This window comes from Schistocerca piceifrons, chromosome 3, assembly GCF_021461385.2.
Source record: "Schistocerca piceifrons isolate TAMUIC-IGC-003096 chromosome 3, iqSchPice1.1, whole genome shotgun sequence".
NCBI classification, from domain to species: Eukaryota; Metazoa; Arthropoda; class Insecta; order Orthoptera; family Acrididae; genus Schistocerca; species Schistocerca piceifrons.
This window is the reverse complement of record NC_060140.1, coordinates 605750198-605822286: the sequence shown is the minus strand read 5'-3', so window position 1 is coordinate 605822286 and position 72089 is coordinate 605750198. Positions and strand designations below refer to the sequence as shown.

At 39.2% G+C, this 72089-nt stretch overlaps 1 protein-coding gene across 2 annotated transcripts; it reads left to right on the top strand.

Moving 5' to 3' along the window:
• The first annotated feature begins 20126 nt into the window (after nt 1-20126).
• LOC124790064 lies at nt 20127-39894 on the top strand. Of its 2 annotated transcripts, none has more exons than XR_007016215.1 (2): nt 20127-20209; nt 38989-39894. XR_007016215.1 is itself a non-coding variant. In XM_047257628.1 (2 exons), the coding sequence occupies exons 1-2, from the start codon at nt 32549-32551 to the stop codon at nt 39230-39232; spliced, it is 342 nt and encodes a 113-aa protein (XP_047113584.1). In that variant the 5' UTR covers nt 32542-32548; the 3' UTR covers nt 39233-39894. The 2 variants fall into 2 exon arrangements, 1 of the variants encoding a protein (XP_047113584.1); XM_047257628.1 differs by lacking the exon at nt 20127-20209 and adding an exon at nt 32542-32646.
• Nucleotides 39895-72089: the final 32195 nt, after the last annotated feature.

The window sequence follows — 72089 nt, the reverse complement described above, 5'->3', positions numbered from 1 at the left end:
TGGTGCACATTTACACTATTTATAGCTTATGAAAACAGCAAAATAACAATTCTGATGAGATTTTGCAATTTAATCATACACAACTGATGATATACTTTTACAGTACAAAGAGATTGCAAGAACTATCAGTGTAACAAAAAAATCATTGTTGTTTATTTGACAACCAAGGGACAACTGAACGGAACTGAAGTTGGTACACATTTACACTATTTATAGTGTATGATTGGTGATTTTGTTTGTTTCTGGGATCCCAGTTGTTGAGAGGAATTATTGTTGAGAACTTAGATTGTGAAAGTGTATTGGATTGTGAGTCCAGTGTGAATGTGAGTCCAGTGTGCTAACTACTGTGCCACCTTGCTCGGTACACTTCTTGGATTAATTATACAGCATTATGGCTAGTTTACTTAGTTTTAGGTTAGATTCTTTATGTGGATTTTTTATGTCATCAGTTCTCTTATTTAGGTGTAGCTTTTGAAAGCAAGTCAAACATTTTGCACAGCTCACAAAGAGCATGAATTATGAAGGTAGCTAGACAGCAAGAATCTTTGCTTCATGCTGAAGAGTGAAAAATTGAGCAAGCAGGGCGTCAGGCAAATATCTGAACATCTGAAACCTAGGCAGATGATGATGTTTGGCACAGACTGAATTGTATCTCAGCATGCCGCTGAGACACTAGAGCAGTTGTATGCTTGACAGCAGGATATTGCAGAATGCATGTCCTCTCAGTGTATTTCTGAGGCATCCTAGGAGGTGATTTCTCAATGTCAACAGCACAAAGAATTTATGGCCTCTCAGCTTGCTCTGAGACAGCTGGAGAGTTTGTTTCTTGGCAGCAAGGAAATGCAGAAGACATGGCCTCTCAGCATGTTTATCAGACAGATGAGGAAGTGGCTTCTCAATGTCAAGAGAACACAGAATGTATGGTGACTGACCACATGCTTCTGAGACAGCTCAAGATCCAAAATGTCAGTTTGCTGCAGAATCCTTGAACACATTCTCAGTTCAAATACAATAAACTTTCTTGAGACTGAGAAGCTTATATCTTTGAATCAGCATGGTTTTAGAAAGCATTGCTCATGCAAATCTCAGCTTGCTCTTTTCTCACATTACATACTCTGAAGTGTGGATGAAGGGCAACTGACAGAGGCCATATTTCTAGATTTTCAGGAGGCATTTGACACAGTGTGCCCCATTGCAGGCTGTTAATGAAGTTACGAGCATATGGAATAAGTTCACAGACATGTGAGTGGCTTGAAGACTTTTTAAGTAATAGAACCCAGTATGTTGTTCTTGATCGCAAGTGTTCATCAGAGACAAGGGTATCATCAGTGGTGTCCCAGGGAAGTGTAATATGACTGCTGTTCTTCTCTATATCCATGATGTTTTGGCAGACAATGTGGTCAGCAGTCTGTGGTTGTTTGATGATGAATGCTGTGCTGTGCTGTAGGGTGTCAAAGTTGAGTGACTGTAGGAAGATAAAAGGTGATTTAGACAAAATTTCTAGTTGGTGTCATGAATGTGGAAAAATGTAAGTTAATGTGGATAAGTAGGAAGAACAACCTGTAATTTTTGGATGTAGTATCACTAGCATCCTGCTTGAAATATGCAACGAACCAAGCTGGGATATTTTTACTTCCCCTCTTGTTTTACCATCTGCCTCCTCAAATTTGTTTAGTTACTTTTAACTATTTACCATTAGCATACACAAGTATAATCTGCATTTTCATTTTCATATAAGAGAAAGGCTGGCCCTCAGTTTTAATGTATATAACACCAGAAATAATTTTGTGTTTAGTTTTATAGGTAATTGATGTTCTAGTTTATTTTGACTGTGGTTTCTTTTGTTATGGGGTAAAATCAGTAATTGTTTCATAACTTAAATTATATTGTTGACAAATAAACAAATATAAATTCTATAATAATTATAAACATTTGGAAGACAAAATACTATTAATATTAAAGTATCTATTTGCCTCCCTTCAAAAACATATTAGCAAAGCCAGACTTTAATTAATTGCAAAGTAACTAACAGTTTTGTCCAAAGTATTATTTGCATAACTATATTTGTTAATTTCGTGATTTAAACAAATAATTTGGCTTAACTCTTGTAGTAGAAGAAACTGTTAAAAGGAACATATTTTCTGATGTATTCAGTTAATTTAATGAGTTTAGTTTTAACTGTAATTTCTGTACGTTAAACTTCAAACATGGTGTAGTTTCAGCTCCTATTATTGTGATGATATATAAGGGCCTGATATTTGGTCATGAGTCAGTCTGTCCATGGTCGAGTTTCAGACAAGAAACACATGCTGGTTAGAACAAGAACAATGCTTCAACTTAACTGTAAATGTTGCACAATTAGGCTGTGTTTTAAAACAGTGTCAGTGTCTGCTCCATATGCACCTTTCTATTCTTCAAGAACTGTGAACTTTGTGATTAGGGTTCTACTGCTTGTAGATGTTCAACAGTAAAGTATTGTAACAATATGTGGAGGTTTCCCTGCAAATTATTAATGAGGCTTGTTGAAAGTTAAACAGTAGTGCACTGGCCATAAACTGTGTATTATTAGGGGGTTGTGAACAGTGAAATTAAAGTTCTGTGAAATGCAACAGTGCACCTGTCAGCTACATTATTTAAAGTAGTCAGTGTCAGAATCCACAAACCCCATCTCTCAGCCAGTGTATCAACGCAGTGCGTCGGCACCAAGGACAACAAATGAAGAAACAAAAAAGGCGAACTGCTATAAGCAGTCAAGTTGTTTAAATATCTGGGCATAATGTTGCAAAGTGGTATGAAAAGGAATGAGCATATGAAATCTGTGGTAGGGAAGGTAAATGGTTGACTTCAGTTTGAGGAATATTTTAGGAAGGATTGGTTCACCTATAACAGAGACCATATATAGGATGCTGGTGTGACATATTCTTGAATACTGCTTGCATATTTGGGATGCGTACCAGATCAGATTGCTGGAAGACATTGAAGCAGTTCAGAAGTGGGCTGCTAGATTTGTTACTGGGAGGTTTGAACAACATGTAAGTGTTCCGGATATGGTTCAGGAACTCATATGGGAATCTCTGAAGAGAAGGCAACATTCTTCCTGAGAAACAGTATTAAGGAAATTTAAGGAACGGCATTTGAAGCTGACTGCCAAATGATTCCAGTGCCACCAATATACATTGCATATAAGCATCATGAAGATAAGATACAAGAATTTAGGGCTCATGGAGAGACATATAGCAACTGTTTTTCCCACCAAGCATTGTATGGTAGCTTGTGGAGTACCTATGTAGATGTAGATGTAGATGTAGATGTGGCTTTCTGGCATTAGGAGAATGCGGCAAGTGTGTGCTGCTGAAACACCAGAGGAGGTGGCTTCTTTGTATCAAGAGAATGTAGAGTGCATGGCTTCTCAGCATGCCTCTGAGACAGTTGAAGAGATGGCTTCTCAACATGAGTGGAACTTTTAGTTTCTCAGTGTACATAGGGGACAAGGCAGTCAGTCCCAAATTAGAGGAACCAGTAGAAACTTTACAGGAGTAATTTACTGTCAAGGCTGATGAGCCATGACACTTCCTAAACCTTATCAAAAAACATACTTCATGTTTTCACCTTTGGGGCAAATAGAATTTTTGTCATGCCTAGGTTTCCACTGACTTTTATGGTGCAGGGCAAGTGCATTGTAAAATAGGGTCACTTTTACCATCATCTTTCTTTGTCCTAAGAGATAATAATGGAACACATTATTCCACAGAATCTCATTATACTACAACTCTCACTCTCCATCTTCACATATGTGCCTACCAAAAACTGGGACAGAGGTATGTTACCCACATCAGCCTGCTGAAGTCATGTTCATGGACCATCACATGAAATGTGTAGAAATCCATGCAGGGCACTTTTTTTGTTCAGGTTTGGTCACCCACTTGCTGAATTCATTTGAGGGATACTGAAATGATATCCCTCTTGCCCTTTTCAGAGTATAGTGTGGTAGTGGAGGGCATTGAAGTGATGTGTGTTAGCAATCATGCCAAGCGAGTCATCATACTTGTGCAGGATGATGTCCCTCCGGGGCCGGCCACTGTGGCCAAGCAGTTCGATGCACTTCAGTCCAGAACTGCACTGTTGCTATGTTCGCAGGTTCGAATCCTCTCTCGGGCCTGGATGTGTGTGATGTCCTTATGTTAGTTAGGTTTAAGTAGTTCTAAGTCTAGGGGAGTGATGACCTCAGATGTTAAGTCCCATAGTGCTTAGAGCCCCTGTCCCTCAGGGTAGTTGGATAAACACCCACAACCAAAGCCACAACCTCAGTAGCAGCTGGAATGTTGTAGCAGCACACATGCTGTCCACAACTCATGCAACAACACACTGTGATCATGCATAACTTTTTGCATTTTCAGTACGGTCACCCATTCAACTTCTGAATAATTTAACATCATCTATCAGTCTCTGTTTGTCATCAACCATAAAGTAAACATGCAAAATATTGTGCTTGATGATTGAAAGATGTTTGTAAAAGTGAACCTATTTTACAACGCACTTGCTCCTGCATCATAAAAGTCAGTGAAAAGAATAGATGTTTGTATGTGCTAAAAATGTATTTTAAGTGTTTAGCAAGTCTGAGGCAGTTGACTGTGCACACCCTGTGTGGTGTATGTGCAGATCCACAAAAAGAGGAGTGAACTCCAGACATAAACAAGGCATGGCCGTGTTTGCAGGTCTCAACCTGCTGTGGAGGCCCGCTGGTGTCTTGGAACTTAAGGAGAAAAGGGGCACTGGTGAAAATCCCCACATCTAGAAACTGAGGAAGAAATAGTCTGTAATCTGTTGATTATTCTGTCATAAAGTTTGAATGAGAGCTTCTGTTACAAGAGTAACTGTATGACAGTCATAACATAACTATCTGTTTATCCACAACTGTACGTGTTCGTGAAATAAGAAGAATATAGGAGAGTTTATCAGGAGTGATTATGTTACTCTCTAGTGAGTTGGGGTAGCTGTGCACTCTCTTACAGCCCTCGACTCTTTGCAAATGGAAACACAGCCACATGGCCAGAAATTAGTGGAAGTGCATAACAGGTCCATTGCATCAAGAAACTATAATATGGTGACTGTCAGTATTGAATAAGGTAACATTTGCAATGGATAGCATCAGGACAAGAGATCATATATAAAGTTGTTTGAAGAGTTCTACCACAGGAACTCAAACTTATTTTATTTCAGCATCTGAGGCTTATAGTGCTAAACCAAATGGTGCCAGTGTGAAGACAAACATTTAGGGCAGAAGGCAGTACTCCCATCTATGTCTGTGAACAGTCCACAGTAACACCATGAATACTTACAGGATGTATTCTCCTGCATCTGGAAACATGGGCAGCTAGACTCTTAATATTACCTTCATAGCAATGAAACCTGGACCAAAATCAAGAAAGAACTGATGGACAGGCAGAAGCTGATGGACTTCCACAGTTTTACAGCATGGTCTTTTAAGGTTAAGTGCAAAATCCGATGGACTTCCTCAGCAAAGGGCAAGTTTTCAGTGAGACTCAATGCTTCATGTACTCAACTGAGTGGCAAAAGTGCAGCTTGTCCCACGTTCACTTGCTTCTGTGCCTAAAAAAGAAACTGCAGCTAAATAAAATTGTGGACAATCACCTACATGGCATGATCACTAAGAGCTTAATTCATAGTCCTTGTGGAGTGCTGAGCACTATGTCCCTGTGCACGAATGATGGGAAAAGCACCAAAAAATATCCTTGGGCAGTGTTAAAAGAGACACAAATGAATGATAATGGGTATCAATTGTACGGATGCAGAGCACCTGAGGAAAAGGGAATACAGTCACAATTAAAGTGACAGACACAGCACACGACATCATAGTGGACAACGGCTGTGTAGTCCCATACTCACTGTACCTTTATAAAATATTTACTGCCCACATTAATACGGAGTTTTGTAACTCAGTCCAGACAGTTAAATACATTTCTAAGTACATAAAAAAACTGGCCTGGTGTGAGTGGGACTTGTGCACTGAGGATTCGATTGAAACTTAATTATGTTTATAGACTTTATCCATTTTAGGAATTGAAGGTCTTGATGATTTTTACCTGTTACTGACATTGATACTGATAATCTGTCCGTCTGTTTTAATTATCAAATTTGAAGTGGCTTAATAATTTTTTTCATGTGATATTATTACAAATTAACAATTTCCAGATTTTTTTCTTGTTCTTGTACTGCAAAACCATTCTTCTTGCTAAATTTAATAATTCTGTGTCAAGGGAAAGTTAATGAATGAGTTTGCAAGAACCAAAACATGATTGACTGATTGATTTTTATTGTTGTAGAGACCTCAGACATCATCTGAGGCATTACAAAAGTCAATATTACACAGTATAAATGTTACACAAATAATTACAAAAACAAGAAAAATATTACGCAATATAAATATTACACAAATAATTATGGTACCTTCACACAAATACAAAACAGAGAAACTGATGGTACAAATTGATATTGCATTTAAATTTAGCCAATTACAGACTTACTCATATATAGAAGCATATAAAAACTGATCACAAAGTGTAGTCATATTATATTCTTTGCCTCCCTTAAAAATTCATCAGTTTCATAAATGCAGAGCTCAAGAAGAAATTCTTTTACTTTTTTTGTTTTGAATTGTTGAATTGGAAGTTCCCTGATATGTCTGGGTATGGTATTAAAAAATTTTATGGACTTTTATAAGAAGCACTTTTGTGTTTTTTTATAGTTACATCGGAAAGAAACTAGGTCCTGCTTGTTTCTTGTGTCATAATTATGTCGCATGTCATACTGCTGATAACTTGGATAGTTTTCCTTAATATGCATTACACACTGTAGTATAAATATTGACGGCAGAGTCATAATCTGTAATTTTTTAAAGCTTGGCCTACAGTGAGCTCTGGGTGCCAAGTCTTATTGCCTTCTTTTGTAGTTTGAAGACATTAGCTGCCTTGCTTTGATGTCCCCACATTATTGTACCATAGGAAATGTGACTGTGTATTAAAGCAAAATAAACCACTTTAAGTACTGGCACGTTTTGACAAAGACACAGCTTCCTTAGAGCAAATATTCCTTTGCTAATGCTGCTTCCCATCTTTTCTATATGGCTACCCCAGGATAATTTTGAATCAATTGAGATTCCAAGGAAATTAACACTATTTAAGCTCTGCTCAAGTTCAGTGATATAATTTCATGATACATACAGGTCTTGTATTTTTTTTTCGGTTGACACAAAGGGAATTAGCTTTACACCAATTTTCAACTTTGACAGTGCACTGGTCTGCTTCATATTTCACCTTCTGTGCTGTTTCTGCAGTTATACAGACTGCAAGATCATCTGCAAATAAGTAAGTCCTAGTTGACGGCCCAACTATGTTACATGGTAAGTCATTTATATAAATAATAAATAGCATTGGGCCAAGTACAGAACCTTGTGGGACACCCGTGCCCACAGGTAAGTAATCTGATTCTGCACCATTAAAAACCACCTTCTGCACTTTATTACTTAGATAAGATTTTTATCAATTCCAGAGCACCTCCTGTAAAGCCATAGAATTGCAGTTTGTTCAATAAGATTTCATAGACACAGTGTCAAAAGCTTTTGATAAATCAAAGAGTTTATTCTGAACCACTAGCTTGCTTTCTAGTTGCTCCACACACTGTGTTAAAAGTGATAAGGCAGATTTAACAGTTCCTAACCCTGATCTGAAGCCAAATTGACTATCAGTGATGATTTTGTTTTCTCCAAAGTATTTTACTATTTAATTATTTAATATAGCTTCTATCACTTTAGACAAGATTGGCACAATTGAAACAGGCCTAAAATTATCACAACTTGAGAGGCTGCCTTTTTTTGTGTATTGGAGTGACTTTAACAAACTTTAGTGCCTTTGGGAACTGAGCCTCCAAAATACATGTATTTACTACATGTGTTATCAATTCTGGCAGTTGAACTGAATCACACTTTAACATGGCTGAACTTAAACCATAAACATCATTACTAAAACTGTTCTTCATTTTCCTCAGTATATTAGTAACATCCTGTACCTTGACCAATTTAAAGCTAAATGTACTTTCAGGGTTTGTGGTGTTTCTCAGGTAGTATTTATGGTCAGTGGCTATATTGGAAGTGCCAATCACCTTTATTATTTCTTGCACCTTCTCAGTGACGAATGTATTTAACTGTGCAGCATTCAGATTACTGCTTTCAGCCTGTGAAGTCATTTTTCTGTTGCACTGACTAGATTAGATTAGATTAATACTAGTTCCATGGATCATGAATACAATATTTCGTAATGATGTGGAACAAGTCAAATTTTCCAATACATGACATAATTAAGTTAATTTAACAACATAATTAAGTTAATATAACAACTTTTTTATTTTTTTTGTTTTCTTTAATTTTTTTTATAATTTTTTATTTGGTTTTTTTCTTTTTTTCTTAATTTATATCTAAAAATTCCTCTATGCAGTAGAAAGAGTTGTCATTCAGAAATTCTTTTAATTTCTTCTTAAATACTTGTTGGTTATCTGTCAGATTTTTGATACTATTTGGTAAGTGACTAAAGACTTTAGTGGCAGTATAATTTACCCCTTTCTGTGCCAAAGTTAGATTTAATCTTGAATAGTGAGGATCATCCTTTCTCCTAGTATTGTAGTTATGCACACTGCTATTACTTTTGAATTGAGTTTGGTTGTTAATAACAAATTTTGTAAGAGAGTATATATACTGAGAAGCTACTGTGAATATCCCTAGATCCTTAAATAAATGTCTGCAGGATGATCTTGGGTGGACTCCAGCTATTATTCTGACTAAACGCTTTTGTGCAATAAATACTTTATTCCTCAGTGATGAATTACCCCAAAATATGATGCCATATGCAAGAAATGAGTGAAAATAGGCATAGTAAGCTAATTTGCTAAGATGTTTATCACCAAAATTTGCAATGACTTATTGCATAAGTAGCTGAACTCTAACGTTTCAGCAGATCATCAATGTGTTTCTTCCAATTTAATCTCTCATCAATGGACACACCTAAAAATTTTGAATATTCTACTTTAGCTATATGCTTCTGATTAAGGTCTATATTTATTAATGGCATTATACCATTTACTGTACGCAACTGTATGTACTGTGTCTTATCAAAATTCAGTGAGAGTCCATTTACAAGGAACCACATAGTAATTTTCTGAAAGACATTATTGACAATTTCATCAGTTAACTCTTGTTTGTCAGGTGTGATTACTATACTTGTATCATCACCAAAGAGAACTAACTTTGCCTCTTCATGAATATAGAATGGCAAGTCAATAATATATATTAAGAACAACAAAGGGGCCAAGACTGACCATTGTGGAACCCCATTCTTGATAGTTCCCCGGTTTGAGGAATGTGCTGATCTTTGGATATTATGAGAACTGCTTATTTCAACTTTTTGCACTCTTCCAGTTAGGTACGAATTAAATCATTTGTGCACTGTCCCACTCATGCCACAATACTTGAGCTTGTCTAGCAGAATTTCATGATTTACACAATCAAAAGCCTTTGAGAGATCACACAAAATCCCAATGGGTGGTGTTTGGTTATTCAGATCATTCAAAATTTGATTGGTGAAAGCATATATGGCATTTTCTGTTGAAAAACCTTTATGGAAACCAAACTGACATTTTGTTAGTACTTCATTTTAACAGATATGTGAAGCTACTCTTGAATACATTACTTTCTCAAAAATTTTGGATAAAACTGTTAGCAGGGAGATTGGACGGTAATTGTTGACATCAGATCTATCCCCTTTTTTATGCAAAGGTATAACAATAGCATATTTCAGTCTATCAGGGAAAATGCTCTGTTCCAGAGAGCTATTACACAGGTGGCTGAGAATCTTACTTATCTGTTGAGAACAAGCTTTTAGTATTTTGCTGGAAATGCCATCAATTCCATGTGAGTTTTTGCTTTTAAGCAAGTTTATTATTTTCTTAATTTCAGAGGGAGAAGTGGGTGAGATTTTAATTCTACCAAATTGCATAGGTATGGCCTCTTCCATTAACTGCCTAGCGTCTTCCTAAACTGAAGATTTGTTTCAATCCTGACCTCTCGTAGAACTTGACATCTTTCTGTCTTACCTATCGTAAAAAAGGTGCTGCTCCAACACCTGTAACCACTGGTATTTTACCATTCATGGTAAATTTCCTGCTATAACCCCAGCCAGTTTACCCTTCCCTTTTCTGTTGAGATGTAGGCCATGCCTGGTATAATCCCACCTACTGAGTGAATCAACAGGAACCACACCAATATGAGCCCCCGCACCCAACCCAAGCAGCTGTTCCAACTCCAAATTAACTCTCCCAACAGAAGAGTTCAAATGAAGCCGGTCATGGCGTCTCAGGACAGATACAAATTCAACATTGGTGTGTATCGATGCCGACGCAATCTTTACCAGGTCACTCTCTATACTGTACCCAGGATCTCTGTCGATACTGTTCCCTGGCCCTCCCACAAAAACCACGGTGTCTTCCCTGGTAAATCCTTTACAGTGTGAACCTAAATCCTCTGTCACCTGATCCAGACTAGCACTTGGTTTGAAAAAATTTGTGACCTGGTATTCTGGTCCTAATTCCCCCTGCAGTAGTTGGCCTACACCTCTGGCATGAGAACTGCCTAACAAAACTTTCTTCCTTTTCGATGACTTCCCTACATTCTTTTTCAATCTCCTATTGAAAGTTTGTTGTGTCCTGTCTACACCCACCTCTGCTTGAGGCTCATCAGTTTCTAACTGAAGCAACAGGTCAAACTTATTTTTGACATTCACCACAAAACTGTCAGACTTAGTTCTATACCTGTTCCTTCTGTTACCTGTTGCCACTTCCCACCTCTCTTTGCCCTTCTCACTCCTTAACCTGTCCAGATCTTCCCTAGCCTGATCTAGCTGAGCCTGAGGGGCAGCAATTTTCCCCTCCTGTTCCACTATCTTCCTATCTCTGCTGCAAATCCTACATAACCACTGATGAGCCTGATCCACTTTCCCAACATCCACGCCACTGCAGTCCCCCCAATGAAAAAAACTACTGCATCCATCACACCAAACCCCAGAACTAACAATTCTACGGCAAGTCAGGCACTTCTCACTCATGGCAAAAATAATACTTTAGCTAGAATAAATCAATTAAATTCTGAAAATCAAAAAAGACGTTACAAGAATTAAGCCTATTCACAAATATATAAGCAAGTTTCTGATTTAAAATTTTTCTGTGATCTGTATTAAAACAACGGAGGTATATGATATTTATTATATATTTCACTCGATGGAATGAAAAAAAAGGACAATTAAACAAGATACTTTAAGTTTGATTCTCCAAAAACGTTACGAGAATAATGCCTATAAACAAATGTATATAAGCAAGTTTCTGATAAAGTTACGCTGTTTTTCTGAAATCTGTATTAAAACAATGAAGTTATATGCTATTTACGATAGTTTACTTATTTGTTATCGAGAAACTAGTCAAATTACCATGAAACAAGAAACAAACAGGTTTACAAAATTTAAGCCTAAACGTGACTTCGCGAAGTTACGATCTTTTCGTGTTTTCTGAAAAAATACACAAAGATAAATGAAACCTTTAACGGCAAGACTAAACGATACACTAATGCATGTATTTAATTTGTTGTCGATGTTAAACTAAATTATATTCCTGTCTAAATCACTTAACCTTCTGGGTATAGTTTCTGGTGTCACTTACTCGGAGGCCATCTTGGAACAGGAGTCGAATGATATTCCACTTGCACGTGTCTTGTGACATGAAAGGTTGTATCTTTGACTGCATTGATTTAGGAGCTTAACTTGATAAATCTATGTGTTCCTGAGAGGAAGTGTTCTTGACATGTGGATGGGCAGACAGTCTGATAACACAATGACAAAAATTTTGTTAGTTTGATGTAATTAAAAATTAATAATTACTATTAAAAACAGTCTTGATCACGATTTATTTTATAAGGTGACCGGTTTCAACCACTACTGTGGTCATCTTCAGACCTACAAGATGTATACAAAGCACTAATTAGAGGGCTACATGCATTAATGAAAATACATAGAGTTATACGGCTATAAAACGTTGAATTACCATTGAGTGGAAACCCCTTTCTGTTGGAGAATCACAACTGGAGAAACCAGTGTTTTTTTTTTTTTTTTTTTTTTCTTTATTGTAATTTGGACACCCCATACAAGGTGGGCTGGCAGCGGAACAGTGTACTCCGCTCTTCAGCCATAAGCAGTACAATAAAAAAGAAAGGGAGACAGACAAGTAACAGAATGGCGGTTTAAAAAACAGGAGATACAATAGTTAAAAAACATGAAGCCGTTCACACTTGATGAAACAAACAAGAAAAACCGTCGGCACTGGGCACAAACACTGACGATGTAGATGACACACGTGAACGAAGGAGCGTGGACGGCGAAAAACACTGAGGCACAGACACGACGGCACAGACACTAAAACGAGGGCGATGAACTCCGGCGCGCGAAAGTTCACGAGGCGTGTGCGAGTCCGGGGACCTGCCAAGAGAGGAGGAGGAGGAGGAGGAGGGGGAGTGGGAAAGCGAGAGGGGAGAGCAGGGACGCCACGGGCAGGGGAAAGAGGGGGGAGAGAGGAAGGGGGAGGGGAAGCCCGGAAGAAGAGGGGGGAGGGAGGGGATGGGGGAAAAGGAAAGAGAAGGGAAGGGAAGAGAAAGGAGGGAGGGTGCCGAAGGGAAAGGACACCAGGAGGGAGGGGGGGCAGGGTCAAAGTTGATAGGAGGGGTAGATGGAGGGGACGAGGACATCATCAGGGAGAGGGAGCTGGCGGAAACCACCTTGGGAGAGGGTAAGGAGGGTGGAGAGATGGAGACCAGGTGGGACGTGGGAGTACAGGCGCGGCAGCGGGCGGGGGTGGGAGAGGATCGGGGAGACGAGCGGGTGAGGAGGATCGAGTTTACGGGAGGTGTATAGGATTCGTATCCTTTCGAGGAAGAGGAGGAGGTGGGGGAAGGGGATAAGGTCATACAGGATCCGCATGGGGGAAGGCAGACGGATGCGATAGGCAAGGCGGAGAGCATGGCGTTCAAGGATTTGGAGGGATTTATAAAAGGAAGGGGGGGCGGAGATCCAGGCGGGATGGGCGTAACAGAGGATAGGGCGGATGAGGGACTTATAGGTGTGGAGGATGGTGGAGGGGTCCAGACCCCACGTTCGGCCGGAAAGGAGCTTGAGGAGACGGAGTCGGGAACGTGCCTTGGCTTGGATTGTCTGGAGATGGGGAGTCCAGGAGAGGCGACGGTCGAGGGTGACGCCAAGGTACTTAAGGGTGGGGGTGAGAGCGATGGGACGGCCATAAACGGTGAGATAGAAATCAAGGAGGCGGAAGGAGGGAGTGGTTTTGCCTACAATGATCGCCTGGGTTTTGGAAGGATTGACCTTGAGCAACCACTGGTTGCACCAAGCGGTGAACCGGTCAAGATGGGATTGGAGAAGGTGTTGGGAGCGTCGCAGGGTGGGGGCAAGGGCGAGGAAGGCGGTGTCATCGGCAAACTGGAGAAGGTGGACGGGGGGTGACGGCGGCGGCATGTCCGCCGTGTACAACAAGTACAGAAGGGGGGAGAGGACGGAGCCTTGGGGCACACCGGCGGAGGGGAAAAAGGTGTAGGAATCGGTGTTATGGATGGTGACATAGGTAGGACGGCGGGAGAGAAAGGAACCGATCAGACGAACGTAGTTAATGGGAAGGGCGAAGGTTTGGAGCTTGAAGAGGAGACCGGAATGCCATACGCGGTCATATGCGCGTTCGAGGTCAAGAGAGAGGAAGATTGCGGAGCGACGGGAATTGAGCTGTTCGGAAAGGAGATGAGTGAGGTGAAGGAGAAGATCGTCGGAAGAGAAGGACGGCCGAAAGCCACACTGGGTAACGGGGAGGAGGCGGTGCTGGCGGAGATGCTGGTGGATGCGGCGGGTGAGGATAGATTCCAGGACCTTGCTGAAGACCGAGGTAAGGCTGATGGGACGGTAGGAGGAGACGGCGGACGGCGGTTTGCCAGGTTTGAGGAACATGAGGATACGGGAGGTTTTCCACAGGTCGGGGTAGTAACCGGTGGACAGGACTACATTGTAGAGCCTGGCCAGGGTGGAGAGAAAAGAGACAGGAGCTTCACGAAGGTGACGGTAGGTGACACGATCGTGACCAGGAGCGGTGTTGCGTTTGGTGCGGAGTGTATTGATGAGATCCTGTGTGGTGATGGGGGCATTAAGGTCCGTGTGTGGAATGTTGTCCAAGTACTGGAAACCAGGAGCGAGGGGAGGGATAGAGGTGTCAGTTCGATCGCGGATATCTGGGAAGAGGGAGTAATCGAACTGGGGATCATCAGGGATGGAAAACACATCGGACAGGTAGGAGGCAAAGTGATTGGCCTTACTAAGGGCGTCAGGGAAGGGGTGATCATCGTGGAGAAGAGGATAGTAGGGGGAGGGTTTAGTTCCGGTAAGGCGACGGAAAGCGGTCCAGAACTTGGACGAGTTTATAGGGAGGGTAGCAGTTAAACGGGTGCATGTCTGTCGCCAGTCCCGGCGTTTCTTGGCCGCGAGCAAATTTCGAATGTGTCGCTGTAGTTGCCGGTGGCGTCGTAGGGTGTCCGGGTCACGCGTGCGGAGGAAGGCACGGTAGAGACGACGGGATTCACGGAGGAGGAGGACGGCCTGTGGTGGTAGGGTAGGACGGTGGGGGTGGATGGCAACAGTAGGGACGTGGGCCTCCACGGCCTCAGACAAGGTCTGCTGGAGAAAGGAGGCGGCATGGGTGACATCATCGGGACGGCGGTAGGCGAGAGGGTGGCTATCGACCTGAGTGGAGAGGGTATCCCGGTAGGCATTCCAGTTGGCACGGGAATAGTCATGGATGTACTTAGGGGGAGGGTCATGACGAGGGTCGGGGCGGGGGCGACGGCCGTCTGAAACGGTGAGGAGGACAGGGAGATGGTCGCTACCAATAGGCTCCAGGACATCCACCGTAATGCGACCAAGGAGGTTGGGGGAGGAGAGGATAACATCGGGAGTGGAGTTGGATTCGGGACGAGTGTGCTGGGGGATGGGGATGAGGTCGCCTTGAAGGGAGGAGAGGAACCGATGCCACCGCCGTAACTGGGCAGCGGAGCGACTATGGATGTTGAGGTCGGCGGCGATCACATAGGAGGAGAAGGTACGGTCGATGTGGGAGAGGAAGTCGAAAGGAAGAGGGGCGTTGGGGCGGACATAGATGGTGGCACAGGTAATGGTAAGGCCGGGGAAGAAGAGACTAAGGATCAGGTGTTCGGTGGGGTCGGGAAGGAGAGGCTGGAGCCGAACGGGGATCTGGCGGTGGTGGCCAATGGCAACTCCGCCACGCGCAACTGGGAGGGGATTATCGGAGCGTAGGAGGAGATAGGGGGAGGTGTGGATGGAGTGGTGGGGTTGGAGGAAGGTTTCATTGAGGAGGAAGGCATCCACACGGTGGGTAGCAAGGGTGTGCAGGAAGAGGTTCTTGTTGGCGGGAAGGGAGCGGATATTGTTGAAAAGGATACGATGCTGTCGCGCCATGATAAGGACTTATACGAGGGTGTCAAGGCGGGAGAAGGTGAAATGGGCCTGGTTATTGGAAAAGGTGGCGTACATTTTAAGGTGGAATATGGAACGGGCGGCGAGGGAGATCTGTTGTAAGGTGTGGGGGCGCTGAAAGGGATGGACGTTTTGAAGGACAATGGTGAGGAACCTGATGATGTCCTCAGCAGTGGGGGGGGGACGAAGGGAATTGCCAGGAGGGGTGGGGGCGTCCAGGGGACGGACAGGTACGGTGAGTTCAGGAGTGGTGGGAGGGGGTCGGGCTTTGCACTTTTGGGAGTAGGTGGGGTGGGGGAGGCTGCAGGTATTACAGGAGGGAGGGGATTGGAGGTTGGGGCACTGCCGGAGGAAGTGCGCTTGCCGACAATGCGGGCAGGTGGGGGCCTCGCGGCACTCTGCTGTTGGATGTGCATTGTAGCGCAGACATCTCTGGCAGCGCAGGGATTGAGGGGGGGAACGGGAGGGGTCGACCTTGTACCGCTGATTGAAGAGGAGGGCACCCTCCTTCAGGAGACGGTCAATGGAGGGGGCGTCCTCAGAGAAAACCCGCATAAGGCGGGTGGGGCCGGTCGCGTTGAAAATGCGGCGGACCGCCCGCACCTCCAGGGTGGGATGGGCCTTCAGCTCCGCCAGCACCTCCTCCTCCGTGATCGACGGGCTAAGCCGAGTGATCACGGCGGTGAGGGTCGGCGGGCGACGCGGGGGTTGGGGTTGGCGGGTAGGAGATGGGGAGGGAGCAGGGGTGAGGGAGGCATGAGGACCAAAACGGGTGATGGGGAGGCGGGAGAGGATGTCAGTATGGAGGGTTGGGCTGGGGGAGGAGATAAGAACAGAATCCCGTCTGGGAGTAAGGAGAGAGATGGGGACGTCAGGGAAATGTTGGCGGAGGAGGAGGGAGAGATTCCGGGCCTCGAGGAAGGAAGGATCGGGACGGGACAGGAGATATTTGTAGAGACCGGGTGGGGAGGAGGAGGAGGAGGAGGAGGAGGAGGAGGAGGAGGGAGCGGGGCCTGGTGGGGAGACGTCCATGGCATTTTGGGGTGGGGATGGCGGGCGGGGTGGAGCCTTTTTAGGAGCAGAGGAAGTGGAGGCGCCACTAGGGCGTTTGACAGCGGCAGATGGGCGGGTGGTGACAGGAGGGACGGGAACGATGGGGAGGTGGTGGGAAGGGACAGGTCTCGGCACGGACGCAGCAGTCGGCGCCGGAGATAGTGACTGTGACGGTGCAGGCGAATGTGGCAGTGATGGTGATGGTGACGATGATGACGGTGGTGGCGGTGATGGCGATGGCGATGGCGACGGGGAGAGCTGGGCGTGGGCAGTGGCCCGACGGGCCACCACCCTAGCCGGAGCTGCAGTGACAGGCTGGGGGAGTGGGGGGAAAGGATCAGAACGAGAGGAAGAGGCAGGAGATGGGGAGACAAAGAGCGAGGGCGAAGGGATAGAGAGGAGGGGAGGGATGGAAGGAGGGGGGTGGGACTGGGCACACCAAGTGATAGTGGTGGAGGCGGCGGAAGGGGACGTATACACGATGGCGGTGGTGGTAGTAGTGACGGTGGTGGTGGGGGCGGACATGACGACAAGAAGAAGAAGAAAGAAAAACACAGCACTAAAAGGACAGGACACACACTGGGGGACAACGGACGGCGACGGCGACGGCGACGGCGACGGCGACGGCGACGGCGACGGCGAGAGGCAGGGACGCTGCTGCCGCGGACGGGGCCGGGGCCGGGGCCGGGGCGGCGGCGGCGGCGGCGGCGGCGGCTGCTGCTGCTGCTGCTGCTGGCTGGACTGCTGCTGGCTGGACTGCTGCTGGCTGGACTGCTGCTGCCACCGGAGGGCTGGCTGGCTGGCTGGCTGGCTGGCTGGCTGGCTGGCTGGCTGGCTGGCTGGCTGGCTGCGGGACCACTGCTGCAGGCTGGGACCGGGAACTGCTGGCTGGCTGGCTGGCTGGCTGGCTGGCTGGCTGGCTGGCTGGCTGGCTGGCTGGCTGGCTGGCTGGCTGGCTGGCTGGCTGGCTGGCACCTGGAACCCCTAGCACTTCGATTAGCGCGAAAATGGCACTATCGAAGGGCGGTAACCTTGCGGTGTACCGCCGGAGATGAGAAACCAGTGCACGTCTTACGTTATATAATGGAGGCTCCACCCACTTCTGACTGCATGATGTCATTATTAACCAATGAGTTATAAGTCGAATTACAATTTAAAATTTCTTAGTTAAAAGAACATTGTCAAGAATTAGAAATAAATATACATTAAACTTAGCTTATTTAACAGCTATTGTCAATTAAAAAGCGTTAAAAATATTTAAAAATGTAGGAAAATGAACTTCAGTTTGGCAGTACATGGGTTGCCCTCTCGTGGCCTGTCAGTGAACCATTTGAAACCACTGGTTGCTATGGTGAAGTTAGACGCCGTTGCAAAGATGAAGGAGCTAGCTTTTTCCACTGAAGTTGTTGTAGAGTCGATAGTTGAACTAGTGGTTGCCATGGTGAGGACAAACGCCAATGCAAAGATGTGGCAGCAGGCTTCTTTCCAATGAAGTTGTTGCAAAGTGGAATGGAAAAGACTATGGCGTCAGACGATGTATTATTGTGCAGCAAACTGTCTTTATTGAAACGAAAAGAGTAAGCTACAATAATCTCTAGCTGATATATATATATATATATATATATATATATATATATATATATATATATATATATATATATATAATTCATGCTGCACAAATACGCTACGAAGTAGTTGACCGTATATATGAAATATTATCTATGAAGTTAGTATGTAGATTACCAGTGCCATTTTTTTATAAGGCATTGCTATTCTTCAAGTTACATACCAGTCATATAAGCCAATAAAATTGAAAGAATTTAAAATTATAAAATTATTAAATTATGAGCCATTGTCAATAATAAAATAAAACGATGTGAATTAGCAGTCTAAAAGCTTATATGACTGGTATGTAACTTGAAGAATAGCAATGCCTTATAAAAAAAAATGGCACTGGTAATCTACATACTAACTTCATAGATGATATTTCATATATACGGTCAACTACTTCGTAGCGTATTTGTGCAGCATGAGTTATATATATCAGCTACAGATTATTGTAGCTTACTCTTTTCGTTTCAATAAAGACAAGTTGCTGCTCAATAATACATCGTCTGACGCCACAGTCTTTTCCATTCCACTTCGCAACAACTTCATTGGAAAGAAGCCTGCTGCCACATCTTTGCATTGGCGTTTGTCCTCACCATGGCAACCACTAGTTCAACTATCGACTCTACAACAACTTCAGTGGAAAAAGCTTGCTCCTTCATCTTTGCAACGGCGTCTAACTTCACCATAGCAACCAGTGGTTTCAAATGGTTCACTGACAGGCCACGAGAGGGCAACCCAAGTACTGCCAAACTGAAGTTCATTTTCCTACATTTTTAAATATTTTTAACGCTTTTTAATTGACAATAGCTGTTAAATAAGCTAAGTTTAATGTATATTTATTTCTAATTCTTGACAATGTTCTTTTAACTAAGAAATTTTAAATTGTAATTCGACTTATAACTCATTGGTTAATAATGACATCATGCAGTCAGAAGTGGGTGGAGCCTCCATTATATAAAGTAAGACGTGCACTGGTTTCTCCAGTTGTGATTCTCCAACAGAAAGGGGTTTCCACTCAATGGTAATTCAACGTTTTATAGCCGTATAACTCTATGTATTTTCATTAATGCATGTAGCCCTCTAATTAGTGCTTTGTATACATCTTGTAGGTCTGAAGATGACCACAGTAGTGGTCGAAACCGGTCACCTTATAAAATAAATCGTGATCAAGACTGTTTTTAATAGTAATTATTTACAAGACATTGATCACTGCTGTTCCCATAATGCATTGAAAAGTAATACAAATTAATAATTTCCAAATTGTTTTACTTTGGTTGTACTGTGAAACCTTGCTTCTTGGCAAATTTTTTGGTTCTAAGTCAGTGGGAAGTATCCTGTAAGTTCCGTTACGTGAGTTCGTGAGTATCAAGATATGTGACCTAACTGGGAATACCTTTGATTGTATTGACTTAGGGCTTCACGTCTTTACTCCACCAAGAGATTGTTGACCTTAATATGCAATGTAAATTTCAACTTGATACATGCACTCATTCCTGAGAAAAGGGGTTTTGAATAATCAGCCAGACAGACAGACAGACAACAAAGTGATCCTATAAGGGCTCCATTTTTATTGATTGAACCCTAATAAAAGGCAGTGATCAGGTGATATTTATTGTTCAGCAGCACGGCTATTGCTAACGTTGCCCCAAGAGATTGCAAATGTTGACTGGGATGATATGTGAGCAGCAATGAAATGGCATGGTAGATAATGGGCTTGCCACCTCACAAGAGGCACCAGACAGTGACACATCTTGCATTGGACCATTTCAATGTCGAGTGTGTTTACTTCATGAATGCCAACTTGAGGGACTGAACAGTGACACTGTCCACGACCAACCAATCACATTTCACTGTGTGTGCCGGATGGATGAATTTGCCTGAACTTTGCTTTGCCTGTAAGTACCAAAATATTACATGTCATGGAAAGAATGGAAGCATCATGTGCAGGTTAGCCTCATCAAAGGCTGGGATGAAGTGAAGGCATCAGATGCCTGGGCCAGAATTCACTCGATGCACACTACATACCTTGAGTCCTACTTTGTATGGTTGCTGCTGACCCATGTCTGTTCCCAATCTGTTTCACTGTCTCATAACAGCGGATAGACAGGAAAAATCCACATTCCAGATGCATGTTAGGCAATGTGACTTTTGGAAGATAAAAAATGTAAACGTTGTGTTACTAGGGCCTCCCATCAGGTAGACCGTTTACCAGGTGCAAGTCTTTTGAGTTGACACCACTTCGGCGACATGTGTGGCAATGGGGATGAAATGATGATGATTAGGACAACACAACACCCAGTCCCTGAGCAAAGAAAATCTCTGACCCAGCCGGGAATCGAACCTGGACCCTTAGGATTGACATTATGTCATGCTGACCCCTCAGTTACCGGGGGTGGACTTTTGGAAGATGATGGCCACTGAGACATTATGATTGAGGGTGACATATTGTGCTGGCCAGCAGTGAAGTTGAAAGAGAGAGCTCTTTGCTATCATGTTGACCACCTACGGGCTCTTGAACCCCCTGCAACATTAGTACAAATATAAAACCTAGTTACTGGAATAGGTCACCCACAGGTACGAAGGAACAGTGCAGGCCACTGACATCATATATTTGAATGAAGTGCTGGAATTTATTGAGGACAAAGTTTCGTTGATGGTGGGAAAATGGTTGTCTTATTTTGGCATGCTCACCCCATAATGAGCGGGAGAGTGCTCCTCTGATTTGCTCAGGGAGCTGAGTTATGACACTGCAGCCTTGGGGGCTCAAGTAGCACAAACTGAGCCCCAGATATTACCAGAAGGAAGGCAAATTTTTAACAAAATTTTGATTCATGTGGAGATCAGATATTTCTTGGGCATCTCAGAAGGCAATTAATGTTGAATTTGCTGCTGGAGCAGTTGTGCAAGAACAGGAATGTCACACTAGCAGTTATGTCCTCTACCCACTTGGGGATCAAACTTCTGTTGAACAGTGCAAGTGAGGAAACGTCCACTTGAAATATACACGAGAACAATGGTCCCTGCGCTCTATGCAGCAGTGTATATAGGTCATATAGGATAAATACTCAATGTCACACAAGCATGTGACAAAGATATTTTATCACAGCTTGCATGCTATCCGCAGTAACCAAATGTTGGTGGGTGCAATGCTCACCCTGCTAGCAGGTGACTTTTTGCATACACAGCCAATGACTGAGAGAGGCAAGTGGGCGATTTCATCTCAAATCATGCAGATCAAGAGTGAATGTGTCACATCACTATTTCATAGTTTGCTAAAAAAACCATGTTGAAGTTTCACATAATATCTCTCCAAAACTACAATATTTTGATTTTCTGATATTTTGTTAAAATGCTATAGGACTCTCTGAAGGGGAGAGTTTGTGAAAATGTTGTAATGAAAGGGAAAATTGAAAAATAGCAATAAAGAAACCAAAAGTGATAGAGATCTGAATTTATTTTCAATAAATACTTTGTTCCTATTCCTATGAGACATGATTAATACATACACACTTATGAGCTTCTTTTTTTTTTTTTTTTTTTTTTTTTTTCTGATGAAGTGGAAGGTCTGCTAGCTGTCAGCTATGACATTAATGTGCATGAAATTCTTAAACTGTCAAAATATATGTACATTTAGATGGAAGGATCAGAATTTTTTCTCCAAAATCCCCATCCTAAATGTTCTAAACATTTTGTGGTACCGTATTTGGTCTTTGTAGTTAGGTAATTTACAAATAGAATGGGCAGTACTTGTCTGTACAAAATGTGAGAAATTTTTGAGGTAGACCTGACTTTAATCTCAAGGTCAAAGAATCATGGACACTTAAATATTTAAACTGGTCATTGAATTTAAGTGAATGTCATGCAAAACTGGTATTTCTGAATCAAAATAATTACTTTACAAAATTATAAGTGAGTAGGAAAACAATTCAAAATTTTGTTTGAAAGAATTTTATAACAAAAGTGAGATATAGAATATTTACATCCATTTTTCTTTTTATGATATTATTCACAAATCATTATAGTCTTCTGTCATAATTTTACTTCTCCATGACTTTCCATGAATTAAAATCGCCTACAATGTAACAACTGCACTGTTGAAAAAAGTTCATTTGTTTTTCCATCTGCCTCTTATTAAACTTGTTTAGCCAAGCTCAATTTGCACATGGGCGATGATGATCCAAATGGGAATTGCACACTGATACTTTGATGATGGCCATTCAAAATAATCAACAGGACCATGATGTGTCATAAACAAGAAGGTTATATCTTGCAGCTCATGAGAGACATTCATTATCTGTCCCACCCACCACTGATTGTCATACACACAAGAAATGAAGCAGCTCACTACAAGGTCTTCTAATATATCCTGTGGTCTCTGTATTTCACACATGGTAACAGGACGCATTTTGTGGAGAACCGTTCTTGCAATGTATGTGTCACTCTGGGATGCAACCCAGTACAGACTTGACTGAATTCCTACCACAGGGTTCATAGTAGGTCACTCTTTTCTCCCTTTTAATAGAATTCCCTTAATCTACTTTAATTTAGAATTAAGAGTTCCATGTTTGTTACTAATGTTGATATGGTGTGCACAAATCCAGCAGCATCTCTTATAGCATCTACAGTTTGATGCTGGAGATTAATTTTATTGCAAGATGTTTATGGAGACCTCCTACCCCATCACATGCACTATTTCCATGACCTGTTGCTGAAAATATTCATTTGTCTTAATTCCTGTACTAAAGTGTTGGTCAAGCTCATAGAGCTGAAAGTGGTTTTTAAAATGAGATGCTGCACAATCAGTCACATACACATGTTTAGGAAATGCTTGGGCTGCAGATGCTATGTCATCAATTATCATGCTCATAGCGTAGCATGCATGTGCAATGTCATGAATGAAGTCATCACTGACAATAGCAAAACAATGCAATGTTCCAAGGAAGTGAGCAACAAATGTGAATATTGATTCCTGCAATGTATGCCAGTGGTAACTTTGAATTTCATTCTACAAAGCAACAGACCAGTTCTCAGCAAAGTCGAAATGAAGAACTAAAGTGTCAGTATTCTGGGATGTGGCTGATTTTGCTTCTGCTATGGCCTGTCTCTTAATCCTCCAGATATGATGGTGAGCTATTCCTTTTATGACCCAATGCCTAACCTCTGTAAGAAACTTCTCCGGCACTACTGTCTTGTTCACCAACTCTCCTAACTTCCACAATGCATAGGTTATGCCATTTCCAGTGTCCTGAAGGTGTAATGCTTTAACAATCATCACTTCAGCAGCAGGACATGTTGCACACTCCTGCATCCAACATTTATCTTGGGACTCTTGATATATACACAAAAGCATCAGGTCCATCGCTGTGTATTTTATTCCTGTGACACTTCATATGGCAAAACAAACAAATTTCAAATTAGTGCAGTAAATACATGTGCATACTTTCTTCACTGGCTGTCATTTTACCCATTTTGGTTGTTAGGAGCAAAATTTTGTGAGACCAGTGTTTAAATTTGGGCTCTCCTTTATCATTAGGAGATATGCTTTTCTTATTGATATTTTCATACATCTTGTTACCTTTTCAACTTTTTAACCATTTTTGCTAACTGAGATAACTTCAGCCGGGTTAGGACTTTGCCTGTAGCAGTCTTTGTCATCACTTAGGTAAAATTCCAGAGCAACAGTATGCGTAGCATCTTGCAATAGATGCCCACAGTAAAAATCTGGGCATGTCCAAATACCTTTCTCATTCTTTATTTTACAAACTTTTGAAATAAAATAATGTGAGGAAGTGGGTATGTATTTTTATATCTGCTGCTTGGAGTAGCAACCTGGTATCAGTGTCAGTAACTGTACATTCTCAGTATAGGTTGCTGCTGAGATAGCAGTATTTAGATTTTAAAACCACACACCACATTTCATTCACATATCACTGTCTTCAGGTTCTGCACCAAGTTCATCTACATTATACACTTCACAAAGTTTTGAAGCTGTTGCTTGTGTAAAACCTGTTTCAATTTCTTCCACTTTTCTTTTTACATACTGTTTTCTTCTTGTGCTTTTGACCTTTCCTGGATGTTTCAGTGGGATGTTGAAGGGGGTTACAGCAGAAATGCTAATATTCAATCCATCAACAACTTCCCACACAGGAATATAAACATCTTCACTGTCTTCTTCAGTTTCACATCTGGGTGACGATGATCATTCAGGTGGGTTGTCACAAAACTTTTCCTTGTAGTGAGTGTAGCAATTTCTGCACAACGGATTTGGTACCAATACCATTACTTGAGGACCAAGATATTTCTACAATACCTTTCACAGATTTCTAACAACTGTGAAGTGTTTTTCACTTTTTTTAAACACCACCTTCTTGTGCCTTTTGTCATAGTCCACACACCTTACTCTTTCAATACTGTATTTCCTCACTGGCATTATATCTAATAAAAAGTTCAAACCAAACACAAAACTCGATGCAGAATGGTTTATGTGCAAGTTCCCATTCATTTATTGTAAACAGAAGAGCCCTGGAAGCAGTGGTGCCAACATGCATATTTTCATTAGAAATTCAGTGATGCAAAATATGCAAAATGTTGAAAATTTTTTAACACTTTACACTGAAAAATATTGCCCATTGTGTTTGCACTGACTACTAACATATTAACCAAATAGTATTTTGTGTAATTCTCAAAAGTGGAGGTTTTTGAGTAAAAAATTCATAAAAGCTAAAAAATTGCAATATTTTACACTTTTAGTAATAAATATTAACATAATACAGATAGCTGTAGCAGAGAATATACTGTTTATGATTACATAAATAGTATCTGGCAATATGACAGAAAAGATAGCTTTCTGTTACTTTCCAAATTAGAAAAAAAATTTGAGTGGATAAATTAACTCCAAATTTCATGGTTTCTTTTTAAATTTGTAATTTAAAGGAAGCCTATAAGCGTGCAGGTCTCAACTAAATTCCGTCACACTAAGAGGGAGCTTTCACACATAACATCTGCTGGGGCTCCAGTACTTTTGGTATATTAGTTACATTATTTTTTGTTCTCTGCTGTTTTAAGAATTATTCACAAAGTATACATTTTCCAAAGGATCATATCATTCACAAAAATTAAGATAAAATGAAAACACTTTATTTCTTAACAGTTATGATATAGAGGTCCACTATTTTTTCCAGAGACATTAATGACCACAAGTTGACATGACCTGTATGATTTGAGAGGAAATCATCCAACTATAAATGTATCAGCATAAAACCCTCCTTAGTTAAAGGGAGTGACCTACATTTTTTTCCAGTTGTGTAGAATGCTCCATTAGTTCATACAGTAGTAAGAAACTACTGCTAGATGCGAGCAAATTATTTCACATACTCTGTATCTGTTCAGGCCCAGTCACCTTTCTTCCACTGGATAATTTTTGGTTGGTTATCTATTGCTTGATGACATATCACAATGTCTGTTACAGTATCATTCATATAGTGACTGAGAGGAGGAACAGCATTATGATTTTCATAAGGGAAAAAATTTTGAAAAACAGAATTCAGAATTTTGGCCTTCCTTTTGTCATCTATGTCATTCTCTATCTTGCATTCATAAATATGCCTGACACCTGAAAAGGCAACTTTAACGTATTTAATAACTATTAATTAAATTAGTAATAAGAATTTTACTGTCAAATATATAGAACAGCATTTTCAGTGCCTCATATTATCTTACATTATTTACATTTTTATTTCTCATAATCTCTCTATGTTGATAATGATAATGATAATAATAATAATAATAATAATAATAATAATAATAATAATAATAATGATGATGATGATGATGATGATGATGATGATGATGATGATGATGATGATGATAATAGCTTTGTTCAATTGTTCAACATCAAATTATACAAGGGTATGTATATGATTTTCCAATATATATATTCGATTGATATCCACTGACGAATTGAGAAAGATGGCCCTTGTATAATTTTATCTTGAACAAAGCTATTATTATTATTTTATTATAGTTATTTAATAGCTATTGCTGTATATATTTCCAACAAACTGTGATGTGACAAGACAGGTTTACAAATAATTTTCTTACAGATGAGGCTTGATTTGGAGGTAGAGAACATTACACTGTGGCAACTAAGATTATTTTACAGTAGTTATTTAAGAAATGACTGAAACAAAAACTGGATTACTGTTTGTTTATGCAATAAAACTAAACATATATAATTATGTGTATACAAAATTTTTTTCTATTCTGTACAAAACAAAGATGCTCATATAATGAGTAGTGTGGATTGCAATCAGTATTATTTTTAATGTGGCTTTAAATTTTGCAGTGAGGAGTGATGTGACTGAAGTCAGTAGTATACTGGCAATATTCAGTCCTGGATGTAGTGGCTTTCTTTGATGTTTGCAGTTATATGGCTTTTGAGATGAAATTAATGTTTTTTGCTAGATTGTGTTTGTGTAATTTAGAGTTTACTTTTGTTTAAGCATTGGGGCTAACATACTTGATTTTAAAATATAGTTTTTTATAACAGTTAATTTCTAAGCTTAAGGAAATAGATAATGGCACAAGTCTCCAGATTTTGAACCAAAAATTATTCTTTAATTTTAAAGGGCTCTAAGGTTTGCTTTTGTTAGCAGAGTAACTTGCTGGTGATATCTGATTGGAACTATAAATTTTATTTAACACATTAACAAATTAAACACGGTTTCACAAACTCTTGTGCAGTTCAATCCACAGACTAAAGAAAAGAGTGTGTATAGCAACACATAAGATATTTACACAAGTGAAGCACAGATTCTAAATTCTCTCACCATCTCTAGAAACATGACTGCAAAAACTCTGTTTTCAGTCCAAGATCTTGTAGCAGCAGATGATGGCAAGGCTTTGGCATAGGTTTTGTTGTCATATTTGCCAAATATCTCCAAAGATATGTGCACCACTGTGACTTGGGCTGAGACTATTTTTTTCTCTTACGAAGTTGTGTCTAGTGTCTATATGTTTGGCTCGACTCTTCTAGCCACTAGCTTTAGACAAATCAGTTGCTGCTTTGTTGTCATATAATAGTTTTATAGGATCCTTCTTTGGGTTTGGAGATATTTCACTGACCTATCCTTTGAAGCCATAAAGCCTCCTGACATGTTGAGGTCAGGGCCATATTTTCTGTCTCAGTTGTGGATAAGGCTACAGATGGCCATTTCTTCCTCTGACAGGTTGTTATTACTTCTTGAGATTTAAACAGATGTTTAGTTGTTGACTTCCTGTCTTTGGAATTTCCAGCCCAGTTTGCATCACAGTAATCTATTATGTGGCAGTCGTCTGTTTTAGAAAACAGTAGCTTCATCTCCTTGATACCTTTGAGATATCTAAAGATCCTTCTGATTGGTTGCCTGTGTGATATGCCTGGATTGTTTCAAAAATGGCTCACAATTTCTATTAAATAAACTGGGTGTGATCATGTTCTTAATTGAGTACACATTAAACTTCCTCTTCTTCACAACAGGGTATATTTTTCATAGCTTCTTGCTCTTGTTCTGTTTTTGGGTTGACATCATTAAGTGAGAATGAGATTATTGTCCAGTGGCATAAATATCAGGTTACATACCTTCATATTACATATGTTGAAAATTTTCTCCACATGGTGTGTCCGGTCTGTCCATAAATAACCTTAATCATTTCTAGCAATTTGGATATCTAAATGGTTTGTAGCTCCACCAAGATTTTTCAGCTTGGATTTTTCTTAAACTGTTTTTGAAAACTTCTTTCTCTGATGACCTGTTACTAAAAACTAGCATATCATCTACATAAACAGTGAGTATTAGAATGTTTGAACATTTATTTCTATAATTGACACAAGGGTCAGCTGTTGATCTTTTGAAACTGTGATTCAACAGTGTAATGTCTCATTTCAAGTTCCAACAGCAACCACCTTGCTTTATTTTACATACTGCATTGTTTAGTTCTTTAATACCAGTATCCTACAGTAACAGGATGCACTTCTAAAACTTCCACATAAATCCCACCATGTAAGTTATCTTGTAAGACCAAGTGAGGTGGCGCAATGGTTAGCACACTGGACTTTCATTCGGGAGGACGATAGTTCAAAACCTCATCCAGCCCACCTGATTTAGATTTTCTGTGATTTCCCTAAACTGCTTCAGGTAAGTGCCAGGATGGTTCCTTTGAAAGGGCATGGCTGACTTTCTTCCTCAACCTGCCATAATCCAGTGGGACTGATGACCTTGCTGTTTGGTCTCCTCCCCCAAATCAATCAACCACCTTGAAAGAAAGCCATGACGACATCTAGATGAACAGTGTCAAAATTGTTATCAGCAGCCACAGCAAATAAATATCTTATTAATGGGAAGTCCAGATAATTGTAAATAAATATCTTAATAAGTTATAACTGGTGCATCATAATCCAGACCTTGCTTCTAAGCACAACCTTTCACTGTTAGCCATGTTTTATGGCATACAGTGTGGTCTTTTAAATCTTTCTTTGTTTTGACACTGAATCCAAATTTACTGATTTCTTATCCGTAAAAACAACAGACTAGTATGTGTGGTCCTATGTGTAAGATTATAATTCATCTTGTATTACATTCTGTGTGTGTGTGTTTTTTTTTTTTTTTTTTTTTTTTTTTTTTTTTTTTTTTTTTTTTTTTTTTTTTTTTCCCAGTGACAAAATATTGGTGTTGGTTGACTGTTTAGGCTGATAAGTTATAAAGTCATGCAGCTTCATTGGCTTTGAAATTCATGATGACTTTTGTATTGACTCAAACTGCTATGGATGCTCAGTATCATTATTTGCATTGCTTAGACTTGATTCCTCATTGCAGCTAGTGTTCCTTGAAGTACTGTGTATTGTGATAGTCTCCGATTGAGGTTCAGTTTCTTCTACTTCAGTTGTTATTTCATTTTTATTCTTTTCTGTCAGTGGGAGAAACAACTGACTTGGTTCCTGTGACTCTGTGTCTTCTTTATACTGTGTAAAAGTATCCTCATCAAAAATAACTTCCCTCATTTTTATGATTCTCTGGTTAGGCTCAAAAAGCATGTATGCTTTTGATTTTTTATAGTACCCCACCAAGACACATTAAATAATTTTTTACCTCCTTTTTGTCGGTTGGCATTCAGAATGTGGATATAGGCACTTGTTCCAAATATTTTGAGGTGGTGAAGATCTGGCTACTTTTTTGTCCAAGCTTCTTCTGGAGTCTTCCATTTCTATGCCCTAGTTGGAAATCTGTTAATTAAGTACAATGCATCAGGTTATCATTCACATATTCAGTGCCATTATCTGTATGTAGAGTGTAGATCCTTTTCCCAGTTTGCCTTTCAAGTAGATTTTTAAGTATTGGATCAGCTGTTACATTTGATTTTTATTTCTGAGAGTATATAAAAATACTTTCCTGGAATGGACATCAGTCAAAGTAAGAAAGTATTTGGCTCCCCTATTTGATATGTTTCGTATTGGCCCATTGCGATTTGAGTGAACTAGCTTGAAAATTTCTATGACTCTTGAGCCAGATTTTGAAAAAGGATGTCATGTATGTTTGTCCCTAAAGAAAATTGTGCATGGAGTATTAATTGCCCCCTCAAATGAAATTCCACTAGCCAAGCCTTTGCAAAGAGCATGTATAACTTCAGAATGCAGTTGGCATAGTCTTTTATGCCACAAGTCTCTGCTAGTTAACTGTAATATGCTTTTGCTTCAACAATTTGATCACATGGTTGGGCTAGCTTGTATACACTATTTTTTAATGAAACACTGGCAACCACATTGTGCTTAATTGAGACACATACAGAATATCCTCCACTTAACTCTGCCTATCTTGTTGCCCATGAGAACATCTGCAAATGAAGATATTATGCCTTTTGCATGTTAATTATCATTATTTGCTATTGTAACATGTGAGCCAATCACTGTTTTACCATTATTTTCATCACACGGATATTCAGACATGTTCTCTGATGCATCTGAGTCTACACCATATTCTGTCCAGCCATCCTTATCTGCAGCTATGTGTGAAAAGAACATCTCATATCTCACTTTCTTGGCTGAAGTTTTTCCATCACTTATGCTCTTGCTGCTATAATTTTTTTGCCAGAGGCCCAAATATGTTATAACACATGTGACCTTTTTTGAATGTAACATCATTCTTCTTATTGTTAACTTTGCAGAGCAGTGTTGTGTGTTGATGGTTTATTACAGACATCATCCTTTATCTCTTACAGTAATTTATTTTTTATGGAGTCACCAGTGATTGGCAAGATTGAATTTTCTGAACTTTTAATCATATGTTTATATTTGTTTGTTAGTTGTCCATATAGAATACATGCAATCCATTCTAAATTAACTTCAAAGCTCAAGCCATTTCATTTTTGTGATTTGGAAATTATCTTTGATATGTATTCTGTGATTGATGAACAATTTTATAGTCTGTTTGTCAGCAGAGTCCTCAGTAAACCTATTTGTCAGAAGAGGCCAGGATCTTTGTAGACATGCTTTAACTTGTCTCATTTTTTGCATTTTTTGCAAGTTTTTGCAACATATTTTGCAAATGAACGTATATTGATGGATGGACAGAGAGAATAATTTTTGCTGTTACTGTGCAAATCTTAGTTACATTGATGATTTTGTCATTTATGCAATCCCACAATTGTTTGTGTTCTAGATAATTTCACATAGTGAACTGCCACATACTGTAGCTTTCTCTTCCCACCAGTTTCTTAATTGGAGGCAGTGAACTGGTATTTAAAGAAACCATTGTATTAGGTATTATGTGGTTCCAAATTCCTGTGTATTAATGCTAATTTCTGCTAGCTAATAATCTACATCTACATCTACATTTATACTCTGCAAGCCACCCAACGGTGTGTGGCAGAGGGCACTTTACGTGCCACTGTCATGACCTCCCTTTTCTGTTCCAGTCGCGTATGGTTCGCGGGAAGAACGACTGTCTGAAAGCCTCCGCGCGCACTCGAATCTCTCTAATTTTACATCCGTCATCTCCTTGGGAGGTATAAGTAGGGGGAAGCAGTCCCCCCACTCCCGGGACTGGAATGACTCCCCACCCTCTCTCCCAAAAACCCACATCCCCCAGTCCCTCCCTCTCCCTCCCTTGCCTTGGGGGGGAGGGAGGGACGGGTGTGCACTCGCGCACACAAGCATGTTCATCCGCACATGCGCGGATGAGGACAGACATATTTAGAGACTCTTTGTCTTTAAATATGTCTGCTTGTGTCTGTATATGTGTGGATGGATATGTCTGTGTGTGTGAGTGTATACCCGTCCTTTTTTCCCCCTAAGGTAAGTCTTTCCGCTCTCGGGATTGGAATGACTCCTTACCCTCTCCCTTAAAACCCACATCCTTTCGTCTTTCCCTCTCCTTCCCTCTTTCCTGATGAGGCAACAGTTTGTTGCGAAAGCTTGAATTTTGTGTATATGTTTGTGTTTGTTTGTGTGTCTATCGACCTGCCAGCACTTTCGTTTGGTAAGTCACATCATCTTTGTTTTTAGATATATAATAGCTTTTTATAGTTAGATAACATTTTATTTGGTGCCTATGTTCCATAATTTCTGTAGAATTGGTATTATACTGACATAGTCAGATGCTTTTTATATATCAAAGAGAATGACTATAACTTATTCCTTGTTCTCAATAGCAGTTACAACTCCATGAATAAACTATGCAGCAGCTGCCACAGTTGACCTGTTTTTAATCAAATCATTCTGATTTTCAGGGATTACATTACGTTTATTTAAAAATGTGGTGGTCCAATTGAAAATTACTTTTCTATCCTTCGGGACTGTTCTACTCTTTTCTGTTTTCAATCTATCATCTTTCTTGAAGACTGTGGTTGCTTGGGTAGTTTTCATTGCATTAGGGAAACTTCCTAATCTTAAATTTCTATTAATGGCAGTGAAAAGGGGTCCAGATGTGTTCACAGCATAGGATTTTATGATGTTCATATTTAGCTCATCATATCTTGGAGATTTGGATTTTTGTAATGACTTTGCTATTTTTTTTTTTTTTTAACTATTTTCTGTTGGGACGAGGTATACCCTGTATCTGTATGCAGAAGCACCACCCTCTGAGTTATATTTATGGTTAATGAACTTATCATTGATAGATTTATCAAAAGGAGAGGAATATTCATAAAAAATGTTTACAATATTCCATTGGCATTATGTTTTAGGACAACTGCAACTTAATATGAGGTCACTAATGAAGTTATCCTTTCTAATTCTAACTCAGAAGCTATTTACAACATTTCAAATGCTGACGGCAATACTGCATCCATTATTTAATGGGTGAGCTACATTTTTGCTTCTTGTTTGAGCTTGTAAGTCCATGTAATATCCATGGTATCTACCTAATGCTTCTTTCAGCTTAGCATCCTCACAGTTTTCTAACATTTTACATTGGAACAGAGGTAATATATCTCTTGCCTGTACATCTTCACCATCTATCCGGGTACTTTTCTGCATATTTTGATTATTTTTTCTGTTATGATTTCTATTGGGCATGTGATGTCAAAATGGTAAAAGAAGTCATTAGCAAAATTTATTGAATTACAATGTATCTCTCCCATTCAGCACAACATCATGTGATAAAACGTCCAGTGATGCTCTGCATATTTAGCTCAATACATGAATGATGACATCGTCCCAGGTGATCTTTAATCTAAGAAGAAATATCTTTCTATGTTTCTTAACTACCTAAAATTTAGGCTTATTACTGTGATATCATTTCTAAATTTGACTTTCAGTTCCATGTTTTAGTTTCCCCATAATTTTCCCTTCCTCCCAGCATGGCATATATGTTCATAATGTAAATGTGAGTATTAACATCTGTCCCTGAAATGAGAGTGTGGATGTTCAGTCTTAAGATACTGAACTTCACAGAAAATGAGGAAATGCAATTCCTCACCTGTGCGGTAAACAGAAACATGTAACAGCATGGAGACTTTTCAGCCCCCCCCCCCCCCCCCCCCATCCTGCTCTCTCTCTCTCTCTCTCTCTCTCTCACACACACACACACACACACACACACACACACACACACACACAGGTTCAGGGACAGGCACAGGCACATACACACACACAACTACATTATCTCTCACATCTGTCTCTGAAGTGACTGTTAATGTATTTATGAATGGTTATTGTGATGGAGGTGATGAAGATTGAGGTGTGGAGTAGCTGGAAGGGGCATATCACTTAGGTGAAGGAAGGAATTGTGAAGTCGGTGGAGAATTGAAATAGACATATTGTTTTTAGTGAGACATGCAAAATCTGTGATCTGTGTGATTTGTGGTAATAATCATTGAACTTATCGTGTGTAGTGAAAGACAGAGAAAAAGAAGAGAAAGGAGATGGGGGTGGAGGGAGGCGAAGGTGGAAGACCTGGCCATATAATCACCCATCATGTGGAACTGTGTAATCTTACCCTCCATCCCATCATCTGTTGATTGTCACTCATTTCCTAATTAATTTCTTTTAATAATTTTCAAGAGAAGTAAGATTTACAAGTAACTTTTTACTTATCTTCTTTTCTCTTAGTTGGCTCCAGTTCATCACATCTAGGGGTTGAGTCTTCAGGCTGAAATTTTTGACATTGTAGGTTCCAAATGAGATGATAATGTTTAAGTAAGCCTGCTCTGTAATTTCCATTTCTGCAATGTTTATTGTGTCACATTTTTCTATATCACACCATTTTTCTGATTTCCACTTCATTTTCAAAAATTGTGTTGTTATTGCCAAATATAAAAACATATCTGATCACATCACTACTAACTCATTCTGTGGTACTAACATTACTCCACAGAGTTTACCCAACAAAGAGAGTTTAGAATATTTTCTTGACAAAAGAAGAGTCTTGACCAAGTTGTATAACTATTTTGTAAAGGAGTCCCTAAATAAATTTAATAATTGGCATCAGATTGTGTTATTAATAATAGAAATTTTAAGTATGCTTTTAACTTCAAATGTTTCTAAAAGAAAAATAATTTCAACTGTACATACAGGGTTACTACATATCAATTGTAAAAAACTAATAAAGTAATTTCTTTTTATAAATTTTAGCCTGAAAGATAAAAATCATATGAAATTCCTTCAGGGAAACAACTGAGATAATATTAACCTATATGAGATTTGAAATTATTTTTAGTATCGATTACTTCTTTTGAATGATGGTAATAATAGTGGAGGGTGTCCCTTTACAATGTCCCCCTCACAAAATTTGGAAACAGTGTGTTTACAATATTTTGTGAGAGACTATAAGGTTTACAAAATGATGTACAAAATGATGCCAAAAGATAGAATACGGATGTATAGAAGTATCTGATTCATAACATATTACAGAATACGCAAGAAAAATATCTACTATATAAGACATAATCTATACATATATCAGGATATGGCATTCAGATTTTCAGCTGTGTGGAACATATTGGAACAAGACAAATAATACAAAGTCAAAACTAAAACATTACAACACTACACTATAGAAATAATTACAGAGACAATGTAAGTAACTATAATTACAAATTGCAACTTTACATCTATAAAATAACGCCTTCAAAAATGTTCAAAAGAGAAGAGAAAAAAATTCAGAGCCTAAATGTACGATGAGTGAGCCGACTTGAAAAACCCACAATGACGGGTAAAGACCAAAAGGATATACTGAACGAGGAGTAGGTATATAGCACAAAATCAATTAACCACATAAACCAGAGAATTTATGGATATGTTGATTCATGAAAGAACAAAATAGTGAAAAAATATTAGGGCCTAAGCTTACGATGTGGGGACCAACCCATGAATCCAAACCACACCAGGTACAAACCAGCAAAAAATGTTTCAACACAACAAAATGAATAAAGCTCATAATCATATCAATAAGTTCAACAATTTGCAAAGAGCAATTGTAAGAAGCATCTAGTTCCAATCAATGGTTGTAAGCTCTCCTTGAGGACACACACACACACACACACACACACACACACACACACACACACACACAGATTTAAGGATACGTCTGTCCACAACTAAAGTTCCAATCAGATACAACATTGCAGTATTCAGGATAAATACAGGCAAACAGAGTCATAATTAGCTTTGAATGATGATATAGTCCAGTAGCTTGAGAATCAAAATCAGTGTATGAAAGCAGACATATATACGTCTTGTTATATTGTCTAGACTAGTAAATCTCTTCCACAGTATTTGCTAATTGTCCATAAAAAATAACCTACATACATAAAGACCTAGTAGTTTCATTTACAATTGATAAAAAATACATACCAATTTAAAGTTACATAATGGATTGGAAAGTCAATCCCACTACTTGAAAAAAACCTGCATTTATGTGGATTAACACTATCTTTGGCAGTCTTGGTTAACAATTTACAAAACTCAGACACAACACTGATGTAGTGAACAGATGGTTGAGTTCATTACTCAGCACCTATGAGCTCTTGTAAGTCAACTGGTCAGACAGGGTACAACCATACAGAAGTGTGGGAAGTGGATCTGCCCACATCCTTCAGTTTCCTCCCAAGAGTTCTCATCACACATTTCAATGGATAGATAACTTCCTACCTAGCATTAACTACAAATCCTGAAACATTGGTTTGTGTACAAAATATGTTGTTCAATACCTTCTTCACATCACATGTCAAATGCTTTCCCTGTTTATATTCCAAAAGCAATTATGTTTAATTTGCATCAGATAAGATTATAAAGTGTTCACATATGAAACATTAATAAACAAAATTAAATGCATTGCGAAAAAAGGGCTAACAAAGTGATACACACAGATATGCTAAGGTACTATTCCTAATTTTTGCACTACAAATTATGAAAATTTTCCCATTCCAAAATTGTAAACGGATCTACTCATTTAGTCTCATAGCATATATGTCTCAAATTCTAAATCACAAAACATAATTATATAGTGTATCATAGATTTTATCTCAGTCAATAGATAAGACAAAAGTTAAGAAATCACATCATCTTACATATTAAATTCATGACAAACAAAACACAATTATTCAGTCATATCAATCTGCAAATAGATTTAATCTCAGTCAATAGATAAGACAAAATTTCAGAAATCATGTCTTACATGCTACATTCATGACAAACAAACGTAGTGTACATTTCCTTCTAGAGTAGAGGTCATTATGCATCCATGTTCAAAGGTCTTGTCTTCTATACTAAACACTAAAAGTGGCTGAGATTTTACCAATTTGCTTTGCTTACCTGTACCTCCTCTTATCTTTACACCTACAATGGGCATTTCCAAAAAAATTGTTACTGTACTTATACCACAAATTGGGCTACCTATATCAATCAAAAAGTTCCCTTCTCACTGGTCAGTCTTAATCTTAATGTAAGGACACCCAAAATCTGACTCATAATTTCTGTTATTAGACACTTCATATCATCTTTGCAGGGTTTTATCAACTTTACTGGTATCATAGCATTACATTGGTTACTCATGTTGTCAGGTTAATATTGAACACAATGAATGTATCCCATAGTGCAACTAACATCACTAATTACAGAAGGAAGACAAAATATATTACTGTCAAAATTACACTTTCTACTTCAATCATCTTTCACTTCATTCCACGAATCTGGATAAACATTCTGACTAACCACAGCCAAATTACTCCAGAATGCACACTTATCTATGTTGTCGGCAATCTGGTCCCACACAAACTTCAAACAGCTTTTGCTTTTATTCTCTAGGCTTAAAGGTAAATCACATTTACTGTTTGGATCATTACTCTGCATGACATTAATGAAAAACTGATTTGACTGGACTGGTATTTCATGACTCTCACTTAGATCATCACATACACACCTACGTTAGTTGTATTCACAAATAACTCTGAAACTTCCTTATTCTTGAACTCCACAAAAACTTGATACTCATCATCATCATTATCATCATCACAATACTCTTCCATAATTGCTTCATCAATAGCATAAATAACAACACAAATCTCATCTCCATCAAAGTCACATACCTCACCTACATTCGTTAGCAATAACCTACCAGTCTCAGACTTACCAACTGCAGTCATGCAGTCATTTCTCAGTTCTCATTCACATCTAAATAAAAAATACCACCTAACTCAGGTCCATTAATACTGGACTGGAGTAGATGGTGGTAGGAGAATGTATGGGACAGGTCTTGCATCTAGGTCTATTATAGGGGTATGAGTCATGAGGTAAGGGATTGGGAGCAGGGGTTGTGTAACGATGGACGAGTATATTGTGTACGTTCGGTGGATGGTGGAATACCATGGTAGGAGGGGTGGGGAGGATAGTTGGTAGGACATTTCTCATTTCTGGGCATGACAAGAGGTTGGCGAATCCCTTGCGGAGAATGTAATTCTGTTGCTCCAGTCCCGGATGGTACGGAGTTACGAGGGGAATGCTCCTCTGTGGCCGGACTGTGGTACTTTGGGAGGTGGTGGGAGACCGGAAAGATAAGGCACGGGAGATTTGTTTTTGTACAAGGATGAGAGGATAATTACAGTCAGTGAAGGCTTCAGTCAGACCCTTGGTATATTTAGAGAGGGACTACTCATCACTGCAGATGCGACAACCATGGGTGGCTAGGCTGTTTGGAAGGGACTTCTTGGTATGAAATGGGTGGCAGCTGTCGAAGTGGAGGTATTGCTGGTGGTTAGTAGGTTTGATATGGATGGAGGTACTGATGTAGCCATCTCTGAGGCGGAGTTCAACATCTAGGAAGGTGGCTTGTTGGGTTGAGTAGGACCAGGTGAAGAAAATGGGGTCGAAGTTGTTGAGGTTCTGGAGGAATGTGAATAAGGTGTCTTCACCTTCAATCCAGATCGCAAAGATGTCATCAATGAATTTGAACCAGGTGATGGGTTTAGGATTTTGGGTTTTTAGGAAGGATTCCTCTAGATGAATAGGTTAGCATTGGATGGTGCCATGTGGGTGTCCGTAGCCGTACCACAGATTTGTTTGTAGGTAATGCCTTCAAAGGAGAAGTAATTGTGGGTGAGGATATAGTTGGACATGAAGACTAGGAAGGAGGTTGTTAAACTTAACAGCTACTCACTTGAATGCCACCGTCTAATTAACTTTTCACATATAAGGCCACCATCAAACTGTTGCTAACTTCAAATTGCCTATTTGATGGCTGAATATGATATGAAACAACTTTGGTCACAGCATCACTACCTGCTCTATTTTGATCTTGCATCCCTTTCTTACTTTTCCAAAAATTTTCTGATCCTCTGAAATGCCCACATGCATATTTCCCCTACAGCACATTCACTGTTCTCACAAAATCCTAGCCAAAACCTCTGCTTCTTCCCTTCCCACTCAATCTGATTCTTCTCTTGTTTTGACAAGATACATTATATTCCTCCCCCATCCCCCTCCCCTTGACCCCCATCCTACTTGCATCACAACATTTGAAAAACTCTCTCACACATTCTTATTGTCTGGGGAACATGGTAAAAGAAGCAGTTGTCAGTGTCATATCAGTAGCTAAAGCTGCATAAAGAAATACTCCATGATAACTACAACAGTGATTTATTCTTTTCAGAATTCTAAATTTTCTTCTAGTCAATCGCTATTACATAATTTTTTAATGTGTTACAGGTGTGCTGAATTAGAAAATCAGCTCAAACAAACATTTACAGTGTCACAGGAACTAAATGCTGCAAAAAAACGGTGTAATGAGCTAGAATCACAACTGAAGGAGTATACTGCTGTTAGTACAGAATTGAATGAATATCGTGAGCGGCTTCAAAAAAATGTTCAGCAACTACAAGACGTACAAAGTTCTTTCACTCAACTACAAAGTGCATTCAAATCTGCTCAGGCAGAAAGTAACATGAGGTGATTTTATTCTGGTCTTGCTGTATTCATTATGTTGAGCATATTTCATGTATTTAGAGTATATTTAAATAATATAATTTTAATTTAAGTTGTGGCTTAATATGATTAATTTAGTCTGTGTCTTTACTTACATCGTTACTTTACAAGTAATTGTAAAGTTTGTTTCACATGGTTCCCTTCATCAGAGCACATTCCATGTATTGTTTCTATTCCACAGATAGAAATAAAATGATAAACAAATAGCAAATTCACATCTTTGTAGTTGGAATTAATACAGCCATAGCCATTGGATTTTTAAGGGAGTAAAACATAGATGACTGACAGTTGTTGCAAAAGATTTTTGAAGTACTTTAGATGATTTCTGAAGCACAATCAGTGTATTTCCTTAACCAACAGTGAGTTTATGTTCTCATCACATCATGGCCTGCTTTCATGAAAAGAGGAAAAAACTGGATCCACCTGAGTTCATTTGAACATATTTAATATATCTGTTAGAGCAATTTGAGATAAACTCCATATATTTAAGAAAAATACATGCATCAATATTACAAGTGTTCTAAATCGTTGTTGTTGTTGTTGTTGTCATCTTCAGTCTGGAGACTTGTTTGGTGCAGCTCTCCATATTACTCTATCATGTGCAAGCTCCTTCATCTCCATGTAACTACTGCACCCTACATCCTTCCGAATCTGCTTAGTGCATTCATCTCTTTATCTCCTTCTACAATTTTTACCCTCCACACTGCCCTCCAATACTAACTTTGTGATCCCTCAATGCCTCAGAACATGTCCTACCAATAGATCCCTTCTTCTACTCAAGTAGTGCCACAAATTCTTCTTCTTCCCAATTCTTTTCAGTTCCTCCTCATTAGTTACATGATCTACCTATCTAATCTTCAGTATTCTTCTGCAGCACCACATTTTGAAAGCTTCTATTCTCTTCTTGTCTAAACTGTTCATCATCGATGTTTCACATCCATACATGGCTACACTCTTTACAAATACTTTTAGAAAAGGGTTCCTGACACGTAAACCTATACTTGAAGTTAACAGATTTTTCTTCTTCAGAAATGCTTTCCTTGGCATTGCCAATCTACGTTTTATATTTTTCACTCTATCCCTCAAAATCTTAAATATACTGTGAAATCAGTTTTGTTTTCCTTTGGCAGATATAAGCAGATATATTCATTTTTGACATTACACAAATTATTAAAAATTCATTATAGAAACTGTTTTGAAATTATATAATCACTTGTGCTTCGCAAAATGTTTTGGTGATTCAAATTATATATTATACATAAAAGTTATCACAGTCTGTCCATGACATCTATAAAACTCTTTGCACTATCAAAATATAACATCTTTGTTAACTTTGTGATTTATGGAAAGTTAGTTGGAGGCATGACTGTGTGAAGCATTTGTGAACAGATGTGGGGAGTCAAGTCAGAAACTTTTCTCCATAGTAACTGTAAAAACATATTAATTTAAAATCTGATGGTGTTTGAAATTGTTATATTAAAGAATTGTTCTGATTTTGATCAAAACTGAAACATACCAATATATGACATTTAGGATAAGTATGACAAGAAGTGTTGATGTTGGGTGCAAGTCTACCACAGTTACAGACTTACATTAATTTTGTAAAAATCTTATTTCATGTATCTTGTCATTTAAAAACTTAATTTACTATAGTACTTCATATTTGGTGTTTAATTTCATTTCCATTTTATCGAGTGAAATAGCGTCCCTTCTCTGGTTGGACTGCTACTAATTGATAGTTAAACAAAAATTATAAACAATTCTACTTTTGTAATTCTAGAATACTTTTCACAAGAAGTGAAACTAGATTTCATTTATATTTATTTAAAGAACTTATGTACATGTTAAGAACATTTTCCAAATAAATAACTTTCATGACGCAAATGATTTGGTAAAATGCACTGTTTGTAAATGAATTTTGTAAATTTTGGTACTTAAAAAACTAAGAACAAAGCAAAACTATTGTTGCAGAGTGGTAGAAGTGAATTAATGCTTGATATTCTGATAGAAATTTGTGAATGCCAACATTTCGATTCAAATACTCAAATTTTCTGTCTGTAATAATGGATGACATCACCTGTAATTATTGAAAAATATATAAGAAGTTGCAAATCAGCCATAAGGGAGCTTATTTCATAACAGTTTTGTGGATAAAACCTGTGCCAGTCATAGAAATAAATATGTAAATATGAAAAGGAAAGTTCATGTCAGCTTGATTTCTTGAAATATCTCTTGGCATGCCAAATCATTAGCTACCTTGTGAAGGGCTCAGAAAGTTGCAACAAATTTGGTGGGGCAGATATTTGAATTCTTAATTCTCTTACAGTCACTAATGATTTAAAAAAAAAAAAAAAAAAAAAAAAAAAAAAAAAAAAAAAAAAAAAAAAAAAAAAAAAAAAAAAAAACTTCAGATAAATTGAGATTGCAGCCCTTTGACCTGATTTCATTTCAGAGTGAAATGTAAAATATCTGAAGTTAAGACACTATTTCATTCAGGAATATTAATAGATTAATAGTTTATCCAGTCTCATTATTTTGAAAGTGAACCGAATCTTATTATCAACATAATTGTTTCATGAATGTTATAAAATATCAACACTATAAGGGAGGATATTTTGTGATGAAACTCACCAAATCCATGGCCCACAAAGGGAACAAATCACACTGTACTACAGCATATAGTATCATTTCATAATGTGTAGTGGAACATATATCTAAAAACTGAGTGCTGCGACGGCTTGAAAGACATTTTCCAATAATAATGTTCTGTTTATTTACCAGTAAAATACTGTAAAAGGGTGTATTATCTTAAGTGTTTTTTGGAACATTATGAAACAGAAGCAATGGAAAAACTCTCATTTATAAATAACCTGAATTATCGCTTTTGCCTGCAGAGCACAGCATTGTAAATAAAATCCTTGGCTTTTTAGTGTTCTGTGATTTTTAACTCACTTGTGTATTCATGGAATACACAAGTGAGTTAAAAATCACAGAACACTAAAAAGCCAAGGATTTTACAAATGATTTTTTTCTGTGATTGTAGACTTGACTATGGAAGGATGTATTTTCAAAGGAGGTGTACTTCTATTGTTAAAAAAAGAAATGACAGCTGTCATTGCTGCGAGATATCAGAAAATATTAGTTTTTGTCAGTATATCCTCTCATAAGAAGCTGAATATATACTGTAATAGCTGAGCACTGAGAAGAACGCTTTTATGAAATAATAATTCTTATCTTGAAAGGTAAAATTTTTCTCATTTATGAAGTGAATAAGATGCTCATCTTTCCTCTCCTAGGAATTAAGATACAAAGTGCTAGCAAGCAGAAGACAAGATTTTGAATGCTAGGTAGTAGTGTGTGATCCCTGTTTAATAACACGGTCTTTTGGAATGAACAGATTCTCTTTTGTATAAAATGAAAATTTGTGGAACTTGCCCTACTAACACAGACTATCATAATTGTTCTGAATCATATCTATCCGACTTGCTCTTCAATAATAGTGTCAAGAATTTTTCAGAGCTACACTACAATGCAGATATTGGAAAGCTGTTTCTTACACTGGCTGCTAAGATGAACTCTATTTTTGAGTGTACTCAATTGCACTCCAGAGATGCCGCAATTTACCATACTTCAAAATTAATTATTTACTGTTTTACAGCAAGGTCATTAGAAGGACAATGAACTCAGACATGGTCTATGACAACAAGAATTTCACGATGAGTACAATTCTTTAACTTTTGTATATTCCAACACATAACATAAGCAGTGTATTTTCACAGTCCTTGTTCCCAAATTAAATTGTGCACATTTCTCAGTGTGTCACTTCAGATAGAAATGCCACAGACAACTAATTTTGCATTTGAGTAATTGTCCATGTGATAATTAGACTATGGGGATGATATGGTTTAGATCTGGGGCCTCGTCTGAGATCCTTTATTGTGAACAAAATATTAATGTTGTGCTATACAGATAATATGATTTATTTTGTAATGAAAGAAACTTCACTGTGAAAAGACATCATAATGTAAAAACTGGATATAAATTTTAAGGACGATGCTAATTTCAAGACTGACAAGACAAAAAATAATAATTAAAATGGACAATTGGCTTCCAAACAATGTATCACAGCAATAATCAAATTTGGTTTGAATAATTTGTGATTACATTAAAAACCAAGACTATTAATGAAGTGAATCCTGTAGGGAGGGATGAGGTGTGGGGTATGGGGGATGGGGGCAGGAATATTGGATATGGGGTTATCTCATGTGGATCAAGTTTTACATAGTTTGAAACTGATAAAAAAATCAGACCTTTATGACTTGATAATGTCAGTCTTTGGACAGTTAGGAAAAATGAAATTGGACATAGATTCATTAAAGTCAGAACTGCCAGTCAATATGAACTTAACTATAGATGCCAACAATGTTCATTTACATTCAACCATGAAAAGTGAAATGAAAAAGTGTAATGAAGAGATCACATGGAATTGATGGCATTTCCAGCACGATAATAAAAGCTTGTTCCCAAGAAATAAGTGGGATTCTTAGCCACATATGTAATAACTCTGCAAAGCAGGGTATTTTCCCAGATAGACTGAAGTATGCCATTGTTAAACCACTGCATAAAAAAGGGGATATGTCTGATGTCAACAACTATGGCCCAATCTCTCTTCTGACTGCCTTATCCAAAATTCTTGAAAAAGTAATGTATTGTAGAGTAGCTTCCCACCTTTGTAAAAATAAAGTTTTTACAAAATGTCAGTTTGTTTTCCAGAAGGGTTTTTCAACGGAAAAGGTATATATACTTTGACTAATGAAATATTAAATGCTCTGAGTAACCGGAAGTCACCCATTGGGATTTTTTGTGATCTATCAAAGGCTTTTGATCGTGTAGATTATGAAATACTTCTAGATAAGCTCAAGAACTGTGGTATGAATGGGACAGTGCTCAAATGGTTTAAATCATACCTAACTGGAAGAGTACAGAAAGTTGTAATAAACACTTCACATAATATGCAAAAAAACTGGTGATTTCCCAAACTGGGGAACAATCAAGAATGGGGTGCCGCAAGGTTTGGTCATGGGTCCTCTGGTGTTCTTAATATATATTAATGACTTGCCATTCTATGTTCACGAAGATGCAAAGCTGGTACTTTTTGCCGTTGATACAAGTATAGCTATCACACCCAACAGACAAGAATTAACTGGTGAAATTGTAAAGAATGTTTTTCATAAAATCATTACGTGGTTCTCTGCAAATGGGTCTCATTAAACTTTGACAAAACACAGTATATACAGTTCCACACAGTAAATGGAATGACGCCATTAATAAATATAGTCTTTGATCAGAAATCGGTAGCTAAGGTAGAATATTCAAAATTTCTAGGTGTATGCATTGATAAGGGGTTGAAATGGAAAAACCACATGGAGGATCTGCTAAAATGTTTGAGTTCAGCTACTTATGCTATTAGGGTAATTGCAAATTTTGATGATATACATCTGAGTAAATTAGCTTACCACACCTATTTTCATTCTCTGCTTTTGTATGGCGTCATATTCTGGGGTAACTCATCATTGAGTAAAAGAGTGTTCATTGCACAAAAGTGTGTAATCAGAATAATTGCTGGAGCTCATCCAAGATCATCCTGCAGACACTTATTTAAAGAGCTAAAAATCTTCACTGTAGCCTCACAATATATATATTCACTTATGAAATTTGTTATTAACAATGGCTACAACACTAGGAGAAAGGATGATCTTCACTACTCAAGGTTAAATCTAACTCTGGCTCAGAAGGGGGTAAATTATGCTGCCACAAAAGTCTTTGGTCACTTACCTAATAGCATCAAAAGTCTGACAGATAGCCATATAGCATTTAAAAGGAAATTAAAAGAATTTCTTAATGGCAAATTCTTCTTCTCATTAGATGAATTTTTGGATATAGTAAGTGGGTAATTTCCCAACCTCCCAAAAAAAAAAAAAAAAAAAAAAATTGAGTGTCATGTAATATTTTGTCTCATGTAATATCTTGTATAGACACCATTTATTAACCTGACACATTCCACATCATTACGAAGTGCTGTATTCATGATCTATGGAACAAGTACTGATCTAATCTAAGAAATGAGCTATAAGAAACAAGAACGTCTTTGGGTAGTATGGTAGAAGAGATCAATTCTATTGTGGAAAAGGAACAGATAATTGAGAGAGTTGGTAATACTTTTGGTGTAGATGAAGCAGATGAAGAATCAGCTTTACCATCCATGGAATTACCTGTAATAGAGTTTGGTGAAATTTCATATCATATAATTGAGCCAGACAGCAACAGTCTTGTTGTACAGGAAACCTGAGTGTGCAATACTCCATCATCCATGACTTACATGCAATGGACTGTAACAAGAATTCAAACATTATTTACAAATTTAGTAGAAGAAAAATCATTAAAAGCAGAACTGAAATTAAGGCAGAACTGTACATAGAAAATGTTTACAGGATCCAGGATGGAATAATGACAGTATTATGAAAAGGGTAGATTTCTACTCACCTTGTAGTGGAGATGCTAAATCACAGACAGGCGCAGCAGAAAGACTGCAAAGCATGTAAGCTTTCGGCCACAAGCTCTTCTTCCAAATTAGACAACATACACACATACATTGATGCAAGTGCAACTCAAAACACACATGACAACTGTCTCTGACTGCTGAAGCCAGACTGGGAGCTGCAGCATATGATGGGGTTAAGGATGGTAGCAGGGTAGGGGTACGGGTAGGGGAAGGAGACAGTAAAGCATGCTTGTGGGAGCATATAGTGACAAGGTGGGGAGAGGGTAGGGCAACTAGGTGTAGGCGGGAAATTAGACGATGGGTGTGTGGTGGAGGGGGGGGGGGGGGTGGGAGGAGGAGGGTGTGGAGAAGTAAAAATACTAAGGATGCACCAGTGGAATAGAAGACTGCATGTGCTGGAGTGGAAATGGGGAAAGTGGTAGGTAAGTGAAGGACAGTGACTAACGAAGGCTGAAGCCAGGAGGGATATATATGGGAATGTAGGAAATATTACAAGGAGAGTTCGCATCTGCACAATTCAGAAACACTGCTGTTGGTAGGAAGGATCCAGATGGCACAGGCTGTGAAGCAATCATTGAATTGAAGAACATTGTGTTGGGCACTGTGCTCAGCAACTGGATGGTCTTGATGTTTCCTGGTCTTAATTTGTCAGTGACCATTCATGTGAACAGACAGCTTGTTGGTTGCCATGCCCATGTAGAATGCAGCACAGTGGTTGTGGATTTGTGGCTTAGTTTGTAAATCACATGATAAGTTTCACAGGTAGCCCTGCCTTTGATGGGATAGGTGATGCTTGTGACTGGACTGGAGTAGATGGTGGTGGGAGGATGTATGTGACAGGCCAGGCATCTAGGTCTATTACAGGGATATTAGCCATGAGGCAAGGGGGATATTTCGACAGGGTCTGCTCCTCACTACCGATGCAACAGCCACAGATTGCTAGGCTCTATTGAAGGGTCTTGTTTGTATGGAATGGGTCACTGCTATCAAACTAGAGGTATTGCAGGTGGTTGGTAAGCTTGATATGGAGGAGGTGCTGATGTAGATATTTTTGAGGTGTAGGTCAACATTGAGGAAGGAGGCTTGTTGAGTTGAGGAGGACTGACTGAAGTGAATGGTAGAAAGGGTGTTGTCATTCTGGGGGAATGTGGCTAGGGTGTTCTCACCATCAATCCAGACAATGATGATGTCAAGAATGAATATGAACTAGATGCGGGTTTGGGGTTCTGGGTGGTTAGGAAGGATTCCTCTGTATGACCCATCAATACATTGTCATAGGATGGTGCCATACAGATATACAGTTCTGTACTCCAGATGTGTTTGTAGGTGATGCCTTCAAAGGAGAAGTAATTGTGGTTGATCATTGTGACCAGGAAAAGGGTTGTAGATTTGGAACCCATCAGGCACTAAGAAATGTAAGGTTCAATAGTAGTAATACCATGGGCATTAGGATGTTGGTGTACAGGGAGGCAGCATAAAAAATGATAAGTTGGGCATCATGTGGTAAAGAAACAGGAACTGAGGAAAGTCAGTGGAGGATATGTTTGGTATTTTTTATATAGGAGGGTAGGTTGTAGTAATAGGCTGAAGGTGTTGGTCTATGAGGGCAGAAATTTTCTCATCAGGGGCACAGCAACCAGCCACAATGGGACATCCTGGGTTGTTGGGTTAATGGACATTAGGAGGCATGTAGAAGTTCGAAGTAGGGGGACTTGAAGGGGTGAGGAGAGAGATAGATTCCTGGGAGAGGCTCTAGGATGGACCAAAGGTTTTGACAAAAGACTGGAGATCCAGCAGGATTTCTGGAATGGGGTTACTTTGGTAGGGTTTGTATGTGGACAAATCTGGCAGTCTTTCCTTGAGACAATACTTATGGTTCAAAACAATAATAGGAGAGCCTTTGCCAGCAAGTAGGGTTATAATGTCAGCATCATACTTTAGGTGGCAGATAGCGGTTCATTCTGCAGTTGTAAGGTTAGCTTGCATGTTGAGGGATTTTGGGAATGTTGGTGAGGTGAGGTTTGAGGTTAAGAAATTCTGGAAAGTTAACAGTTGCTGATTATGGGGCCATGGTGTGAATCATAGAGAGATGGAGGAGTAAACTTAGTCAGGCAGCATTCAAGCTACGTCTTTGGTTGAAGCTGACTGGCAAGATTGGTGCTAAAATATGTGCTTCTACTGTGAGGACTGGGAGAAGGAGACAAAGTGATTAACAAGTCCAGCATGATTCAATTTCGGTGTGGGGAAAATGGCAAGGCTTTGGAAGGGACTTACTGAATTACTGTATGCAGAACCTAAATGGAACCAAAGGACAGTCAAGAATGTTTCCTCCAAAAGTCTTGGTTCCACAAAATTATCAATCTTTCCAGAGACATTACATTTTGCCCCACTTCAAAATTCAATTATGATGATGAACTGGTTAAAGACATCCTCTCCTTCTCCCAGTCCCTACAATAGAAACACTTTTTGCCACCAACCTTACCAATCAGACTCAACAAAAGATCAAGTTTGAAAACTGACTGTCTAAGTTCACTCCCCCATCCAAATGTGATCCATCCCAAGTGCCCCTGTTAACTTTGGTTTTGAATTGTGAGTATTTCCTGGTAGCAGGACTCTGCCAATTGTCAGATTTGTTCACCAACAAACCCTGCCACAGTGACCCCATTCCAGAAATCCAGCAGGATCTCCAGTCTCACCTCAGAACTTTAGGTCCATCCCAGAACCTCTCCCTGGAGTTTATCAGTCTCCACACCCCTACCACTCTCCACACTCCTACCGTACACATGCTTGCTAAATCCCATTAACCCAACAACACAGGACACCTCATTGTGGCTGGTTACAGTGCCCCCACTTAGAGAATCTCTGGTCTCATAGACCAACACTTTCAGCTTGTTACCAACAACCTACCCTCCTATATAAAAGATACCAACCATTTCTTCTATTGACTCTCCTCAGTTCCTGTTTCTGTACCACAAGGAGCCCTGCTCATTAATTTTGATGCCATCTTCCTGTACACTAACATCCCTAATGCCCATGGCATTACTGCTACTGAACCCTACATTTCCCTGTGCCTGATGGATTCCAAAACTACAACCTTCTTCCTGGTCACCATGATCAACTACATTTGCACCCACAATTACGTCTCCTTTGAAGGCATCACCTACAAACAAATACAGAGTACAGAACTGGGCATCTTCATGGTACCATCCTAAGCCAACATATTCATGGGTCATGTAGAGGAATCCTTCCTAACCACCCAGAACCCCAAACCCCTCACATAGTCCACATCCATTTTTAACATCTTTGTTATCTGGATCAAGGGTGAAGACACCCTAGCCACATGCCACCAGAACCACAACACCCTCTCCCCCACTCACTTTAGCAGGTCCACCTCACCTCAACAAGCCACCTTCCTCAATGCTGACCTCAACTTCAAAGATACCTACATCAACACCTCCATCTATATCAAACTTACCAACCACCAGCAATTCCTCTTGTTTGAAAGCTGTGAGCCATTCCACACAGCCTAGCCACCTGTGGTAATCACATATGTAGTGAAGAGTGGTCCCTGTCAAAATATACCAAGGGTATCACTGAATCCTTTCAGACAATAGTTATCCCTCCAAACTTGTACAAAAGCAGATCTCACAGGCCTTATTCCTCCAGTCAACCACCACCTACCAAAGTCTCACCGTCTAGCCAGAGAGGAACATTCCCCTTATGACTCAGTATCACCCAGGACTGGAGCTACTGCACTGCATTCTCCACCAGGGTTGTGCCCTGAATTGAGGAATGTCCTACCCACTATCCTTCCCAATTGAGGAATGTCCTACCAACTATCTTTCAAAAATGGTTCAAATGGTTCTGAGCACTATGAGACCTAACTTCTAAGGTCATCAGTCCCCTAGAACTTAGAACTACTTAAAAATAACTAACCTAAGGACATCACACACATCCATGCCCGAGGCAGGATTCGAACCTGCAACCGTAGAGGTCGCACGGTTATAGACTGTAGTGCCTAGAACCGCTCGGCCACCCTGGCTGGCCCACTATCTTTCCCACCCCTCCCATAGTGGTGTTCTGCTGCTTACCAAACCTAAACAATATGCTAATCCACCCTCGCACAACCCCTGCTCCCAAACTCCTTGCCTCATGGCTCATATCTCTGTGACAGACCTAGATGCAAGGTCTGTCTCATACGTCCTCCCACCACCATCTACTCCAGTCCGGTCACAAGCGTCACCTATCCTATAAAAGGCAGGACTCCCAGTGAACCAAGTCATGTGATCTACAAACTAAGCTGCAACCACTGTGCTGCCTTCTACACACATCACCTCGGTTCTGGGAATTCCGGAACCTCTGCAGAAAATTGGAACAGAGATCAACATAAACATCATTTCCACTCTTTTTATTGATAATGAAAACCACACAGTGCATGTTGTACCACCATACAGCAAGACGTCAGAGGTGGTGATCCAAATTGCTGTACACACCGGTATCTCTAATCCCCAGTAGGACATCCTCTTACATTTATGCCTGCTGGTATACATCGTGGCATACTAACCTCAAGTTCATCAAGGTACTGTTGGTCCAGACTGTCCTACTCCTCAATGGCAATTTGGCACAGATCTCTCAGAGTGGTTGGTGGGTCATTTTGTCCATAACAGCCCTTTTCAATCCATCCCAAACGTATTCAATAGGGCTCATGTCTGGAGAACATGCTGGCCACTCTAGTCGAGTGATGTCATCCCGAAGGAAGTGCCGGCCGGTGTGGCCGTGCGATTCTAGGCGCTTCAGTCTGGAACCACGTGTCCGCTACGGTCACAGGTTTGAATCCTGCTTTGTGCATGGATGTGTGTAATGTCCTTAGGTTAGTTAGGTTTAAGTAGTTCTAAGTTCTAGGGGACTGATGACCACACATGTTAAGTCCCATAGTGCTCGGAGCCATTTGAACCATTTGAACTGAAGGAAGTCATTCACAAGGGGTGCGAAACATCATCCATGAAGACGAATGTGTCACCAATATGCTGCCAATATGGTTGCATTACTGGTCGGAGGAGGGCATTCACATATTGTACAGATGTTACGTGCCTTCCATGACCACCAGCAGTGTATTTCGTACCCACATAATTCCACCCCAAAACAGCAGGGAACCTCCACCTTGCTGCACTCATTGGACAGTATGTCTAAGGCGTTCAGACTGACTGGGTTGCCTCCAACCACATCTCCAACAATTCTCTGTTTGAAGGCATATGCAACACTCATAGGTGAAGAGAATATGATGACAATCCTGAGTGGTCCATTCGACATGTTGTGCATCATGCAGCCTATTGCACAGTCTGAGTCATAACACGACATCCTCTGGCTGCACAAAAAGCATTATTGAACATGGTGGTTTTGCTTTCAGGGTTCCTCCAAGTCATAATCCATAGGTAGCAGTCATCCACTGCAGTAGTAGCCCTTGGGTGGCCTGAGCAAGGCATGTCATCAACAGTTCCTGTCTCTCTGTATCTCCTCCATGTCCGAACAACATCGCTTTGGTTCACTCCAAGATGCCTGGATACTTTCCTTGTTGAGAGTCCTTCCTGGCACAAAGTAACAATGTGAACACTATCAAACCACAGTTTTGACCTTATAGGCATTGTTGAATTATAGACAACATGAGCTGCGTACCTCCTTCCTGGTGGAATGACTGGAACTGATCGGCTGTCAGACCCCCTACATCTAATAAGCACTGTTTGTGCATAGTTGTTTACATCATTTTACTTTCTTATGTAACGTTTTCCTTCTTTTCCTGCTTTCTTTGTGTGTGTGCTTCAGGTTTATTAGGTCTGTCCACATTTGTTCCTTTTAATGTGTGTCAGGACGCTGATGACCTTGATGTTGAGTGCCCATAAGCCCCAACACACACACACACACACACACACACACACACACACACACACACACACACACACACACACAAACATCATTGGATGGGTTTAATGACATCTGTGAACAGTCGAAGGGACTGTGTCTGTGATACAATACCCACAGTCAATGATTATCCTCAGGAGTTGTGGGAACTGGGATGATGCAAAACTTTTTTTTATGTGTGTATATGGGCTTGACAACCAACAAGCTGTTTGTCCTCATGAATGTCCACCAACAAACTGGCCAAGAAACGTCTGGACCACCCAGTGTTGAGCAAACTGTGCAACAGAACATTCTTTAATCCAATGACTGCTTCACAGCCTGTGCCATTGGATCCTTCCTACAGATAGCAACTTTTCTGAATTGCACATGTGGGAACTCTCCCTGTAATATATCCTACATTCCCATAACCCTCTTGACTTCAACCTTTGTTGGTCACTACCCTTTACCCACCTACCTCTTTCCCCATTTCCACTCAACACAGACAATCTTATATTCCACCAACGCACCCACAGTCTTTTCACTTCTGTCTGTCTGTCTCTCTCTCTCTCTCTCTCTCTCTTATTGTCCTCTTGCCCTAAACCTACCATGTTAGCCCTCACCCTCTCCTTCCAAGCCTCCTTCTTAACCTCATCTTAACCCCAGTCTGCTTATAGCAGCCAGAGACAGTAATCATGTGTGTGTGAATTGAGTTTCCAACAGTGTGTGCATGCTTGTTTCTAATTCAGAAGAAGGGCTTATGGCCAGAAGCTTACTTGTTTAGTGGCCTTTTTGTTGTACCTTCTGCAACTCAGCATCTCCACTATATCATGAGAACCAATCTCTGCTTTTCATAACATTGGTGAAAATGTTTATAGGGAAATCAATGGCTGTAACTCTATAACAACAAGCAACATAGTTCTAGGACTTCAACTATATCAAGTTACTGTGAAAATTTTAGTTTTAGGAATGTTTTAACATACTTAATGTTTAGCATGTGTGAATGCAAAAGAGGTGTCACAGTTGCTAGAAATGTGTGTGTGTGTTTTTTTTTAGTCAGTGTGTGATAATAGTACTAAACTGTCAAGTGATACTACTAGGGTTTGCTAATGAATCAATGACATTAACTGAAACAAATCAAAATGAGAATCTGGCAACAAACAATGAAGAACTGTAGTGAAGGTAAACACAGGGAGTCGCAAACACTTTTTGTAACATGGCTGTGGCAAGCCCACACGCTATTGCAGTGTTATTTCAGATCTTTCAATGTCTGTACTGCATGTTTTCCTCTAACTTACCTGTTTAATAATGTAAAGAAAGTTCTGGTTGAGAATTACAAAGTATTCAGGAATAAAGGAGATGACTCACTGAAAGGCAGGAGTGGTGCATCATCAACAGGTACATGAACAAGAGGTACAGAGCTTTGCTAACTTTTGGAATTAAATTACTTTTTCACTCACATGCACACAAATACACACGTGCCCCCCCCCCCCCCCCCCCCCCCCACACACACACACTCAGTCACTCACACACGTGTGTGTGTGTGTTTGTGTGTGTGTGTGTGTGTGTGTGTGTGTGTGTGTGTGTGTGTGCCAAAAGCTAGCAAAGCTCTGTACCTTTCGTCTGTGTACCTGTTGACAGGACTTCTGCCTTTTGATGAGTTGCCGCGCGACTACTACGGTCGCAGGTTCGAATCCTGCCTCGGGCATGGATGTGTGTGATGTCCTTAGGTTAGTTAGGTTTAAGTAGTTCTAAGTTCTAGGGGACTGATGACCACAGATGTTAAGTCCCATAGTGCTCAGAGCCATTTGAACCATTTTTTTTGATGAGTTGTTTCCTTTATTCCTGAATAATTCATAACTTACCTGTTTATCATTTACAAATTATCATCTACTGTCATACTATCTTCTTCTATTGTACATAAAGAAACATACAGTGGATCTATGGATGTGTTAAGTTAAAGTGACAACACAAATTATATTGAAATGTATGTGCTAAAAATTAAAAACTGTCTAGGATTTTGAAACAGATAGTATTTATTATTGGTTCTGCTAAGAAACTTCTGCAAGATGAAATTGTGTTTACTGTATTTTAAAGATTTTTGCTACATATGAAATTTGAGAAATTTATATGAACAAAAAAATCAGTATAAGAATTTTTATGCTTTTTTCAAGTATAATATATTTTTTTATCTAATTTGTGTACACAAAGTTATACTGTACTGTGTTTTTGCTGCTTTTAAATAGTAGGAGCTGAACAGATCTATATAAACTTCTGATATTTTGTGAGTTGAATGTCAGACTGAAGATAATTTTTTTGGTCTCATATTGTAGTTATAGACAGCAGCCATTTTTGATAGTATTAAAATATCAAAATTTCTAGTGTGGCACTGGACTCGCATTCGGGAATACGACGGGTCAATCCTGTGGCCGAACATCCTGATTTAGGTTTTCTGTGATTTCACTAAATCACTCCAGACAAATGCCGGGATGGTTCCTTTGAAAGGGCACAGCTGACTTCCTTCCCTGTCCTTCCCTAACCCAATGAGACTGATGATCTTGCTGTCTGGTCTCCTCTCTGAAAACAACCCAACCAATCTAGTGAGTGGAAAATGGTGAAGTGAAATGAAATGTTAGATCTGTCATTGCAAGCTGTGACAAATGTATATCTATACTTGTTGTTGAGAGAAAAAGCCTACTAGAGGAAGACAATTATCACATCAGAAGGAATATGAGTACACTGGGATGTTTAAAAAGAATTAGTTGCATTGTAATGTGTTTCTTGGTCAAAGTATATGCTGTGTTGTCCTGAGTGACGTATGTGAGTTACCTGCAGAGCATTATTCAACTGGGAGAAATATGATGATATTTAGGACACTTTGGAGATGTGATGTTATGAAGAAATATTTTTTTGTGGTATATACGAGGTACAGTGGTGATATTCATAAAGGTTATGGGAGATACTGAGATGAAGTTTGTGATATATTCTCCGGTGATAAAAGCTATTACAGGGATACCAGGTTGAGGATGTGTTAGGGACCTGCTGATGATCTGTTTTGTAATTTATATTATTCTTGTTTATGGTAGAAGCTATGTATTGTTTTGAGAAATGACTGAAGTGAGGTTATGGCATTTGTTGAGGTCTTTGGTTATATTCATGAGCTACTGAAATGCTTGCCATGGGTCTGACATGTTTGTGGTACACAAATTTTGATTGGAAACCTTACAGTGATGACATAGTAATGAAATTAATGAAACTACTCAGATGATACAGAAGAAATATTGATTGTAATGAAGTAGCTGACTATAAATAATTGATACCAAAATATAAACCTTAGGAACTGTCTGACTAATAATTCACCACTGAAATTATGTGGAAAAAGGAATTGATACTCTAATAAAAATACTAATAATAATTCATGGTTACAAAAGAAGTAATATGAACGATACGAAACTGGCACTTACACATTGTAAACTACTGTGAGATTACTAATGTTTTAGTGCAGTATAACGATATTTCATGATATGTGTTGTACATCCTGTACTTATTTTTTAAAAATTCTAACTAATTTAATGATGTTTTCAACTTTGTAATTATGATACTTAGGAAAAATCTGTTAAATATCCGTAATACGTTTTGTGTATATGTTCTTGTACACTACTTATGTAATATGTGTATGTAATTTGTTTGCTGTTTGTATATGTTTATCAATTTATTATGTATATGTGTTATGTGAAATCAAGTGACAAATCCTGTATCACATGTGTGATCTATTGGATGCTAAATAAATAAATAAATAAATTTGATATAGGTTAGAGACTGAAGATGGTTACTTTGAATTTTATATTTATGGGAGTAATTAACTTACTGAAATAATTTCTATTCAAGCAAAACTTAAGTATATTTCTTACTGACTTATTAAGCTACCAAGTATCATTTGTTAAAATGCTTGGGAGAAATGTGTGAAACTGTTGCATAAATGTAAGTTGAAAGAAGGTGGAGAGAACGGATTTCCTATGCCATGTTTTTACTGTTTTTCAAAGGACTTCCTGGCTTTTTGGTCAGAAGTCAGGAAGTTTAAGAATGGCAAGGGTGATTACATACCTCACTGGAATGAGAGCTAGAAGGCTACACATATTATTGATTTTTCTTATGATTTTCATACATATGCCTTTAGTCTGTATTATTTATTTCTGGAGTAGCAAATTAAGTCACTACTCAGCAATCCTCATGTGATTGCCTGAAAAACCTGTACAGTGGTGTACATAAAATTTCAGTGGGAGGTGGGGCACAGAATTTGTAAAAATTATAGTAAAATGATGGTTGTTGATTAGGTCAGTCAAAAATTAAAAATACTGAATCCACTAAATATGATATGCATCTTTTAGTTAACAGAGAATATTTTTATCTTGTTGAAATGTAGTTATGATTGATGCTATGTGTAAAATATATACATTACATTATGTAAAGAAACTTGAGAATTTTTCACCATTTGTATATGCTATGTTGTAATAACCTCTGACACTCACACCTATTTTAAATTCTCATTTGCTCATGAACAATTTTTCTTTTCATTGTAACATACTATTCTAATATACTAATTATAAGATGAACATAGTTTCAGAAACAAATGGTTTATACTGCTGAAAAGATGAAACTGGAGGAAGGAACACATTAAGGCAACTCGAGAACTAATATGAGTGCTGAACCCAAAGAAGGAACACAGGACATATAAGGTTAAGGAAAACATTACTGTAGATAACAAGTGGACTAAACTGAATGATTTATTAAAGAAAACTATTATACCTGTTACTAAAAACTTGTGAACCAGTTGTTATTTGAATAATATAGACTTGTGGCCAAAGAGTGAAGAAAAGTTTTGAAGAAAGGAACTCATAATTATTTTTGCAATTTCCTTCATTTTATTTGTATTAACTTGGGTGAATATAAGAGAACAGTAATTGCATGAAGAATGATTTGAAAAATGGAGAAACACAATAATGATTTCACACAAGCAAGTTCTGATATAAGACAAAGATTAGTAATGTCTGCACTACTTCACAGTGATAAATGTCTAAATATGTCATTATGCAACTGCTAAGTTAAAACAAAAAAAAGATATTCAACCATTTTATGGTCAAAAGTCACTAATCTTTATTAGTTATACTAAAACTCATTTAAAATTCAGAAAATCAGAGTAAAAATACTCAATTAAGTCCGTGGGATAAATAATATTATTGTAAGATACTTGTGTTCCATAGGTCCACACAATCCCATATTTCATTATGCATGGTGTTGTGTGTGGGGTGGGAGGTATTGAACTAAATCTATAATTTTGTAATATCTGTTCATCAGTAGGTGTTCATACAGCTGTGTCAAATGAACCATTCCATAACAATCATATCCTAATGATGTTTCTTGGTAATTGCAAAACATATTTTCATTCTGGAAGTTTTTGGGACAGTTATGATATTTGGCAACTATCAATTAAAATTTCATTATCATATATTTTTTCCATATATTTTGAAAATATGTTTGTTTATATTTTCACTCTGCCTCTGAAAATCTTAATAATACTGTGAAATCTGTTTTGTTTTCGTTTGTCAGATACATGCAGATAAACTTGTTGTTGACAATATACAAGTTACTAAAAATTCACTACACAAATTATATTTGAGATCAGCTAATCATTTATGTTTTACGAAATGTGTTCATGACTCGAATAATACATTATACAAAAAGGTTACCTCAATCTGACTGCACTGACATCTTTGAAGTAGAGAAATGTAACATCTTTGTTAACTTCATAATTTCTGGAAAGTTAGCTGGAACAGGATCTATGTGAAAGGTTCATGGAGAACAGACATGGGTAGTGAAGTGTGGAACTCATCTTGACTGTAACTAACAAAAATATATTAATTAAAATGCAATGATGTTTGAAATTGTTCTATTCAAGAAATTTTCTGATTTGACTGCAGCAGCGTATATTAGTATGAGGTTCAAGAAGTGTTTCATTGAAGAATATTAATAATGTATCCAGTCTCATTGTTTTTAAAGTAAGCAGAATCTTACTATTGACATAATTGTTTCGTAAGTGTTACAAAGTAAAATCACAATCAGGGAAAATATTTTTCTGAACCTTGCCAAATCCATGGCCTTCACAAAGATCAAATCACACTTTTTTACCAGGCAGGGACCTGAGCCATGACCTAAGACAACAAGAATGTCAAGATGAGTTTAATTGTTTAGCTCCTGTATATTGCAACAGACAAAAAAGGCACTGCCCATCTACGACTTCTCTTCTCAAATCGATCTGCACATATTTCTATGTCTGTTACTTCAGACAGAAATGTCATAAAAAACTAATTTAGTGTTTGGTTAATTGTCTAGGTGATTATTAGACTATGGGGACATGATTGTTTAGAACAGTGTATTTGTTTGTGATGTAATTGGCACTGTGCGTTCTGAAAAATAGTCACCACAGGACAAGGCAGGTTGTGGAGATAATTGAGCCATGGACAGAAGCCTGAGTACAAGGCATCTGTGAGCAGGTAACTGGATTACTAACAGTGATGTGACAATTGATGTAGTAAGTAGCAATAAAGGGTTGGTGAGCAGGGTGAGGGAAAATAGGTGGGTAGCAATTACTATGAAAATTTAAAAATGGATAAAAATAATATGTTGTAAAAAATACATTTCAGTTTGGAAGAGAGAATGGTGTCTGTAAATGGAATACTAGCAAAAGAAAAGAAAAAGACTTTCATTATTCTTAAGTAAACTTAAATTGAGCCCAAAAAGGGTGAATAATGCCTGATAGCAAAGCTAGATTTTAAAGTGAGATGAGAAATTTCTTCTGCTCTCTATTCCATAGAATTTGTATTTAGAAATTTCTCTTGACTTTTTTTTATTTTGGCTAAATATTGTCTTGTCTAATGTGAACTTGTCTATACACGGTCAACATGCAACCATTTTAAAATACCAATTAAGATAATATTCTGTGAAAATCATTATGAATATCATGCAAAGTGATCCATAGAATGTATACCCAATTACTGAACAGCAGTGATAAAAGTGTTTATATGTGAGACTTGTGTGTGTATGTGTGTGGTGCCTGATTGTGTGAACGTGTGTGTTTTCCCTCCTGAAGAATACTGTAAAGTAGTAGACACAATAGTTCACGGTTTTAATCTTATCTCAGAGACAGAAAGCGTAGACTGTATGTTCCATATTGATCAGATTACAACAGGTGCTTAGAATCTGAAATGTTAGTGGTGTACCGCAGTGTTCTGATTGTGTCCGCTGTTGTTCCTGATATAGGCCTACATAAATGATCTCCCAATTACAGTTTCATAAGATATAAATTGGGACTTTTTTGCAATTTATACAAATATGGGAATATAAAATAGTACCAGTCACCCTACAGGAAGGGGGGGGGGGACTGTTAAGAATTGGCACTTTCCCCCTCCTGGAATTTGCCCATATTCTTTTTATTAATTATAGAATTTTCACAAATTATGTAATCACTGCAGAGAATGATGGCTTTAGTAATGACTATGTAGCTTGGATTGTATGGCTGGCTGTCTGTTCACATGAAGCTACACTGATTTGTTTATGCAGTCATGGATTTCACACCATTCTGCTGTTGAAATGGATGTGAAGCATTACAGAACTGTGCTTAAATAGTGTTCTTAATCTTTCCTCCCTGGCTTCCTTGTTTTAACCTTATCATGCTGGCTTGTGGCTGCCATCCATCCCCAGTTTTCATAAGGATTCCTCATACCTTATCCTTCCTCACAAGGAAATGAAAGCAATAGACTAAGTAGTAATAGTAGTGCTAGTAATTATAAGTGATAACAGTAGTGTTAATCATCCATAGATTTATTTTAGGATGACATTTGGTGTTTTATGGTTTTAAAGTATAAGAACAAATAGATAAAAATATACAAGGGGATACCCCCCCCCCCCTCCACACCACAAACAAAAAATCCTTATCCCCTTTAAAATACTCTCCATTACAACTAATGCATTTTTTTCCAAATTGATGTCATTTCATGCCCCTCTTCATGTGTGGAAATTAGGAAAAGTTGCATGGAGCCAGGTCAAGCAAGTAAGGTGTGTGGGGCAGCAGAACCATGCCACTTTTAGCCAAAAACTGTCTAAGAGAGATGGCTGTGTGTGCAGGTGACTTGTCATGATTGAAGAACCAGTCTACTGTCTGCCACAAATTCGCTGAACCAAGTTCCAAGATATTCCACTAATCTCTGACAGTTGATCAATTGTCTGTCAATAGTGTATGAGTAAGAGCTCTTGAATATTTTCAATATTTTCGTCAGTTTGGGCAGCTGATGGATCTCCAAAATGAGGTTTGTCATCAATCAACATGTCACCATTTTTAAATTGAGCAAACCACTCATACACTTGAGTTTTTACCATAGCATCATCTTGGTAAGCTGTTTCCAACATTAAAACAGCATTTTTACTGAGCAGAAAATGAAATTTCACAGCTGCACATCGTACACTTAAACTTGCCATCATAAAAAACGAAGCAAGAACAAAACAGCACTAGTAAAAATAATCACTGCAGATGAACAGAACAAGCCAGATCAACAACAGAGGCAGTACTGAACTGGTAATGAGTTGTGCTATACACACCTAGCAGCAGAAATGTGTACTACACAACCTCCACCCAAGGCAATGGTATTCTATTTTTCTTTTAATCCCTCATAGTCCCAGCACAGTGGCCAGAGAGAGTCATCATGTGTGTGTTGTCTACTTTTGGAAGAAAGCATTTTGGCCAAAAGCTCAAACATTTAGCAGTCTTTTTGCTATGGCTGTCTGCAGTGCAACTTCTCTGCTACATGGTGAGTAGCAGTCTATCCTTCTCATAATATTGACTTTATTCCCTCCTGAATTTTCCATTTAATTTGTCCATATAAATAGGAATACTGATAAATCTGGTTTGGGAAGTATGGCAGCTATCACCTTTTAATAGGAATGATCCTGGTATTTGCCTGAAGTAATTTAAAGAAACCACCAAACACCTAAATCAGGATGGTTGAATGGCAATTGATCCTCCATTTTCCTGAACACAAGGCAGTCTTTGGTGAACATTCCTGTGCATGGGCCTCCTGCAGTAGGTGGCAGATCCATGCACCCATGCTGACTGCTATTCATCAGTAACAAAGGATGGAATTTGCACACCAATATCACAACTGGATGTTCACTGAGTGTCAACAGGTGACCTTTCCTCATGAGTCATGTTTTGTGTCTCCATCCAGCAGATGGCCATTGTCATCTATGGCATGAAACGTCTGTAAGCAAACGCCCTGCAACAATTATCAGATGGTTCCACATTAGAGGAGGGAGCTTAATGTCTGGAAATATTTTTGAGTCATTCCCTGGGTGATCTCAATATTCTGGATGGCACACTGGATCAGCACAAGTATACATCTATCCTTGGAGACCATGTCAATATCTATGTTAAAATTTGTTTTTCCTTGGCTTGATAGCATCTACCAGCAGAACAATGCAGCCCTGTCACACAGCTCACAATATAAATGCATGGTTCTAAGAGCACCAAGATGAGTTTACCATACTTCCGTAGCCACCAAACTCTCCACATTTAAACCCAGTCAAGAATCTTCGGGATGATCCCAACTGGGCTGTATGCACCATGGAATCTTAGCTGAGATATCTAGCCTAGCTAAGTAGGTCATTGGAGTTTGCTTAGTTCCACATCCCCTTTGGTACTTTGCAGAGCCTCACCCTCAGTGACTCTCTTCCTGCTTGGCTTGCAGTCGTCCACAGTGAAAACTGTGGTTATTCATGCTTTTGACAGGAGGTCACATTGATGTGGCTGAATAGTGTATCATTATCAATCACTGCATGTACTACATACACACAATACGCACATTATTTCATAATGTAACACTACTGATACTATCAGGAGAGAATAGGACCACAGAGATGGTGTTTGGCTTCCATTTTGTGTACTGTAAGTTGCCATTTTCTTGCCTGAAAAATAGAATCCATAATGAGTGAGAAGAGGAGAAGGTGTTGGTACTATACATTGGAGCACTTTGGGAGTAAGGTTTTCCAGTTCAAAGAAAAAAGAAACATAGCACAAAATTGCTGTATGAAATGAGCAAGATATTTAATATTGTTGTTATTTTTTACTTGTGTACTTTTCTTACCAAACTCCTATTCTGTATTTCGTTAGTGGTCATTCACTGTACAGAATGTACTGCTAAATAGCTACTTTTTTACTACTGTCTTGGGGGATGTTTGTGTTACTAAGCACTTAAGTCCCCTTCAGTACATTATTGTACATTTTATTCCTTTGTAGAAAATACAGTGCAGAATTTCATGTATACTCTGTAATGGTAAATGTAGACTCAGTCTGTATCCTGTACTGTGGTCATGAAGAGAGCTGTTAGTTTAACAATCATCAAGGCTATTTTTGATGTGTATAATAAATTGATAAATTCACTCACATGATACAGTAAGTATCCCCATTGTTTTGAATATATTTTTAAACTGAGCCTGATTTCTATACTTGGTTATTAGTCTTAATGGGGTTTTTTGTTGTTTGAAACTGTGTTAAAGATTGTACATTTGTTCCACAGAAAAGAATTCCATAACCAAGAATTTAGCAGGCATATGGATATTATGCAATTAAAAGACACTGTCCTTTATGGCTGTTATGTCCTGATGACTGGACTGTATGTGCCTAACTTAACCTAGAACTATCCTACCACACCCTAACTTGGCATATTAATGACATTTTATTTCCAAGTATCTTTGTGTGTTTGCACCACTTCAGCTGAGAATCAGTATTCATTTCTCGGGATTTTGTGTATGTTATGCAGTCAGTAAGGTACCATCTGCATTTAATGTAATAGCGTCTTTTTTTCTCTTGAAACTGACATTTATGGTGTTCGTTTTCTTTGTGATCAGCGTAACCTTAAGTGAAAAAAATTCCTTGCTTTATCTGCAAGGAGTTCTCTTGTTTTCTTGGTGACTGTGTAGTGACTCGAAAATTTCGGTGAAAATTCTAGAGACACTCGGCCTTCTACCATCTCAAACACCTGATATTTTAAAGGTAAGTAAGAGAGCAGATACATTTCTACTGCGCCACTAGATTCTTCGTGCAGGTTGGAAGTTTGTAATGAGAAGACAGTAAGTGAGGCAGTCGAACGACACCCACAAGTGTTTGCTGCAAGAGCCACAGACACTGTGTGAGAGGACATGGAGCAATTAAAAGCTATTCTTTGCTGTGTTAGTGAATGCAATTGTTGGGAAAAAAGGAAAAGAAAAACAAACATTTGACTATAGACTTTAGCTCTGAAGGAAGCAAGATGCATGGGACGTCTATAAATTATTTGGTTGTTAAAACCTGGCAATTGTGATTATACACTCCTGGAAATTGAAATAAGAACACCATGAATTCATTGTCCCAGGAAAGGGAAACTTTATTGACACATTCCTGGGGTCAGATACATCACATGATCACACTGACAGAACCACAGGCACATAGACACAGGCAACAGAGCATGCACAATGTCGGCACTAGTACAGTGTATATCCACCTTTCGCAGCAATGCAGGCTGCTATTCTCCCATGGAGACGATCGTAAAGATGCTGGATGTAGTCCTGTGGAACGGCTTGCCATGCCATTTCCACCTGGTGCCTCAGTTGGACCAGCGTTCGTGCTGGACGTGCAGACCGCGTGGGACGACGCTTCATCCAGTCCCAAACATGCTCAATGGGGGACAGATCCGGAGATCTTGCTGGCCAGGGTAGTTGACTTACACCTTCTAGAGCACGTTGGGTGGCACGGGATACATGCGGACGTGCATTGTCCTGTTGGAACAGCAAGTTCCCTTGCCGGTCTAGGAATGGTAGAACGATGGGTTCAATGACGGTTTGGATGTACCGTGCACTATTCAGTGTCCCCTCAATGATCACCAGTGGTGTACGGCCAGTGTAGGAGATCGCTCCCCACACCATGATGCCGGGTGTTGGCCCTGTGTGCCTCGGTCGTATGCAGTCCTGATTGTGGTGCTCACCTGCACGGCGCCAAATACGCATACGACCATCATTGGCACCAAGGCAGAAGCGACTCTCATCGCTGAAGACGACACGTCTCCATTCGTCCCTCCATTCACGCCTGTCGCAACACCACTGGAGTCGGGCTGCACGATGTTGGGGCGTGAGCGGAAGACGGCCTAACGGTGTGTGGGACCATAGCCCAGCTTCATGGAGACGGTTGCGAATGGTCCTCGCCGATACCCCAGGAGCAACAGTGTCCCTAATTTGCTGGGAAGTGGCGGTGCGGTCCCCTACGGCACTGCGTAGGATCCTACGGTCTTGGCGTGCATCCGTGCGTCGCTGCGGTCCGGTCCCAGGTCGATGGGCACGTGCACCTTCCGCCAACCACTGGCGACAACATCGATGTACTGTGGAGACCTCATGCCCCACGTGTTGAGCAATTCGGCGGTACGTCCACCCGGCCTCCCGCATGCCCACTATACGCCCTCGCTCAAAGTCCGTCAACTGCACATACGGTTCACGTCCACGCTGTCGCGGCATGCTACCAGTGTTAAAGACTGCGATGGAGCTCCGTATGCCACGGCAAACTGGCTGACACTGACGGCGGCAGTGCACAAATGCTGCGCAGCTAGCGCCATTCGACAGCCAACACCGCGGTTCCTGGTGTGTCCGCTGTGCCGTGCGTGTGATCATTGCTTGTACAGCCCTCTCGCAGTGTCCAGAGCAAGTATGGTGGGTCTGAGACACCGGTGTCAATGTGTTCTTTTTTCCATTTCCAGGAGTGTATTTAATTGTATCTAATGGGTATCAGTGTAGTTGACTTGCAAGAGTTTGTATTCTTATATGAAACTTGTGGAAAGGAAAATACATCTGAGCTGAACTGAAAATATGAGAGTACTGAGTTATTTCAAGTGAGAGAGATAGTAAATTTTTGGTTCCTCCAACCAGCATTATCTCTTCGGAGAAGAAGTTATGGAGATTGATGCAGCCACATATCAAGAGAAGAGAATTGGCTAAACATTTCAAGTAAGTCAGCTGTAGTAATAGAAGTGTGAAGTTCGCAATACAGTTTTGCACCACTTCTCTTGCGGCTGAAACCATTAGAACTGTCATAAGCAAGGAGAATTTTTTCCCCATGGCTTGCACAACAAGGGGAGTCATTTATTCAGATCAGGAATAGTACTGATATTAATATGCTACCTCTAGGAACCACTGTATTAATGTATTTTGGTTCTAATTAGTGTTTCACTATGAGCTTAGCCTTATTTGAGGTGTTTCTTACCTCTGTTCTTTGTACCCCATCTGCTAGATATGATCATTACCAGTTACCAGCTGTGCCTCATATCACATTTTCAACAGTAACAATAGCCTTAGGAAGATCTGTTTGTCTGTGGACAAAGAAGACTAATGATTGCTTGCTGATTACAGATTCACTTTTACATGTCAGAGGTACTGTAGCAGACTTTTAAGAACACAGCTGCACTAGACTGTAGATGGTTACATCTATATTTAACCCAAGGAATCAAATACATCAGCTGAAAAAAGAAAATGCCACTTTCCGTACTAGAAGAGAAGGAAAAAATTGATGTATTTCAAGTTCAAAAATATGTAATGTTTACAAATTGAGACCATCTCAAACACTAAGGGCCAATTTGAGGGTAGTTTTCAGGAACTGTCCACATTCATGTAGCTACTGCAATGTTCCCTGTATATGTTCTTTGATTTGAGTCTGACGATTACTTGTAGTTCTGAATTTCTGCATCTGGAATGCATTTGTGTTTTTCACTGTGTCAGTACAGTTCTATTGGATATTGGTACTGTTGTGTTCTTGGTTTATGCTGAAATTAGAATCTTCACAATTGTATGAAACATTCATAAATTAAGTTGAATAGTTTCTTTTATAACAGCCTTCATATATTGTTCCATGAATTTACAACTGCTGTAATACTAGACTTTGGATTACAGGAAACACCACATAAGAGTGTATATGTCTGTTTTACAGATTGTGCATGTACCTTTCACAGTAGTGTTACATTGCAGGCATATACTATGGGATTTTTGCATTTCTTCAACTTTGGATGATAATGCATGGAGTGCACACAAATGCCCACACAGTTAGGGGGAAGTGTCCTAAAGTGACATAGTCTGGCAAAATGACTTATCTTGTTTCTTTTAACTGCCACAATGTGTGGCATTTTATGGTGCAAGGGTATGTTCTCGTGCTGGTGACATCGTTACATGTGAAATGGTCAGGTCATTTGTTTAGATTATTTGTGTGTTATGTGGTGGACCCATACACATCAGGTTTTAGAAGTTGTGACAGTTGTTCTTCTGTACCTGGACCATTTGACTTATAAAATTGTTTACATAGAAGGTGAGTAAACTCTTCTTTGCAAACATTTTAAGCATATTACTGGGTATGTAGGTCCACTTGTATATGACTATTGTCCTTATACACAGAAAAATGACATATCATGAAGCATAGGTATGTCATTTTACCCACAACCCCTGTTTACGCTCCCTGTCTCCCCATTCATTTCTGTTTATGAAAATATGTAGTTCATCATTTTATTTCATAATAATGGTTGGAGATTATAAGAAAATCAGTGATACCCAGTCATGGGATTCAGAGAACATGCAGAAGGCTAATTACACGTTTAATAACAAGCAAATGACCTGGGATGTGCCTCAAAAATGTTTATTGTTACTGCAGGCACTTTAAGAAAGTGAGTACAAGGCAAGAATAAGCAAGTTGTAGGAGTTGATAAAGGTTTAGGTTGGTTCCACCAAACACTTATAATAGATGTAGAAATTAAGCCAGTACAGCACATTAGAGACCTTGAATGGAGGCTATCTGGACTTGCATTGAATGATGCAAGGAAGCTGCAATTGAGTAAGCCAAGGGGAATGAAACTGGTAATTGATACAGCAGCCAAGGGAGGCATAGCTCAGGAGTATTAATTGCTCAGTGTGGATTCAAACTGAATGTATTAGGGTTTCACAAAGGACAAAGATATGTGTATGTGATGTTTCCAAATAGTAAACGTAAGAGTACAAGGGTTGACTAAAAAGTAATGCCTCCACCTTTGTAGCTCTTCAACGGTTGGCAGCATTGGTATCCAGCAGGTACTGGCTTGTTTTGTAGCCTCTTCTCTACAACTCCAATTGGCAGAAAACCTTAGCATTGAATGGTTGTATTATTACAGTGTAAAGTATGGAATCCTGTGCAGACAATCGGTCAATGCTATTTAAGCAATGTGCAGTCATTGAATTCTTAAAAGCAGAAGGTGTCACCCCAAAGGAGATTCATCAGAGAATGAAAGCAGTTTATGGTGATTGTGTTGATGTGAGTACTGTGCATCATTGGGTGAGTAAGTTGAAAGATGTTGACATGGGAACATCTGACCTGCGTGACAAAAAAAATAAGTTGGAGGTCCTGTGACAGCAACTACCGAGTTTCACAAGCAAAATGTTGACAGATTGATTCAGGATGATCATTGTGTCACTCAGAGAGAAATTGGAAGTACGATCGCCAATTCACAAGAACATGTGGGTCACATTATTGCTTTTCTTGGCTATTGGAAAATCTGTGCTCTATGGGTAATTTAAAAAGGGAGATGGATAAGTTTAAGTTAGATATAGTGGGAATTAGTGAAGTTCTGTGACAGGAGGAACAAGACTTTTGGTCAGGTGAATACAGGGTTATAAACACAAAACCAAATAGGGGTAATGCTGGAGTAGGTTTAATAATGAATAAAAAAAAATAGGAGTGCAGGTAAGCTACTACAAACAGCATAGTGAATGCATTACTGTGGCCAAGATAGACACGAAGCCCACGCCTACTACAGTAGTACAAGTTTATATGCCAACTAGCTCTGCAGATGACGAAGAAATTGATGAAATGTATGAGGAGATAAAGGAAATTATTCAGGTAGTGAAGGGAGATGAAAATTTAATAGTCATGGGTGACTGGAATTCGGTAGTAGAAAAAGGGAGAGAAGGAAACATAGTAGGTGAATATGGATTGGGGCTAAGAAATGAAAGAGGAAGCCGCCTGGTAGAATTTTGCGCAGAGCATAACTTAATCATGGCTAACACTTGGTTCAAGAATCATGAAAGAAGGTTGTATACATGGAAGAACCCTGGAGATTAAAAGGTATCAGATAGGTTATATAATGGTAAGACAGAGATTTAGGAACTAGGTTTTAAACTGTAAGACATTTCCAGGGGCAGATGTGGACTCTGACCACAATCTATTGGTTATGGACTGTAGATTAAAACTGAAGAAACTGCAAAATGATGGGAATTTAAGGAGATGGGATTTGGATAAACTGAAAGAACCAGAGGTTGTACAGAGTTTCAGAGAGAGCATAAGGGAACAATTGGCAGGAATGGGGGAAAGAAATACAGTAGAAGAAGAATGAGAGAGCATAAGGGAACAATTGACAGGAATGGGGGAAAGAAATACAGTAGAATAAGAATGGGTAGCTCTGAGGGATGAAGTAGTGAAGGCAGCAGAGGATCAAATAGGTAAAAAGACGAGGGCTAGTAGAAACCCTTGGGTAACAGAAGAAATATTGAATGTAATTGATGAAAGGAGAAAATATAAAAATGCAGTAAATGAAGCAGGCAAAAAGGAATACAAACGTCTCAAAAATGAGATCGACAGGAAGTGCAAAATGGCTAAGCAGGGATGGCTGGAGGACAAATGTAAGGATGTAGAGGCTTATCTCACTAGGGGTAAGATAGATACTGCCTACAGGAAAAATAAAGAGACCTTTGGAGAAAGGAGAACCACTTGCATGAATATCAAGAACTTTGATGAAAACCCAGTTCTAAGCAAAGAAGGGAAAGCAGAAAGGTGGAAGTAGTATATAGAGAGTCTATACAAGGGTGATGTACTTGAGGACAATATTATGGAAATGGAAGAGGATGTTGATGAAGATGAAATGGGAGATATGATACTGCGTGAAGAGTTTGACAGAGCACTGAAAGACCTGAGTCGAAACAAGGCCCCCGGAGTAGACAACATTCCATTAGAACTACTGACAGCCTTGGGAGACCCAGTCCTGACAAAATTCTACCATCTGGTGAGCAAGATGTATGAGACAGGTGAAATACCCTCATACTTCAAAAAGAATATAATCATTCCAACCCCAAAGGAAGCAGGTGTTGACAGATGTGAAAATTACTGAACTATCAGTTTAATAAGTCACAGCTGCAAAATACTAACATGAATTCTTTACAGACGTATGGAAAAACTGTTAGAAGCTGACCTTGTGGAAGATCAGTATGGATTCGTAGAAATATTGGAACACGTGAGGCAATACTGACCCTACGACTTATCTTAGAAGAAAGATTAAGGAAAGGAAAACCTACATTTCTAGCATTTGTGGACTTAGAGAAAGCTTTTGACAATGTTGATTGGAAAGAGAAAGCTTTTGACAATGTTGATTGGAATACTCTCTTTCAAATTCTGAATGTGGCAAGGGTAAAATACAGGGTGCGAAAGGCTATTTACAATTTGTACAGAAACCAGATGGCAGTTATAAGAGTCGAGGGGTATGAAAGGGAAGCAGTGGTTGGGAAGGGAGTGAGACAGGGCTGTAGCCTATCCCTGATGTTATTCAATCTGTATATTGAGCAAGCAATAAAGGAAACAAAATAAAAGTTCGCAGTAGGTATTAAAATCCATGGAGAAGACATAAAAACTTTGAGGTTTGCCGATTACATTGTAATTCTGTCAGAGACAGCAAAGGACCTGGAAGAGCAGTTGAATGGAATGGACAGTGTCTTGAATGGAGGGTATAAGATGAACATCAAGAAAAGCAAAACGAGGATAATGGAATGTAGTCGAATTAAGTCGGGTGATGCTGAAGGAATTAGATTAGGAAATGAAACACTTAAAGTAGTAAAGGAGTTTTGCTATTTGGGGAGCAAAATAACTGATGATGGTCGAAGTAGACAGGATATAAAATGTAGACTGCTAATGGCAAGGTAAGCGTTCTGAAGAAGAAAAATTTGTTAACATCGAGTATTGATTTAAATGTCAGGAAGTCGTTTCTGAAAGTATTTGTATGGAGTGTAGCCATGTATGGAAGTGAAACATGGACGATAAATAGTTTAGACAAGAAGAGAATAGAAACTTTCGAAATGTGGTCCTACAGAAGAATGCTGAAGATTAGATGGGTAGATCACATAACTTATGAGGAGGTATTGAATAGCATTGGGGAGAAGAGGAGCTTGTGGCACAACTTGACTAGAAGAAGGGATTGGTTGGTAGGACATGTTCTAAGACATCGAGGGATTACCAATTTAGTATTGGAGGGCAGCGTGGAGGGTAAAAATCGTAGAGGGAGACCAAGAGATGAATACACTAAGCAGATTCAGATGGATGTAGGCTGCAGTAGGTACTGGGAGATGAAGAAGCTTGCACAGGATAGAGTAGCATGGAGAGCTGCATCAAACCAGTCTCAGGACTGAAGACCACTACACACAACAACACAATGGGTACCCCGGACACGGACTCCTGAAATGAACACAGACTTGAAATTTACCAGGACCTCCTTTCGCATTACGAGAATGAAGGTGACACCTTTCTCCATTCAATTGTGACAGGAGACAAAACTTGTGTACACCATTATGACCTGGAGATGAAACATCAGTCTTTGGAATATCAACTCAAAGACACGCCCCCGGAAAAGAAATTCAAAATGCAGGAAATGCTGGTAGTGTGTTGAGTTCATTTTGAGGTTTTGACCACAGAGAACTTTTCAGACTCAACATCAACCCTTTTCAAAAGGAACCTTAGCTACAGGAAAATTTTGTTCCAAAAAGTGTAACTAGTAATTGCAGTGCTATGTGGGCCAGTGCTCTTATAACAGAATTTCCTGGGGGTAATAACCTACATCTAATTAATTTTATACATCACTGTAGTGGTAATTTTGTTTATAGCGTGGAAGTTAACCTTGTAAAAAAGTGTTTTGGCTAGGGAGGCACTATCATGAGCAAAGCTACACACTAACACATAAATAACCTACAGTGATTCTGAGAGAAGTTTTCTAGGTAAAATTATTTCAGACACTGAGCAGACAAGGATTAAAACAGAATTTTTGAATGTTCCTCGTTATAGAGGAGACCATGAAAACATGAAGGAGTATATTAAATGGCTCTGAGCACTATGGGACTTAACATCTGAGGTCATCAGTCCCCTGGAACTAAGAACTACTTAGACCTAACGAACCTAAGGACATCACACACATCCATGCCTGAGGCAGGATTCGAACCTGCGACTGTAGCAGTAGCGCGGTTCCAGAATGAAGCACCTAGAACCGCTCATCCACTGTGGCCGGCTTGAAGTAGTATATTGAGAGATGATTAAGAAGACTACTCCATTAACACAGACCATTTGATTAACTGACAAAGACAAATGTTTTGAAGACAAGGTTAACCAGGGAAAGTACAGTGGGGGTTGGTTTATAAACTGATGTATCTAAATTAAGAGTATTTGGAAGGTATGGACAAACTTGATAGAGATTCAGAGGGAAACAGTAGGGAGAGTTTTAATCGAAATGAGCCTGGAGGATTTCTGTTGGGAGGTTGGAAACACAATTATGGTGTGGGAAGCCATAGGAAAGAAGTGTAAATTATTGCAGAAATGATTATTACAGAGGGGGTAACAGATGAGAATTGCAGTGGAATCATGGGTATGAGAAGGCAGGAAGAAAATATGACAACAGAAAAAGCCCATGGGAAGGAAATAAAGGATCATATGAAAATAGAAGATGAGGCAACATAGAGGATGGCTAGGTAAACTTATGTTTGTCCCATTGGGAGCCTGTCAGTTTGGGGTGAAAAGAAGCAATGGACATCAGGCCAAGTACAGAGGAAAGAGAGACCAGGTGGGAAGAGACGTGAGATCTTATGGACAGCGGAACTGAGGCACATACTATGTAAATAGAATATCCTTCAACAGAAAGTTTTGGAAACCATGAAGTATGATGAATATGGACAGGAGAAGTTAACATAAGACAGAACAGTGAACCAGAACTGGATGCAGAACCTGTAAGATCATTACAGTGGAATAAATAACATAGTTTTTGTTGGTGAAGAATTGACTGATCATAGCTGTGACATATATGGTATAAACAAGTTACTGAACAATGTAGTAAATGAAGTGGGAAATGAAAAAGCTGGTGAGTCTGACAACTTTGTACTCGAGGTAGGAAATGTTATTGAAAGCAGTTATGATGAGAGGAGATAAGATAATATTTCTAATGCTTATGAGGAAGTTGCTGAAGAATTTGTGTCAGCTAATGAC

Coding starts and splice junctions, on each gene's coding strand:
- LOC124790064 (XM_047257628.1), top strand. CDS start 32,549: ATGAGGTCACTAATGAAGTTATCCTTTCTAATTCTAACTCAGAAGCTA. Junction 32,647..38,988: donor CTGCATCCATTATTTAATGG/GTGAGCTACATT, acceptor AATGTGTTACAG/GTGTGCTGAATTAGAAAATC.